Raw genomic sequence first — 72089 nt, forward strand, 5'->3', positions numbered from 1 at the left:
CGATCAGAACTCGGGCGGGTTGGGGGCCGACTGTGCCGTGAAGCGGGAGGCTGCTGTCTGCCGGCTCGGGGTCTGGCCGTGCCGGAGACAGGGGGTTCGGTCCCGTGCGAAGCTGCGGCCGGCCGACCCGCGCTCCCCGTTTCTCTATCCCGGGGCGCGGAATCTGACCCTCGCAAGCTCCTGGGCTCCGTTGTCGGGAGACGCTTGTGCTAGTCGCAGCGGTGCGGCCGGCCGTCCCGATTCTCTGGGATCCGGTCTTGGGCGACGCTTGGGAGCCCAGAAGCTCTTGGGAACCCAGCTGCTAGGGACAGCCGGCCCCGCGCCGCCCGAGGCGGGACACCTGGACACCGCGACCGCCGGCCCCGAGAAGCCGAGTTCGGCCCCGGAGCCCGCGGAGTCTAGCACAAGACCGGTGCCCAGGGTTTCGGGACGGCCGGCCACCGAACCGCACGGCACCGAAAGCCCGCTCTCTGGGAAGCCGGCGGACGCCAGCCCCCCGCTTCACTGCACGGCCGGCCCCCACGCCCCCTGAAGTCGGATCCCCGGGACACGACATAGCCGGCCCCCGCTAGCCGACGGCCCCGGAATCGCCGTCCCCGAACCGTCCGATGTCGGACCCGGCACCCGGTGCTGCTTGCAAACGCGTCGCACAAGACCGGAGCACAGGGGCTCGGAAGAGCCAGCTCCCGCCCTGCCGGAGGCCGGACTCCCGGGCTATGTCCACACGTCTCTTCAATACTTTTAAGGATCGGGTCTCTTACCACTTCCCCGGGCAGCCTGTTCTAATAGCAAACCACCCCTTCCATGAAGAAATGCTTATTCAGTATCGAGCTAGCCAGTGCTGGTAAACAGAGGTGTTTCTCCCTAGGGGTAGGGCTTGGCATTTCCCTCTCCTGAACTTCAAAAGGTTCCTGCCTGCCCCTATCTGCAGCCTGTCAAGGTTCCTCTGAATGCGCAGCCCCCCCATACAAGCGCCTTTTCCACAGAAGCCACCGACCACCCGCCGCCTCGCCCCCTCCCAATTCGGCCTGCCCCAGGGCGCCACCGACCACCAACCTCCTTGCAGCACCACGCCTCAGCATCCCGAGCTATCCCGACAGCTTCCACCCATCGGGAGGTCCCACTTGTAATAAATGACCGAGTCCCAAATAGGCTTACAATTAATGTTTATGATTTATTAAAGGAATAGAGGTAAGCAAGCAGCGCTGGGTGCGCCAGGAGTCTCTGCAAGTCTCACCAAGACGCACACAAGTTACATCAGGCGGCTGGTTTTTATGCTGCTAGGCTAATACATATTCATTACTACTTCTACAAAAGGCAGGGTTATTCTAATTAGTTCCCAGAATCCAAACCCTCCCACTGGTGCAGGCGTTATCAGTCTCCGGTGGTCCCTCTGGGGGCCGCTCGTACTGAAGGCTCGTAGTCTTCCTCCCAGGCTTTGTCCTTTGGTCGTTCTTCAGCTTCTCCCCTCCCCTTATTTAGTAGTTGCTGGGCCAGATGTCAGAAGGCTGTGTCTCGTGCAATAGTCCGCACAGGCACTGCATAGCAAACACACCAAGTAACATTGACTTCAGTTACTCGCAACAGTTACTCACCTGATAAAGAACTGCATGCAATAAAGGCACCAAGTACTACATTATTCTAACAGATCCTACTAGCTGTTACCTCAAAAAGATGTGCGTACCCCTCGCTACTTGGAAACGCATCAGTCCATAAACTCTCATCCACCTGAAGAAGCCTGCAACTGACCGAAGGAAAAACAAACACCCCAAAGAGCAGCCCAAGCAGAATGAGCTCTCTGAGGGGATGCCTGGGACTCACATACCATTTGGCCCCGACTAGCACCCAAATCCAATCACCTGGGAAGGGTAGGGGCAAAGCACAAGGAAGTAGGAAGAGAGCAGCAGCAGCAGCTGTGGTGTTTGTTTTTTTTTTTTTTTTTTTGTGTGTGTGTGTGTGATTTTTCTTTTTATTTTTTAATCAGTTTTAGCTCAAAAGCATGCATAGTGCAGACAAGAGAACTAGGGTGTTTCTAGAAGCAAAAATCCCCATGCTTTTGCTGCAGCTTTCAATATTAAAAGACATTATGACCAAGCAAGTAATTGGAACTCTTCCAACTGGAATTAGCTCAAACTTTTATTTACGTATAAAGAAAAAACTAGGAGTAGAACATCTGCTCCATCTTTTCCTCTTTCACCTTGCCATAGGCAGCTCTGGCTGTGACGTCCCAGATTGCATACTGCGTTTCAGCTTTAACAAATGAAAACCTTTACCCTAACCCTTACCCTTATCCTAACCATTAGCTTACCCTTATTCTTACCCCAAACCTAACCCTAATCCTTACCCTTACCCTAATCCTTACCCTAAACCTAACCCTTTCCCTAAACCTTATCCTCACCCTAAGCCTTACCCTAACCCTTACCCTAACACTTACCCTTGCCCTAACCCTTACCCGTACCCTAATCTGAACCCAAACCCTAACCCTAATACTCTCACCCTAACCCTTACTCTAACCCTAACCACAACCCCAACCCCTAACCCCTAACCCTCACCCTAACCCTCTAAACCTACCCCTAACCTATCCCTAACCCTAACCCTCTAAGCCTAACCCTAACCCTCTAAGCCTAACAATAACCCCCAACCCCAACCCTCACCCGAAACCCTAACTCTAGCCCCAGCCCTAGCCCCTAACCCTAGTTCCCGAGAACTACATCTCCCGGTATGCTCTGGGCATTCAACATGGCCTCCCGGAAGTCCCGAATCCGAAAACTACATTTCCCGGCATACTCTGGGTACGCAACATGGCCTCCCGGAAGTCCGGAGTCCCGAGAACTACATCTCCCGGCATGCTCTGGGCACACAACATGGCCTCCCAGTGCCGGAAAACTACACCTACCAGCATTCCCCGCACAGCCAGCATGGCCAATCACAGGCCGAGTGCTCGAGAACTGCATTTACCAGCACTCACTGGAACCCTCACCGCCCTTACAAAAAAAGCCTCAAGCCCTAACATCCAAAAAAACCTCGAAACCCCTACAGACCTAACCCAAACTATTTACCACACTAAACCCCTGAAGACCTATGCCTAAAACCCCCAACCCAAAATCTTAGGATGCTCAAAACCCAAACCCAACCCAAAACGTTAGGAATGCTCAAAGCCCTAGCCCAAAAACTTAGGGCGCTCCAAACCCTAACCCCAAAACATTAAGACGCAAAAAACCCTAACCCAAAAACTTAGGGTAATACACCATAAATGTTTGTTCATTGTCTTATCTGTAGCAAATAGCATAGGCTGAGTCGAGGATCTCAGTACAGTAGCATTATTATTCGAGATTACAATGGTGGGTGTCCCACAAGCAGGAGGGTGCCTACTAATTCCATACACAGTTTATACACTTTTTTTTTTCTGCCGAGGACCGGGACCCTCCCCTGTTTCCCCTTTAACTGTGCTATTCAAGGTTCATAATCTAGCTGGTGCTTCACAGAAAATACACAGCTGCTGGCCTGTTACAAGTCACATTTCTTTTGAGGTTTTTACTCTTTGAGGTGGTAATGTTTCTTACGCCATGATTTCCACCTAATTGCTGTAAGGATTCTGGTTGTCTGCGTTTTACAAGGTTGTCTGTTATAATAAATAAAAGTCCCAAATAGGATTACAATCAAAGTTTACAATTCACTGAATGAATAGAGGTAAGCAAACAGTGCTGGGTACGCCGGGAGTCTCTGCTCCACCAAGACGCGCACCAGTTATACACCAGTTACCTCCCTTAAGGGATATAGAGAAGCCCTCTCAGATACATCCGTCCTACTTCTCCTGCATGCGGCCGGAGGTCGGTCTAATTCTGGTGCTGTTGGTGGTGGAAGCTGGGGCAACGGTGGTACTGGTGGCGATACCACAGCCACCGGAGGGGGAGCCGCCGGGGGTGGATTGTTAGGATATGGAGGTGGTAGCTTATCCAACGGCTCACGTTTATCTTCTTTTTCTTTTTCATGTTCTTCTTGTTCTTCAAATTTCTTACCTGCTTTTAGTGTAAATATTGAGGCTGGAAAAGGACGTGAAGTCCTCCTGATCCATAATCCTGCATAATCACTTTCTTCCTGGCTAAAAGGTTCCTTTGAATTAACATGGATATTTAAGGCCTGGCAAATCCAGTCTTCGAAGGATCCAAAAACAGGCCAAAAGACATGTAGTCTTAAAGGCTCCTTTGGCCATTCTGTCACACAATACTGGACCATTTTTAATTTACTTTTTCCTTTTCTGGGGTCCCTATCATTCCAATTTCGAATCGTTATTCCTAATGGACTTTCTGGTGGTATGACTGGTAATTTGCTCCCTTTCTTCTGGTCTCTGGTCTTCGATTTTGTCTGACCCATCTAGGAATTTTACTCTGGCAATTCCCACAGCCCTTGGTTACCTTAGTAAGAGTGTCTTGCAGGGGGTCGAGGACCTATCACACACCCACAAATCCTATAGGAATCCCTTCGGTCCTTCACCGGCCACGTCCCTCGTGGGAGATTGAAAACGCGGTTAGAAGACCTTCACAATCGCTTCGGAACTAAGTTCCATCTCAGTCACACTCTTACACACACAGGCAACCGAACCCCACCCAACCGAACGGTATACGCTTTAAATGCTTACGACTCCGTCATCTTCGTTCGGATCTTCACGCACACAGTTACGGGCAAAATATAGTGCTGCAGCTGGCAAGGGAGCTGAAAAAAAGAATCAGAAACTTTGCTTACCTTTATTCAGGTTCAAGATGCCATTAGTTCCGACCTGACTCAAACAGCAGCCACCAAATGGTGGGGGTGCCTCTCCTAGATCAAACCAGAAATCAGGAACCAAAGCCCTCCCGGACGAGCGCCCTCTTGTAATAAATGACTGGGTCCCAAATAGGATTGCAATTGAAATTTACAATTTATTAAATGAATAGAGGTAAGCAAGCAGCGCTGGGTGCGCCAGGAGTCTCTGCAAGTCTCACCAAGACGCACACAAGTTACATCAGGCGGCTGGTTTTTATGCTGCTAGGCTAATACATATTCATTACTACTTCTACAAAAGGCAGGGTTATTCTAATTAGTTCCCAGAATCCAAACCCTCCCACTGGTGCAGGCGTTATCAGTCTCCGGTGGTCCCTCTGGGGGCCGCTCGTACTGAAGGCTCGTAGTCTTCCTCCCAGGCTTTTCTCTTGTCCATCTCCTTTGTCCATCTTGGCTGGATGGCAGACACTTGCATAGTGTCCCATGCAACAGTTGTAATAGTTAGCAGTTATTCTGAAACCCCTTTGTTCTCTTATCCCCTATTGACCCGAATTGCTGGACCATTCCTTTGCAAGATTCAAGAACTATATATATTAACCACTCTGGTTTTCTCAGACTTTTCATCATATCATGCGGCCCTAGCATTGTTCCATATTGACACGAATCAGATGAACTCATTTCACACTGTTAAGCTGTCTTATCACTGCAAGCATATCTCAATACCACCTTCCTTCCCTCTACAGGATGTAACTGCGCAAAAACAACATTTTTATTCCCACAACCTTGATCCCCTTACCCTGAAATCCTTATTCCCCTTAAACCTAACAACTCTAACCACAACCCTAACCCTTATTATCAACCCCCTAACGCTAATGACACTGACCTTAATCCAAACCCCAAACTGCCCCTAACCCCAGACAACCAACAACGAAACACACACACACAAAGATGGAAACTACAAAAAAGGCAAAACCCACGATACAGGCCCCAAATCACAAATACGCAACCAAAATGCTACAGAAAAGCCCCAGATGCAGGCCCCAAATGCTACTGCTAGGCCTCAAAAGCTCAAGATGCATCCCAAAGCAAAAATGCAGACCCCAAACGTTACAGAAAAGCCCCCAAACCCAGGCTGCACAAGTCTACAAGCAGGCCCCAAACTGCCAACAGAAGCAGGCACCAACCACACCCAGATGCAGACCCCAACTGCCCACAAGCAGCTCCTACCCCACCACCCCCTCCCAAGAACTGGACTCCACCCAGACACTGGCCCAAGACCCGGACCCGACCCCCGCCAACCCCCCTACCCTCCCCCCGACACAGGTGTACAAGCAGCTCACAACCCGCCCCTTCAGAGACCGGTCCCACTCCCCCCACCCCCCCCAAGACACGGGATGCGGAGGTGTACAACCAACTCCCAACTCCCTCCCCCTCAAAGGGAGGCCCCAAAGACCCCCAAATGGAGGCTCCTAGAGTGAACAAACAGCTCCCAACTTCCCCAGGCACAGGCCCACCCCCCCAAACACAGGCCACAAAGGTGTATAAACAGCCCAGACCCCCCTCCAAGACCATGGCCCCTATAGTGTACAAGCAGCTCCCAACCACCCACAGATGCAGGCCCCAACCCTTCTCAAAAGGGAGGCACCTAGAATGCATGAGCAACTCCCAACCAGCCTAAACATAGGTCCAAAAGTGCACAAGCAGCTCCCAACCCCCCTCAAATACAGACCCCAAAAGTGTACAAGTAGCTCCCCCCCAGAGACAGGACCCAAAGGTGTACAACCAGTTCCCAACACCCCTGAGACACAGGCCCCAACCGCCCCCCCCCAGACACAGCGACCCAAATTCTACAAGCAGCTCCTAACCCCTGCCAGGCAGGCCCCCTACCCTATACAAGCAGTTCCCAACCCTCCTCCCCCCCCCGCCCGATGGAGGCCCCCAAGGCCCCCACAAACACAGGCCCCTACAGTGTACAGGCAGCTCCCAGCCACCCCCAGATGCTGGCCCCAAAGTTGTACAAACAGCTCCCAGCCACCCTGCAGAAACAGATTCCTACATTGTACAAGCAGTTCCCAGCCCGCTAGACACAGGCCCTGACCCCCCACACATGCAGGCCCCAAAGGTGTACAAGCAGCTCCCACCCCTCCCCCAGACGCAGGTCCCAAGCCCCCCCCCCCAAACACAGGCCCCTACAACCAGCACCCAACCCCCTACCCCCGATGCCAGGCCCAAAGGTGTAGAAGCAGCTCCAAACCTCCTCCCTCAACCCAGGCTCCAACAGTGTACAAGCACCTCCCAACCAACCCTCCCCTTCCCCCCCCCCCCCCCCCGCCCCCCGACACAGGCTCCAAAGGAATACAAAGAGCTCCCACCCCTCCCCCAGATGCTGGTCTCAACCCCCCCCCGCCCCCAGAAGCAGGCCCCAAAGGTGTAGAGTCAGCTCCCAACCCCCTCAATGCCGGCCCCAAGGGTCTACAAGCAGCTCCCCCCTTGCCCCCAGATACCGGCCCCCAGACACAGACCCCAAAAGCCTAATCACAGGCCCTGAACTCTAGAGGCAGGCTCCAAAACCCAGGACAAAGCCCCAGTGGTTCGAGACAGGGCCCAAATCCCAGACACAGGCCCCAAACGCTAAACATATGCCAAAAAAAGTATTAGTGCTGGTGCCAAATGTTACAGACAGGCCCAAAAGCCCGAGATGCTCAAGGCTGAGACGTAACTTGGCTTTCTGAATTACTGGAAAGCAGCTTTCATTCTCAGATAATTGTGTGCAGGCTAGATAGGATGGGGCTTCAGGCACCTCTTCACCTGAGGAAACACACTGCCATCAGGCACCGCTGTGCCAGACAAGCTTGTTCTGCTAGAACACCCTACTCAGATGCACTGTGGCATTCAAGTGAACTGCTTTCATGCAAATATAACGACTGATGTTACAACCCACCTTGCCTGTGGCACCTGATGAACAGAAGAGTAAGCCACCGCAGCGCTTCAAAACCATCCCTGCACGTGCCGCTCCTTGTCGCTCTCTGGCCTTATCTCATATCCTTATCCACTTCTGTGGAGAGCCTGCCACGGCACCTGCAAAGCAAGACGGACACCTTTCATAGTCACCTTGTGCTACTTGGTCATTCTGCTCCAACCCAGCTCATGACCAGCCCCTCTTCTTACACAGCTCTTCAGAGTGCAGTTTGCTCCTTTGAGCCTGTGCGAGACACCTGTGAAAGAAAAAGAAACGCATAGGCCGATGCAGCATCCAAAGACACAGCACAACTAGGTAAGTTACTCTCATCTGCTCCCTTACCTCTGCCGCTTACCAGCCCCCGAGGCAGATGCTTCAATCTACCCTCTTCAAACAGCTACAACACCTCTAAAAGACAGAGGGGATGCTTAGAGGAACAGTGAGACCTACAACACAACAACTGCTACATCTGTTCCTCACTCACCTTGCCAGAGGCAGCTCTGCGTGTGACGTCCCAGGTTGTACACTGCGTTACCTAACCCTTACCGTAACCCTTACCCTAACCCTTCTCACCCTTACCATTACCCAAATCCTTACCTTTACTTTTTCCTTACCCTTACTCTTTCCTTTAACCATAACCTTACCCTTACCCTATACCTTACTCCAACCCTTCCCCTTACCTTCCCCTTCCCCTTACACTTAACCTAACCCTTACCCTTCTGCTTTCCCTAAAACATATCCTAACACTTTCCCTTACCCTTAAACTTACCCTAACCCTTTCTATTACCCTTACACTTACTCTTGCCCTAATCCTTGCTTGCACCCTTACACTTATCCTAACCCTTACCCTTACCCTTACTCTAACCCTTACCCTGACCCGTACCCTTACCCTTACCCGTACCCTTAACCTAACCCTAAACCTTAAACCTTACCGTAAACCTTACCCTTTCTGCTACACTTACCCTTAGCCTAAATCTAAACCTTACACTTACTCTTAGCATAACCCTCACCCTTACCATTACCCATACCCTTATCCTTACCCTAACCCTTACCTTTACACTTACGGTTACCATTAACCTTACACTTACCCTAACACTTATCCTGAACCTAACCCTTACCCTAAACCTTACCCCAACCCTTACCCTGACCCTTACATTAACCCTAACCCTTACCCTAAACCTTACACTTACTCTTAACATTAACCTTACCCTTAACCTTAAGCTAATACTTAACCTTACGTTTTTCTCACCCTAACCCTATAATTAACCATAACCATTACGCTAACACTTAACCTTACCCTTAAAATAAGCCATACAACAACACTTAAATGTACACTTACGCTTAAACTTACCCTAACAATTACTCGTACAATTAAAATATTAATTAATTAAATTAAAAAAATTTAATTTAAAATTAATTGAATTAAAAAATTAAAATACTCTTATCCTTATACCTTATCCTTAACCCTCACCCTTATCATTACCAATACCCTTACTCTCACACTTATTCTTATACATACAACTTACCCTTTTCCTAACACTTAACCCTAACCTAACTCTAACCCTAAACCTTACCTGAACCCTTTCCAGGACGCTTACATTAACCCTTACCCTTAACCTAAACCTTACACTTGCTCTTAACCTTAACCTAATACTTACCTTTTCGTTTTCCTCACACTAACCCTAAAATTAACCCTAACCATTACCCTAACAGTTACCCCTAACATAACCCTTACTCTAACACTTACAGTGACCCGTACACTTACACATACCCTTACACTTACTCTTACCCTAACCCTTACCCTTACCATAACCCCTACTCTAACACATACTTCTACCCGTACCCTTACCCTTACTGTTACCCTAACCCTTACCCTTACCTTACCCTATCCCTATCCCTTACCCTATCCCTTACCCTATCCCTTACCCTTAACCTAACCCTAAACCTTACCCTTATCCTAACACTTACCCTTACCGTAAACCTTACCCTTTCTGCTACACTTACCCTTAGCCTAAATCTAAACCTTACACTTACCCTTAGCCTAACCCTCACCCTTACCATTACCCATACCCTTATTCTTACCCTTACCCTAACCCTTACCTTTACACTTACGGTTACCATTAACCTTACTCTTACCCTAACACTTACCCTTAACCTAACCCTTACCCTAAACCTTACCCCAACCCTTACCCTGACCCTTAAATTAACCCTAACCCTTACCCTAAACCTTACACTTACTCTTATCCTTAACCTTAGCTGTAACCTAATACTTACCCTTACGTTTCCCTCACCCTAACCCTAAAATTAACCCTAAACATTACCCTAACACTTGACCTTACCCTAACCCTAAAATTACTCGTACAATTACCCTTACCCTTACCCTTAACCTAAGCCGAAACCTTACAGTAAACCTTACCCTTTCTGCTACACTTACCCTTAGCCGAAATCTAAACCTTGCATTTACCCCTACTGTAACCCTCACCCTTATCATTACCAATACTCTTACCCTTACCCTTACCCTAACCCTTCTCCTTACACTTACTGTTACCTTTAACATTACCCTTACCCTAACACTTACACTTATCCTTATCCATGCCCTTACCCTTGCCCTAATCTTTACCCTTAACCTAACCCTAACCCTAAACCTTACCCCAACCCTTACCCTGAACCTTACATTAACCCTAACCCTTACCCTAAAACTTACACTTACTCTTAACCTTACCCTTAACCATTACACTAACACTTACCCTTACGTTTCCCTCACCCTAACCCTAAAATTAACCCTAACCATTACCCCAACACTTACCCTTACCCTAACCCTAACCGTAACTCTAACCCTTACTCTAACCCTTACCCTGACCCGTACCCTTACACTTACCCTTACCCTAACCCTTACCCTTACCATAACCCATACCCTAACACGTACTTGTAGCCTTAACCTTACCGTTCCCCTTACCCTTACCTTTACTGTCTCCGTTACCCTTACACTTACACTTAACATAAACCTTAACCTTAACCTAAACCTTATCATAAGCCATACAACAACACTTACATGTACACTTACGCTTGCACATACCCTAGCAATTACTCGTACAATTACTCTTAACCTTACTATTAAGCTAACCCTAAACCTTACCCTTATCCTAACACTTACCCTTATCCTAAACCTTACCCTTTCTGCTACACTTACCCTTTGCCTAATTCTAAACCTTACCCTAACCCTCACCCTTACCTAAATCTAACCATTACCCTAACCTTCACTCTTACCCTTACCATTATACTTACTTTTACCCTTAAACTAAACCTTACCCCAACCCTTACCCTGACCCTTACATTAACCCTTACCCTAACCCTAACCCTTACTCTAACCCTAACCCTTAACCTAAACCTTACACTTAATCTTAACTTTAACCTTACCCTTAAACTAATATATACCCTTACGTTTCCCTCACCATAACCCTAAAATTAACCGTAACCATTACCCTAACACTTATCCTTACCGAACCCTAACCCTAACCCTTACTCTAACTTTTACCCTGACCCGGACCCTTAGACTTCCCCTTCCCCTTCCCCTTACTCTTCCCCTTACCCTAACCCTTACCCTTACACTTACGGTTACCATTAACCTTACCCTTACCCTAACACTTACCCTTACCCTATCCCTTACACTTATACTTATCCATACTACTTACGCTTACCCTAACACTTAACCTTAACCTAACCCTAACCCTAAACCTTACCTGAACCCTTACCCTGACCCTTACATTAACCCTTACCCTACAACTTACACTTAACCTTAACCTTACCCTTAACCTTAACCTAATACTTACCCTTACTTTTCCCTCACCCTAACCCTAAAATTAACCCTAACCATTACCCCAACACTTACCCTTACCCTAACCCTTACCTTTACCATAACCCATACTCTAACACATACTTCTACCCGTACCCGTACCCTTACGGTAACCCTTACCCTTACCCTTACCCTTACCCTTACCCGATCCCATACCCTTAACCTAACCCTAAACCTTACCCTTATCCTAACACTTACCCTTACCGTAAGCCTTACCCTTTCTGCTACACTTACCCTTAGCCTAAATCTAAACCTTACACTTACCCTTAGACTAACCCTCACCCTTACCATTACCCATACCCTTATTCTTACCCTTACCGTAACCCTTACCTTTACACTTACGGTTACCATTAACCTTACCCTTACCCTAACACTTATCCTGAACCTAACCCTTACCCTAAACCTTACCCCAACCCTTACCCTGACCCTTACATTAACCCTAACCCTTAGCCTAAACCTTACACTTACTCTTAACCTTAACCTTACCCTTAACATTAACCTAATATTTACGCATACGTTTTCCTGACTTTAACCCTAAAACTAACCCTAACCATTACCCTAACACTTAACCTTACCCTAACCCTAACCCTAACCCTTACTCTAACCCTTACCCTGACCTGTACCCTTACACTTACCCTTACCCTTATACTTACCCTAATTCTTACCCATACCATAACCCATAACCTAACACATATTTGTACCCTTAACCTTACCGTTACCCTTAACCTTACCCTTACCCTTACTCTATCCGTTACCCTTACGCTTACCCTTAACATAAACCTTACCCTTGACCTTACCCTTACCATAAGCCATACAACAACACTTACATGTACACTTACGCTTGCACTTACCCTAGCAATTACTCGTACAATTACCCTTAACCTTACTATTAAGCTAACCCTAAACCTTACCCTTATCCTAACACTTACCCTTATCCTAAACCTTACCCTTTCTGCTACACTTACCCTTTGCCTAATTCTAAACCTTACCCTAACCCTCACCCTTACCTAAATCTAACCATTACCCTAACCTTCACTCTTACCCTTACCATTATACTTACTTTTACCCTTAAACTAAACCTTACCCCAACCTTTACCCTGACCCTTACATTATCCCTAACCCTTACCCTAACCCTAACCCTAACCCTTACTCTAACCCTAACCCTTAACCTAAACCTTACACTTAATCTTAACTTTAACCTTACCCTTAAACTAATACATACCCTTACGTTTCCCTCACCATAACCCTAAAATTAACCGTAACCATTACCCTAACACTTACCCTTACCGAACCCTAACCCTAACCCTTACTCTAACTTTTACCCTGACCCGGACCCTTAGACTTCCCCTTCCCCTTACTCTTCCCCTTACCCTAACCCTTACCCTTACACTTACGGTTACCATTAACCTTACCCTTACCCTAACACTTATTCGTACCCTAACCCTTACCCTAAACCTTACCCCAACCCTTACCCTGACCCTTACATTAACCCTAACCCTTACCCTAAACCTTACACTTACTCTTAACCTTAACCTTACCCTTAACATTCACCTAATACTTACGCATACATTTTCCTGACTTTAACCCTAAAACTAACCCTAACCATTACCCTAACACTTAACCTTACCCTAACCCTAACCCTTACTCTTACCATTACCCTGACCCTTACCCTTACACTTACCCCAATTCTTACCCATACCATAACCCATACCCTAACACATATTTGTACCCTTAACCTTACCGTTACCCTTAACCTTACCCTTACCCTTACTCTATCCCTTACCCTTACGCTTACCCTTAACATAAACCTTACCCTTGACCTTACCCTTACCATAAGCCATACAACAACACTTACATGTACACTTACGCTTACACTTACCCTAGCAATTACTCGTAAAATTACCCTTAACCTTACCCTTACCAAACCATTACCCTTGTTCTTAACCTAACCATAAACATTAAGGATAAGCTAAAGGGTCACCCTTAAGGTTAACGTTATCCTAACTCTTACACTTAAGTGGGTAAGTGGAAGTGTAAGGGTACAGTTCAGGGTAAGCGTTAGAGTAAGGGTAAGTGTTAGGGTAATGGTTAGGCTAATTTTAGGTTTAGGGTGAGGGAAACATAAGGGTAAGTATTAGGTTAAGTTTAAGGATAAGGTTAAGAGTTATGGTAAGGGTTAGGTTTAATGTAAGGGTAAGGGTTTGGGAAACGTTTAGGATAAGGGTAAGAGAAGGGATAATGGTAAGGGTAAGGATGATGTTTAGTGTAAGGGTTAGATTTAGTTAAGGGTAAGGGTTAGTGTAAGTTTAAGAGTAAGGGTAAGTGTAAGGGTATGTGTAAAAGTACGGGTAATTGTAAGGGTTAGGGTAAGGGTAAGAGTAAGGGTATTGGTAATGATAAGGGTGAGGGTTACAGTAAGGGTAAGTGTAAGGTTTAGATTTAGGCTAAGGGTAAGTGTAGCAGAAAGGGTAAGGTTTACTGTAAGGTTTAAAGTTTCAGCTTAGGTTAAGGGTAAGGGTAATTGTACGAGTAAATGCTAGGGTAAGTGTAAGCGTAAGTGTACATTTAAGTGTTGTTGTATGGCTTATGGTAAGGGTAAGGTCAAGGGTAAGGTTTATGTTAAGGGAAAGCGTAAGGGTAACGGATAGAATAAAGGTTAAGTGTAACGGTTAAGTGTTAGGGTAATGGTTAGGGTTAATTTTAGGATTAGGGTGAGAAAAATGTAAGGTTAAGTACTAGCTTAAGGTTAAGGGTAAGGTTAAGGGTAAGGTTAAGGTTAAGAGTAAGTGTAAGGTTTAGGTTAAGGGTTAGTGTTAATGTAAGGTTCAGGGAAAGGTTTGGGGTAAGGTTTAGGGTTAGGTTCAGCTTAAGGGTAAGGGTTGGGGTAAGGTTAAGGGTATGGATAAGGAAAAGTGTAAGGGATAGGGTAAGGGTAAGGGTTAGCGTAAGGGTAAGATTAATGGTAAAGTGTTGTTGTATGGCTTATTGTAAGGGTAAGGTTAAGTGTTAGCGTAATGGTTATGGTTAATTATAGGGTTAGGGTGAGAAAAACGTAAGGTTAAGTATTAGCTAAAGGTTAAGGGTAAGGTTAATGTTAAGAGTAAGTGTAAGGTTTAGGGTAAGGGTTAGGGTTAATGTAAGGGTTGGCGTAAGGTTTAGGGTAAGGGTTAGGTTCAGGATAAGTGTTAGGGTAAGTGTAAGGTTAATGGTAACCGTCAGTGTAAAGGTAAGGGTTAGGGTAAGGATAAGGGTATGGGTAATGGTAAGGGTGAGGGTTAGGCTAAGGGTAAACGTAAGGTTTAGATTTAGGCTAAGGGTAAGTGTAGCAGAAAGGGTAAGCTTTACGGTAAGGTTTGAGGTTTAGGCTTAGGTTAAGGGTAAGGGTAAGAGTAAGATTTAGGTTTAGGAAAAGGGTAAGTGTAGCAGAAAGGTTAAGGGTGAGGGTAAGTGTTAGGGTAAGGGTAAGGTTAAGGGTAAGGGTAATGGTATGAATAAGGGTAAGGGTAAGGGAAATGGTACAGGTCAGGGTAAGGGTTAGAGTAAGGGTTTGAGTAAGGGTAAGGGTAAGGGTTAGGATAAGTGTAAGGGTGCAAGCAAGGATTAGGGCAAGAGTAAGTGTAAGGGTAATAGAAAGGGTTAGGGTAAGTTTAAGGGTAAGGGAAAGTGTTAGGATATGTTTTAGGGGAAGCAGAAGGGTAAGGGTTAGGTTAAGTGTAAGGGGAAGGGGAAGGTAAGGGGAAGGGTTGGAGTAAGGTATAGGGTAAGGGTAAGGTTATGGTTAAAGGAAAGAGTAAGGGTAAGGAAAAAGTAAAGGTAAGGATTTGGGTAATGGTAAGGGTGAGAAGGGTTAGGGTAAGGGTTACGGTAAGGGTTAGGTAACGCAGTGTACAACCTGGGACGTCACACGCAGAGCTGCCTCTGGCAAGGTGAGTGAGGAACAGATGTAGCAGTTGTGTTGTAGGTCTCACTGTTCCTCTAAGCATCCCCTCTTTGTCTTTTAGAGGTGTTGTAGCTGTTTGAAGAGGGTAGATTGAAGCATCTGCCTCGGGGGCTGGTAAGCGGCAGAGGTAAGGGAGCAGATGAGAGTAACTTACCTAGTTGTGCTGTGTCTTTGGATGCTGCATCGGCCTATGTGTTTCTTTTTCTTTCACAGGTGTCTCGCACAGGCTCAAAGGAGCAAACTGCACTCTGAAGAGCTGTGTAAGAAGAGGGGCTGGTCATGAGCTGGGTTGGAGCAGAACGACCAAGTAGCACAAGGTGACTATGAAAGGTGTCCGTCTTGCTTTGCAGGTGCCGTGGCAGGCTCTCCACAGAAGTGGATAAGGATATGAGATAAGGCCAGAGAGCGACAAGGAGCGGCACGTGCAGGGATGGTTTTGAAGCGCTGCGGTGGCTTACTCTTCTGTTCATCAGGTGCCACAGGCAAGGTGGGTTGTAACATCAGTCGTTATATTTGCATGAAAGCAGTTCACTTGAATGCCACAGTGCATCTGAGTAGGGTGTTCTAGCAGAACAAGCTTGTCTGGCACAGCGGTGCCTGATGGCAGTGTGTTTCCTCAGGTGAAGAGGTGCCTGAAGCCCCATCCTATCTAGCCTTGATTCAAAGATCGAAGCCGAAATTCCTTTAAGTGGTATATTCTTTATTGCAGCGCTGGATGCACGGGGGATCTCTCCACCTATCGTGCATACCCAAAGCAGAAAGCAGTCTTGAATTTATACAATCAATCTATCAATATTCTACAAGCACCTATACATATGCATTACCTATCCCCGCCTTCCCTCGCTTCTCATGCTAATTAGCCTTTTGGCACCTTGCGCCTGCGCAGAGCCTTCCAAGAATTGTGGGCAGGGGTCTTTGGGACGTGGGCAGGGGTCTTTGGGAGGAAGACCCCGAGTCTTCCTCACAGTGTACTTTTCACCTTTGGTCAGGAATCTGCTGAATTGGCATGTTTCTTAATTGCAAGAGCTGGTTGTTGCCAATTCTCCCGTTTGTTGTATCTTTATAATGAATTCCAATGTCCAGTTTCGAGAGTTATAGTCCTTACATTCGTTTCTCTGTCCGCCTGCCGCTTCCTTATCATGAGTTCCAGTGTCTTGTTTTGAGATATACAGTCCTTGTCTGGGGATTGTCCTTGCCTCCCCAATACCTCCTTAATCAATCCCCCCTTTTCTTTTCCCATGCAAATTCTTTTGCATCAGATACTTTCTTTATTTACAGTAACACAACAAAGCAGGCATCTAAACAACATGCACACAAATATTCCTAACACTACTAATACGATTAGAGCAATGAATACTTGTTTCAACCATTGGAAATTGGGCAACCAGGAGGTTAACTTAGTCCATAGTTCACTAAAACTCCATGAAAGATCATCTTTACTGATCTCATGTAGGATCCTGGTCTGCTTCCATATTTCTTCCAGGTCGGTAGAGATCCTTCCACTCTGATCTACATACATACAACAACTTGTGTTTATTACTGTACAGACTCCCCCTTGAGTGGCCAGTAACAAGTCTAGGGCCATCCGATTTTGGAATACTACCTGTGATAAACTAGATATCTCTTCTTGTTGAGCCTTTATAGCATCCAGAATTTTGTTTTCTAACTTCTCTATAATTGCAGAAATATTAACTATTGCCTTTTCCAATTCACTCACTCCTAACCATGGGATAAACCATCGCACAAAACTATGAAAAGGGGTGTGTCTCTCTACCAATGGATTGTTAATTTTTCATCTGATTCTCCGGATATGATTTCTCAAGTAACCTCGAGGCACTACATCATGTACTGTCATATTGGGGACTACCGCTCCAAGAGTGCAAGTTCCCTTCCAATTCTCAGGCAAGACCTTACGGGCTGTATCATTGCATAGCCAATACCACCCTTTTCCTTCTGGAACCGTCCAGCTGGTTGAATTTGCCCAGCCGCTAGTCGTACTAATATCAATTGTTCAATTACAAGATGTCTGATTTCCCACATAAGTAGTATCCGTATTTATACAATGCTGTTTTCCTATACCCTTAGGCAGGTTACACCTTTGTACACACACATAATAGGATTCTAACGGCAAGAAGCTACTCACTTCTAGTTCCAAAACTGCTTAATATTTTCGACCCCAAGATGTGTTTTCCCACAAATTAGTCCAAGATAAGTTTGCAGGCAAGGGAATCCCAATTAACGATACACCCTTATTCCCATGCTGTGGCAGATGGGTGCATACCCAACAATTCGTCTTATTAGTTACTTGAGAAATTGTCTGTATTAAGGTCAGGTGTAAGTTCTCATCCCAAGTTGCCCACCCCAAATCCGAGAACCGCACCCCTGCAATCATTAGGATCTGGAAAACCGTAATTTTGTTGGTCCAATTGGAGTGGTGGTCCATATCCTCGCCGGGGCCTTCTTCACCCTTGAATTGTGGATCCAAGCTGCTTGCTTCTTAATCTTAATGGCGGTGTGTGTTGTCAGTAATACTTGGTGTGGTCCCATCCACTTTCCTTCCATTTTTCCTGCACGGGTTGTCCTGACAAAGTCTTTATATATATATAATCCCCGGGCTTAAAGGGGTGGATTGGTTGATCCAACCCTCTAGCCCTGGTCCCTAAAACAAATGTATGTACTTTATTTAATTGTTTCTGAAGTTCAGTTATATAAGCATATAAATATTCTGATCCTAACTGCGTTAGGTCCTCTCCACTAAATAGAAATGGCTATGGCCTTCCATATAAGATTTTGAAGGGACTCAAATTTCCTTTTATTCTAGGTTTAACTCTAATTCCAAGTAATGCTAAAGGGAGGGATTGAGGCCATGACAAATTAGCTTCTTATCCAATTTTAGCTATTTATTGTTTAATTAAATGGTTCATTTTTTCTACCTGTCCACTTGCCTGTGGTCTATAAGGAGTATGCAGTTGCCAATCTATCTTTAGAATCTTACTTATCTGGTCTACCACTTGTGCACAAAAATGTGAAACTCTATCAGAAGACATTGCTACTAGAATCCCAAAGCATGGTATTATTTCATTTAACAAGACTTTAACCACTTCTCTTGCTTTGGTTGTTCGACAGGGAAAGGCTTCAGGCCTTCCTGAAAACGTGTCAGTCAGAACCAGTAAATAATGATACCCCCCTTTTCTAGGGAGTTCTGAAAAATCAATTTGCCACTGTTGCCCCGAATAATTTCCTTTACTGATTATTCCAAATTGTATTCTATTCTTGGTATTGGGGTTATTGTGTAAGCAAATGCTACATTGTTGAGTTACTTGTTTTATCATATCGTCCCACTAATGTCTGACTCGGGCTCTTATGCAGTGTGCCAGCTCCCCAGTGCGTTTTATTGTGTTCTGTAAGAACTATGGGCCATGTCAAACTAGAGGGTATTACTATGTGGTTATCTTTTAAATATACTCATCCATCTGGTTTCATTTTACCTTTCAAATCTTCAATTAATTTTAAGTCTTCTTTTGTATAATTTGGATATAGTTTGGATTTTACCGTCTGGTATCAAAGACAATGCCTTCACCTCAGTTATTTCAGCTGCCTGCTTAGCCTCTGCCAATCGATTTTCCAATTTCAAAATCGGTGTTCCCCTTTTGGTGTCCCTGACAATGCATGATAGCTACCTTTTCTGGTTGTTTTACAGCCTCTAACAATTTTAAAATTTCTTCAGCATACTTTGTGTTTTCACTGAGCGGTCAGCAATCCATGTTCTTTCCAAATTGCTCCATGAGCATGTACCACGCCGAATGTATATTTAGAATCTGTCCAAATATTTACCCTTTTTCCCGCTGCCAGTTCCAATGCTCTCGTGAGAGCAACTATCTCCGCCTTTTGAGCTGATGTTCCAGGGGGTAAAGGCTTAGACTCGATTACCTGCTGAGTAGTTGTTATAGCATATCCAGCTTTACGTTGTCTTTGCGTAACAAAACTGCTCCCATCCGTGAACCAAGTTTCTTCCGCGTCTTCCATGGGCTCCTCCTTAAGGTCTGGTCGGCTGGAATACACAGTCTCTAGAGTTTCTAAACAATCGTGAATCACAGCTTGTGCCGGAGCATCACTAAGAAAAGAGGCTAGATTCACAATATGAATTATCACAATTTCCACGTCGTCCTGTTCTACCAATATTGCTTGATATTTCAAAATCATCAATTCTTGTTTAAGTTGTTTAAAGACTTTTTGTGCTTCTCCAGTCCAGACTAACTTTGACTGGTTAATCTTTATCAATTCACATAGAGGCTTTACCAATAGTCCATAATTATAAATCCAAAGGCGACACCAACCTGTCATTCCTAAAAAGCTTTGTAGCTCCTTTACCATTTGAGGTTCTGGAGTCCGGCAAATGACTTCCTTATGTTCAGTTCCTAGTTCTCGTTGTCCTTCCGAAATTTCAAATCCCAGATAGGTCACACTTTGTTGAGCCAGCTGGACTTTCTGTCAAGAGACTTGATATCCATTTAAACCCAGAAAATTAAGACGACTTATAGTCCATTGAATACAACTCCCTTTAGTCTCGGTAGCTATTAAGAGATCATCTACATATTGTAACAAAGCACCTTCAGTGTCCGGAGGTATCCATGTTTCAAGTTCCCTTGCTAATTGGTTTCCAAAAATAGTGGGGCTATTCTTGAATCTTTGAGGTAGTAATGTCCACGTAAGCTGCGTCTTTCTGCCTGAATCGGGATTTTCCCATTCAAAGGCGAATAGGTTTTTGCTTTCTGTGGCTAAGCCTAGGCAGAAGAAGGCATCTTTTAAATCCAGTACGGTAAACCAGACTTGACTATTCTTTAATTTAGTCAGCAAAGTATAAGGGTTTGCCACTACTGGATGTATATCTGTGGAGGAATGGTTAAGCGAAGTAGGCCATGTGAACATTGCACAGCTAGGAGGCCGCAAGTTAACAAAGTATCGAACACAGCTCAAATGAGCCTGAGAAAGTACGTAAATAAGCCTGAGAAAATACGTGAATGCGGCCTGGGAAGGAATGTAAGTTCTGGGAGGTTTTAGGGAGGTTTCAGGGAGGTTTCAGGTACAAGAACATGATATCTGTTGGTATGCTGGGAAAGTACTAACTGTGTTACTTTGGTGGGAAACTAGCTGATAGAATAGAGAAATGCACTAACCAATCATGAGCTTAGCTTTTGCAATATGTATGAGCTAATTATATTGAATTAGATAAAAGACGACTGAGCTATCCAATAAATCGAAGTTCACTGATCACTCATATTGAGCGTCTGTGTCTTCCTTCCGTCGACAACAAATGTCCTCGCAACAAATGGCGCCCGAACAGGGACCTGCAATACAGGAACAGGGACTTCGCTGGAGTTGAACCTGCGCTGGAATTGTACCTGCGAGCCACGGTTGGACGGAATACAAGGACCGGTCCTGCAACGCAGCTCAGGAGGTGAAAAGGATTACAAATTGCTGAATCCCCGTACCCGAGGCCTGAAAGGTGAATGGAAAAGAAACCTGGAATACCCACACCCGCACCCGCAGCTCGGAAAGGGAGTCCTCGCACCCGGGATGAGCCTATAGAGGGTCCCGCCGGAAAGCGTCGCCGAGGTCTTTGCAAAGGCTGCAACGGTACCGACGTATATAAAGGTATGGAGAGACAAGCGGCGTATGATTTGCTCAAATGCTTTTTAGAAAAGCGGGGCACACAGGATATATGTTGTAAAAAGGAATTACCAAAGTTATTAGCTTATGGGGTAGTTAAGGGTTGTTTTTTAGATCCTGATACTGTGTTTGAACAAGCAGAGTGGAGGAAGTTTGGGGATAAATTATTTGATGAAGTAATTAGTGATAATAAAATAGCAAAGAAATTGATGAAGCCATGGAGGGCGGTAACTAATGCATTAGCAACACATCAAGCTGAACAAAAAATAGCTGCTGCTGCAACAGAACGATTAGGATCATCCAGTCAGAAGGGGGGGGCTTCTGCTTCTTCCTCTACTCAGCAAAGAGCTGAGGAACAAGCTTACCCCTCTCCACCATCATATAGAACAATTACAATTCCAAAAGGGACTTCGGTACCCATATCAGGGGAAGAAGAACCCTCACAGTCACAGCCACCGACAGCCCCGCCTGCACCCTCGCCCGTACAATCAGAGAACAGAGAAAGGGTGGGTGAGGAGTCAGGTACAAATTCATTTTCAACAAGTCCATTTAGAATCAATGTACAGGACAGGGAGGAGACATGGAAAAAAATAGCGCATGAAGCAATGAAGGAAGGGAATCTTGAAATAGCAGCACAAATAACAACAGCCTATCCGGTGGTGTATTCACCTCCAGATGCACAGGGAAATGTACAGGTTCAGTTGACTAATTTAGATTGGAAATTATTAACACAATTACGATCTACAGTAAATGAGTCTGGATTAAAGGGAGAACCTACTCGTCAAATGTTAGACTATATTTGGGGGACAAATATTCTGCTCCCAGGAGATATTCGTAGCATAATGAAACTAATCTTGACACAGCATCAACAACTTTTGTTTAATGCATATTGGCACGGTATCTGTCAAGAAGAGGTAGCGATAATACGCGCGCCTGGGGATCCCTTGTATGGTGTTACATTAGACGAATTACTGGGTGTGGGACCATATTTTAGAACAGAGGCGCAGGCACTCTTGGGACCAGACAAAGCTAAGGTATCAATGAATCTAGCCAGAAGAGCATTAGAACAAATTAGAGAGCCGGGGGGAATGCCGTCCTACATGGGAATTAAACAGGGCAGAGAGGAACCATTCGGGTTGTTTATCGATCGGGTAGCAAATGCGATACAAGCAGCGGGAGTTCCTGATTATCTTAAAGGCACTATATTAAAGCAATGTGCACTCCAAAATTGTAACCCTTCAACTCGTAGTATATTAGCTACGTTACCGAGTACTTGGACAATAGAGGAAGGATTGGAAAGAATGTCTCAGGTACCTGTAGGTCCACAGACTATGTTAGTAGAAGCAGTAAAACAATTAGGTGATAACATGAAAGAACAGTCAAAAGTGTTTGCAGCCCTTGCTCCTTTGCAAACCCCCGGTGGACGTCCTATTAGCCGAGTATCGACACCGCAATATCGTTGTTTTCGATGTGGTGTTGCGGGACACATTAGACGGAATTGCAAAATAGAATCTGTGTGGTGCCAAAATTGTCAAACAAATACTCACAGCACTTCAGCATGCCGCCGAAATGCGTCGGGAAACGGCCGGAGCAGCGGGAGGAGCCGCCCCGCGACGACACAAAAAGTGGCTTTTACGACAACGGCAGCGACGGCAACAGCACCAGCACCAACTGCGACGAATCCTTTTTTCTCCGACCAGCCACCAGAGGGAGCCTCGGCCTGGATTTGGCAACCGCAGTCGATGTGACTTTATTGGATTCGAGACCCACCAGGGTAAAAACAAGACTTATTGGACCAGTTGTTGTTAATAAGGAACCTGTGGGAGCTTTGTTAATAGGGAGATCGTCTGCCACCATGAATGGATTACAAATATTAACTGGACTTATTGACAAGGATTACTTTGGGGAAATACAAATTATGGTTTCTGCAATGTTTCCTCCAATTCATGTGCCGAAAGGCACAAAAATGGCACAGTTAATTCCTTTGCCTCATCTTGCTGAATCATTAGCATCGGAATCTGCAAAGGATCGAGGACTGGGAGCATTTGGCTCCACGGGAAAAGTGGCTTTATTGACACTTGGTATGCGACACAGACCACGACAAAATGTCACTGTGTGTTTAAAGGATGAGAAAATACAGATTGAGGCATTGTTGGACACTGGTGCTGATGTATCTATAATCAGCACAAAGGATTGGCCCTCACATTGGCCTACATTTGAGTCTAATGCTACAGTTTCGGGAGTAGGAGGTGTGACTCTTGCTCGTCGGTCACCAGTGCTACAATGGACAATAGGTGATAAGGTGGTACAATGCAGTGTCTCCATCTTATCACTACCTGAAGGAGTACAAGCGCTGGTGGGGCGAGATATCCTTGCCCAAATGGGAGCAGTTCTCACGACGGATCATCAAAATTTTTAGGTGTGGCCATTGCTTGGACTTTCCCGATCCCACTTAAATGGAAAACTGATGAACCTGTATGGGTTGAGCAGTGGCCACTGAAACGGGAAAGTCTTTTACATGCTCATAAATTAGTACAGGAACAGTATCAACAAGGGCATTTGAGACTGTCAACAAGCCCTTGGAATACTCCGATTTTTGTGATTCCCAAAAAATCAGGGAAATACCGTTTGCTACATGACTTACGAGCAGTTAATAACCAGATGTGTGCTATGGGAGCACTGCAACCTGGATTACCTAATCCTGCTATGATACCAGAAGGGTGGAAATTACTAATTGTGGATCTCAAAGACTGCTTTTTTACAATTGCATTACATGACAATGATAAACAGAGGTTTGCTTTTACACTTCCTGCTATAAATCGTGAAGGACCATATCAGAGATTTGAATGGACTGTGTTACCTCAGGGCATGCGTAATTCACCTACCTTATGTCAGCTCTATGTTGATGCAGCACTTCAACCAATTCGCCGCACATGGCCAAAAACGATTATTTACCATTACATGGACGATATTTTGCTAGCTCAGGAGGAGATATTTTCCTTACAACAGAAAAATGCCCTGGCAGTTGCTCTTAAACAAATGGGACTGGTAATTGCACCAGAAAAAATTCAGGAGACAAGCCCTTGGAAGTACTTAGGGTGGAAAATCACAGATTCTACTATTCCGCCTCAGAAACTTACTATCCAATCGAACATCACAACTCTCAATGATGCTCAAAAACTGCTGGGAGATTTACAGTGGATTAGGCCAGTGGTCGGAATTCCAAATGAACTGTTGAATTCCCTTCGACCTTTATTAAAAGGAACTGATCCTGCCGCAAAGGTGACATTATCAGAACAACAATCGGAAATATTACAACAAATTGCATCACTGATCACAACGCGTGTCACACATCGACGCATACCTGACAGGCCACTGGATTTTACTGTTTTGTGTGGTCCACAACACTTGATGGGTGCTATCACACAGCAAAAAATAAAAACGGGGGAAAAGGAAATGGAAACTGTGGTATTGGAGTGGATAGCTCCCCCATTGCAACCCCGAAGAACAATTCAAGAAAAAATTGACACGCTGTCAGAATTAATAAAGAAAGGAAGAAATCGGATACTACAAATAGACGGAGTTCCACCAAGTACAATCTGGGTACCAATAAAGCCAGGTGACTTGGAATGGTACATACAGAATTCTGAAAAACTACAAGCTGCATTATTACAGGATGGCGCCACAATAGTGGCAAAGACATTACAATCAACTATATTGTCATGGATGGAAAACCAAGCATGGATAACCCAGCCCAAGCGGTCGGATTCTCCGTTAGCAGATGCAGTAACTGTTTTCACGGACGCTGGAAAGCGCTCCAAGTCTGCTGCAATAACATGGAAAGACGAACAAGGCTGGCAACACCAAATTTTAAAGGGCCAGGACAACGATTCATTACAGACATTAGAGCTCTATGCGGTTGTATGGGCATTTATAAAATGGAAAGATGCCCCTTTAAATGTAGTATCTGATTCTCTGTATGTAGTAGGTATAGCTAATCGTATAGAGGACTCTGCTTTAAGAGATGTAAAAAATGAACGCCTTGCAGAATTATTAACTAGCTTACAGCTTGCTATAGCGCAGAGAAGCAAATCCTATGCGGTGATACATATACGAAGTCACCAATGGGTGGAGGGACTGGGAGAAGGCAATGCTCGGGCGGATAAATTAGTTGCCGCTCCAGCCACTGAAGCGCCATTATCTCCCTTCTGTAGAGCTAGGGAGGCTCATGCTATTTTTCACCAGAATGCTAAGGGACTTGCGCGGGCTTACAAACTGTCTAGAGCTGATGCACAAGCGATAGTAAAAGCTTGTCCAATATGTAGTAATTATAATTCAGGGGTGGGACTCGGAGTCGGGACAAACCCCAGAGGGCTTAAAGCCAATGAAGTGTGGCAAATGGATGTTACTCATGTTCCAGCATTTGGACGATTGAAATATCTGCATGTAACAATAGACACTTATAGTCACATGATCTGGGCTACACCGCAGCCTGGAGAAAAAGTTCGGGATGTACGACGTCATCTTGCCAGTTGTTTTGCAGTAATGGGAGTACCACAGACTATAAAGACTGATAATGGTCCAGCCTATGTTAGTGGGCCATTCAAGCGATTCATGGAACTATGGGACATTAAACATATTACTGGTATTCCACATTCACCAACTGGTCAGGCTATTGTGGAAAGGGCTAATGGAACAGTTAAACAATATTTAGAAAGGTTTAAAGACATTATTGATGTTAGAGAAAGGGTAGACAAGACTCTATTTGTTCTGAATCATTTGTGTGTTTTTGGGGAACATGACGAACCACCTGTAGCACGTCATTATACCAAATCTGAAAATGATAACAAATGTGCTATGAGAGTATTGTACAGAGATATGAAAACAGGGCAATGGTTAGGGCCTGCTGATGTGATTTATGTGGGACGAGGTTATGTATGTGTCTCTTCCCCTACAGGTCCGACCTGGGTGCCTAGTCGGTGTGTAAAGCCAGCCATCGAAGAAAGAAGAGGATGACAACGATCATGGCTGAAGTAACAGAACAAGGGACTTTGATTATGCTATCAGTTATAATAATGGCTGGACATGGTAATGCTATCTTAGGGAAGATTGACCCTCAGCAGAATATGTGGGTCACCTGGGCTAATGAAACCAGACAGAGTTCATTTTGTCTGTTTCTTGCTTCTGCATCTGATCCTTTTAGAACATGCTTGTTTGGGGTTCCAATAGGGGATCCAAAGGAACTGAGTGAAATGTTAGCACCATACTCTGCCAGTGTTACTTTACTTAGTAGATCCCTTTCTGCTAATGTCTCGGATGGAGTAGTTGCTGCCCTGCAAGCTCTTAATAACTCATTGCCATGGGACCCTCAAGAACTGGATCTCCTGGGGTCTGTGGTAGTAGGGAATAGCAGTAGTAACTGGACACAAACATGCTTTGTACTCCATGAAGGGAAACAAAATAAAACGCACTGGACCAACATAACATCGAGGACCCTTGGATTTGAGGCCAATGGACATTACTGTGGATGGAACAACACCGGGAATATTAGTGTACCATTTGGGGCGTATGGAATAGGTGATACCAATTCAATCTGGTTTCAAAGTCAGGCCAAAGCTTTGCCACCTGGTATGTTTTTAATCTGTGGGGACCGTGCATGGCAAGGGATACCAGCTAGTGCTTTTGGGGGTCCGTGTTACCTAGGACGACTCATACTTTTCGTTCCAGATTTGCACTCGTGGAAGAACTCGACAGGGAGCAGAAGAATTAAACGAGATCTAAATACTTTGGGTTCTGACTGTAATGATGGTGTAGAACTGTGGGGTCCAGCAGAAAGATTCTTTGCTTCTTTAGTGCCTGGTGTGGGAACTGCACATGCTTTGACTAACATTAATAAGCTTGCTTGTTGGGCTGTTAAACAATCAAATGTAACAACACAAGTTCTTTCTGAAATGTCGCAAGATATGGAGAGCATAAGACATGCTGTGTTACAAAATAGGGCCGCTATTGATTTCTTGTTATTAGCTCAAGGACATGGGTGTGAAGATGTAGAAGGAATGTGTTGCTTTAATCTCTCTGATCATGGGCAATCAATTCACAATCAATTGAAATGGTTAATGGATCATACACAAAAAATTACGATACAGAATAATTGGTTTGATGATTGGCTTAAATCTGTCTTTGGAAATGTAGGGGGATGGGTTTTTAACTTAATCAAAGAGGGACTTCGCCTTTTGCTTATAATTGTATTGATTATAATTACTGCACGGGTAGTCTTTAGCTGCTTATCTAGGAAACTAGAACAACTCACAGAGAAGGTGTTTGTAGCCCAAAATAAAAACGGGGGAATTGTGGAGGAATGGTTAAGCGAAGTAGGCCATGTGAACATTGCACAGCTAGGAGGCCGCAAGTTAACAAAGTATCGAACACAGCTCAAATGAGCCTGAGAAAGTACGTAAATAAGCCTGAGAAAATACGTGAATGCGGCCTGGGAAGGAATGTAAGTTCTGGGAGGTTTTAGGGAGGTTTCAGGGAGGTTTCAGGTACAAGAACATGATATCTGTTGGTATGCTGGGAAAGTACTAACTGTGTTACTTTGGTGGGAAACTAGCTGATAGAATAGAGAAATGCACTAACCAATCATGAGCTTAGCTTTTGCAATATGTATGAGCTAATTATATTGAATTAGATAAAAGACGACTGAGCTATCCAATAAATCGAAGTTCACTGATCACTCATATTGAGCGTCTGTGTCTTCCTTCCGTCGACAACAAATGTCCTCGCAACATATATCCTCAGTGATTTTATTTATGGCCCTCAAATCCTGAACTAGCCTATAGCTTTTTCATCTGCCTTTTTAATTGGCAATATGGGTGCATTGGATTCTGATTCGCATTCAATCAATAATCCATACTGTAAAAATTTATCAATTATCTCTTTAATTCCTTTCCTATCTTCTATCCTCAAAGGATATTACTTAACCTTAACGGGTTTCTCTCCTGGCTTTAATTTAATAATCATTAAGGTCACATTTTTAGCTCTTCCAGGGACTTCAGTAGCCCAAACTCCTGGACATACTTGATCTGTGATCTCTAAAGGTATTTCACTTTTAGGGTCAGTTTGTATTAGTGCCAAGCTTAACACATTTATTAGTTGTTCTTCTCCTGTTCTTAATTCCATTTTCCCCTTTTCAAAGACAATTTCTGCTCCTACTTGCTCTAATAAATCTCTACCTAAGAGTGCCCATGAGGAGCTAGGCATAGATAAAAATCTGTGTATGCCCCATTGTTTCCCTAACTTGTACTTCAAAGGTTCACAAAAATAAGCCTTTTCGGTTACACCTTGTCCTGGTTTCAGTTAGAACAGAGTTAATTTTCTTCCTAGTAGCTGGGAGAATGCTATGTTTTGGCTTAGGATGAGAAGAGTGCTGATAACACCCCGATGTTTCAATTGTTGCAGAGCAATGCTTATACCAAGCCAAGGACATCTCAGCTTCTTGCTCTGTCCTGCCAACAGGCAGGCTGGGGGTGCAGTAAGAGCTGGGAGGGGACAGACCCAGGACAGGTGACCCAAACTAGCCAAAGGGGTATTCCATAGCATCTGACGTCAGGCTAAACAATACATAGGGGTGGCTAGCCAGGGGGAGGGGGCCGGACTGCTCGGGGTTAGGCTGGGCATCGGTCAGCGGGTGGTGAGCAATTGCATTGTGCATCACTTGTTTGTACACATTATTAGTAGTGGTACTATTATCATCATTGTATTATTATTATTATTATTATTATTATTATTATTATTATTATTATTATTATTATTATTTTGTCTTATTAAACTGTCTTTATCTCAACTCACGGGCTTCACTTTCCATTTCTCTCCCCCGTCCCAGAGAGGGAGGGGGAGGGGGAGCGAACAGCTGCGTGGTGTTTAGCTGCCGGCCGGGTTAAACCACGACACACCTTTTACCCTAACATAATAATTCTGTGAAAGCATTAATGCTTGATTTAGAACTGAATACGTTGCCCCATAGCAATAAGAAATTTCACTTCCATTCCTCCCCTAGCTTCATTATAACCAGTGGAGGATCCGCTAGGGTAGATTCCCCAGGTCCCCGTTATTCCTGTTGAAATCAGGGGTTGATTACCCTAGGAAAAGGCTAGTCAATTTGTCCTCCAAAGCCAGGTCCAAACCGTTTTGTTTTATTTATTTATTTATTTATTTATTTATTTATTTATTTTCATTACATTTCAGAGTTGGTCCAAAAATTCCATAGGGCTTTCTTTTAGACCTTGTTGGAAGCATATTCTCAATTCCCAATTCATCCAGGTTTTAGTATTTACTTAACCGTTCATGATTTTCAGGATGATTCGGGTCTTAGTGGGGGTCGGTCAGGGGAATGCAATTGTCCACAGTTCCCTGAACGGTCCCATCAGCAATCTGAGCTCGCACATGAACTCAGGTTGTTTTAAGAGTGTACCTCTTTTCTGTTTCTGTGACAACTCTCTCGGACCGATCATGGTCCCTTTGCCCTAAAGGGCTAACACCCATGATTTTAAGATCTCTGCCTCGGGCAGAGGCAGAACTATTAACATTCCTACATCCTCTTTCCCTGCTCATTCAACTTCAAACACCTTTAACACTTTCAACAACCCTTTTAACACTTCCTTTATCTTTCTCCAGCCTGTACTTCTCTAATGCCAACATCAAAGGTTCAGTCAGGGGCCAACTTAATTCCCTACCTTTTCCCACCAAGATGCTGAAACATCAGTATACAACATTTCATCCTGTTCTGCTTCTCAAAAAACAACATTAACTGTAGCAAAATATTATAGTTTAAAGTTCCATTTAGGGGCCACTTTTCTCCACATTCCAGCTTATAAAGCGGCCACCACTGATTACGATATTTTATCGATGTTTTCCTGTTCACACTTCCACCGGCAGATCCTCCAATATCCTTCCAGTGACTTAAAACACATCCTAACACACTTTTCTTTAAAATTTCACTGCTTGTTTGCCCCCCCCAGTTTCCAGTTTACACTTTCAGAATACACATGTTACTTACAAAAGCGTATCACAAAACGTATCACTCACAAAAATACGGGCACGCAATATCTTTCAGTAGCGATGTCACAAAACTACTATTACCAGCAATATTGCCAAAATCACAGTAACAATAGTCAGAGTCAAATTCCACATGCGATAAGTCAGAAAACCGAACTGTGTAACACCGTAACGATATCTTTCTTATAACAATGCCACGAACCTACTATTACCACCAGGAAAATAGCCAAAATCGCAGTAACAATAACCAGAGTTAAATACCATACTCCATGAGTCAGAAAACCGAAATAGACAACACAATTCCAGATGGACCTTAAAGCGAGCTCCTTCCTTAAGGTCCCCAAACATGTACTTATGGTGATAACCACAAAGTATATACCAAACACTGCCTCGCAGAAGATCACCTTCTGACTTACAGACAGTTCCAGATGACCGGTCTACCAGAAAACCAAACCAGAATAGAGAATATACTCACTTACAATGATGGGGTCCTTGTCTGCCTCCGCAGTGATCCGGTGAGTCGAGGAGTCCCTCCGGGAAATCCCGGGGGTACCCTAGGGAGTCCTGTTCCCAGCGGGTCCTGCGGTCCGGCAGAGAGGTTGTCCCATCTGGGTCGCCAAATTGATTCAAAGATCGAAGCCGAAATTCCTTTACGTGGTATATTCTTTATTGCTGCGCTGGATGCACGGGGGATCTCTCCACCTATCGTGCATACCCAAAGCAGAAAGCAGTCTTGAATTTATACAATCAATCTATCAATATTCTACAAGCACCTATACATATGCATTACCTATCCCCGCCTTCCCTCACTTCTCATGCTAATTAGCCTTTTGGCACCTTGCGCCTGCGCAGAGCCTTCCAAGAATTGTGGGCAGGGGTCTTTGGGACGTGGGCAGGGGTCTTTGGGAGGAAGACCCCGAGTCTTCCTCACAGTGTACTTTTCACCTTTGGTCAGGAATCTGCTGAATTGGCATGTTTCTTAATTGCAAGAGCTGGTTGTTGCTAATTCTCCCGTTTGTTGTATCTTTATAATGAATTCCAATGTCCAGTTTCGAGAGTTATAGTCCTTACATTCGTTTCTCTGTCCGCCTGCTGCTTCCTTATCATGAGTTCCAGTGTCTTGTTTCGAGATATACAGTCCTTGTCTGGGGATTGTCCTTGCCTCCCCAATAGCTCCTTAATCAGCCTGCACACAATTATCTGAGAATGAAAGCTGCTTTCCAGTAATTCAGAAAGCCAAGTTACGTCTCAGCCTTGAGCATCTCGGGCTTTTGGGCCTGTCTGTAACATTTGGCACCAGCACTAATACTTTTTTTGGCATATGTTTAGCGTTTGGGGCCTGTGTCTGGGATTTGGGCCCTGTCTCGAACCACTGGGGCTTTGTCCTGGGTTTTGGAGCCTGCCTCTAGAGTTCAGGGCCTGTGATTAGGCTTTTGGGGTCTGTGTCTGGGGGCCGGTATCTGGGGGCAAGGGGGGAGCTGCTTGTAGACCCTTGCGGCCGGCATTGAGGGGGTTGGGAGCTGACTCTACACCTTTGGGGCCTGCTTCTGGGGGCGGGGGGGGGTTGAGACCTGCATCTGGGGGAGGGGTGGGAGCTCTTTGTATTCCTTTGGAGCCTGTGTCAGGGGGCGGGGGGGGGGGGGGGGAAGGGGAGGGTTGGTTGGGAGGTGCTTGTACACTGTTGGAGCCTGGGTTGAGGGAGGAGGTTTGGAGCTGCTTCTACACCTTTGGGCCTGGCATCGGGGGTAGGGGGTTGGGTGCTGGTTGTAGGGGCCTGTGTTTGGGGGGGGGGCTTGGGACCTGCGTCTGGGGGAGGGGTGGGAGCTGCTTGTACACCTTTGGGGCCTGCATGTGTGGGGGGTCAGGGCCTGTGTCTAGCGGGCTGGGAACTGCTTGTACAATGTAGGAATCTGTTTCTGCAGGGTGGCTGGGAGCTGTTTGTACAACTTTGGGGCCAGCATCTGGGGGTGGCTGGGAGCTGCCTGTACACTGTAGGGGCCTGTGTTTGTGGGGGCCTTGGGGGCCTCCCTCGGGGGGGGGGGGGGGGAGGAGGGTTGGGAACTGCTTGTATAGGGTAGGGGGCCTGCCTGGCAGGGGTTGGGAGCTGCTTGTAGAATTTGGGTCGCTGTGTCTGGGGGGGCGGTTGGGGCCTGTGTCTCAGGGGTGTTGGGAACTGGTTGTACACCTTTGGGTCCTGTCTCTGGGGGGGGAGCTACTTGTACCCTTACCATAAGCCGTACTCTAACACATACTTCTACCAGTACCCTTACCCTTACCGTAACCCTTACCTTTACCCTTACTCTTACCCTTACCAAAGCATTACCCTTACCCTTAACGTAAGCCTAAACCTTAACCTTATCCTTACACTTACACTTACCGTAACCCTTACCCTTTCTGCTACACTTACCCTTAGCCTAAATCTAAACCTTACACTTACCCTAACCCTAACACTTACCCTTACCATTACCCATATACTTACTCTTACCCTAACCCTAAATCTTACCCAAACACTTACCCTGACCCTTACATTAACCCTAAACCGTACCCTAAAACTTACACTTACTCTTAACCTTAACCTTACGCTTAACCTTAACCTACTACTTACCCTTTCTTATCCGTCACCATACACCTAAAATTAACCCTAACCATTACCCTAACACTTACCCTTACCCTAACCCAAACCCTAATCCTAACTCTAAACCTTACCCTGACTTGTACACTTATCCTTATCCTTACACTTACCCTAACACTTACCCTTACACTTATCCTTATACATATAACTTACCCTTACCCTAAACCTTAACCTTAACCTAACTCTAACCCTAAACCTTACCTTAACCCTTACCCTGACCCTTACATTAACCCTTACCCTTACCCTAAAACTTACACTTACTCTTAACCTTAACCTTACCCTTAACCTTAACCTAATACTTACCCTTCCGTTTCCCTCACCCCTAACCATTACCCTAACACCTACCCTTACCCTAACCCTTACTCTAACCCTTACAATGACCCGTACCCTTACACATACACTTACACTTACTCTTACCCTAAACCTTACCCTTACCATAAGCCATATTCTAACAAATTCTACCCATACCCTTACCCTTACCGTAATCCTTACCCTTTATGTTACCCTAAACCTTACCCTTACCCTAACACTTACCCTTATCGTAAACCTTACCCTTTCTGCTACATTTACCATTAGCCTAAATCTAAACCTTACACTTACCCTTACCTTAACCCAATACTTACCCTTACGTTTCCCTCACCCTAACCCTAAAATTAACCCTAACCATTATTCTAACACTTACCCTTACCCTAACCCTAACCCTTACTCTAACCCTTACCCTGACCCATACCCTTACACTCACCCTTACCCTTACATTACCCTAACTCTTACCCATACCATAACCCATACCCTAACACATATTTTTACCCTTAACCTTACCGTTACCCTTACGCTTACTCTATCCGTTACCCTTACGCTTACCCTTAACATAAACCTTACCATTAATCTTACCCTTACGCTAACCCTTACCCTTACCCTATCCCTTACACTTATCCTTATCCATACCCTTAACCTTACCCCAACCCTTACCCTTAAGCTGAACATAACCCTAAACCTTACCCCAAACCTTTCCCTGAACCTTACATTAACCCTAACCCTTAACCTAAACCTTACACTTACTCTTAACCTTAACCTTACCCTTAACCTTAAGCTAGTACTTAACCTTACATTTTTCTCACCCTAATCCTAAAATTAACCCTAACCATTACCCTAACACTTAACCGTTACACTTACCCCTATCCGTTACCCTTACGCTTTCCCTTAACATAAACCTTACCCTTTACCTTACCCTTACCATAAGCCATACATCAACACTTACATGTACACTTACGCTTACACTTATCCTAGTAATTACTCGTACAATTACCCTTAACCTAACCATAAACATTAAGGATAAGCTTAAGGGTCACCCTTAAGGTTACCGTTATCCTAACACTTACACTTAAGTTCAGGGTAAGGGTTAGAGTAAGGGTAAGTGTTAGGGTAATGGTTAGGCTAATTTTAGGTTTAGGGTGAGGGAAACGGAAGGGTAAGTATTAGGTTAAGTTTAAGGATAAGGTTAAGAGTTATGGTAAGGGTTAGGTTTAATGTAAGGGTAAGGGTTTGGGAAATGTTTAGGATAAGGGTAAGAGAAGGGATAATGGTAAGGGTAAGGATGATGTTTAGTGTAAGGGTTAGATTTAGTTAAGGGTAAGGGTTAGTGTAAGTTTAAGAGTAAGGGTAAGTGTAAGGGTATGTGTAAAAGTACGGGTAATTGTAAGGGTTAGAGTAAGGGTTAGGGTAAGGGTAAGTGTTAGGGTAATGGTTAGGGTTAATTTTAGGGTTAGGGTGAGGGAAACGTAAGAGTAAGTATTAGGTTACAGCTAAGGTTAAGGTTAAGAGTAAGTTTAAGGTTTAGTGTAAGGATTAGGGTTAATGTAAGGGTCAAGGTAAGGGTTGGGGTAAAGGTTTAGGTAAAGGGTAAAAATATGTATATTGTAAGGGTGAGGGGTTAGGGTAATGGTTAGATTTTAGTTAGATTTAGGTAAGGGTGAGGGTTCGGGTAAGGTTTAGAATTAGGCAAAGGGTAAGTGTAGCAGAAAGGGTAAGGTTTAGGATAAGGGTAAGTGTTAGGATAAGGGTAAGGTTTAGGGTTAGCTTAATAGTAAGGTTAAGGGTAATTGTACGAGTAATTGCTAGGGTAAGTGCAAGCGTAAGTGTACATGTAAGTGTTGTTGTATGGCTTATGGTAAGGGTAAGGTCAAGGGTAAGGTTTATGTTAAGGGTAAGCGTAAGGGTAACGGATAGAGTAAGGGTAAGGGTAAGGTTAAGGGTAACGGTAAGGTTAAGGGTACAAATATGTGTTAGGGTATGGGTAAGAATTAGGGTAAGTATAAGGGCAAGGGTAAGGGTAAGGGTACAGGTCAGGGTAAGGGTTAGAGTAAGGGTTAGGGTTAGGGTAAGGTTAAATGTTAGGGTAATGGTTAGGGTTAGTTTTAGGGTTAAAGTCAGGAAAACGTATGCGTAAGTATTAGGTGAATGTTAAGGGTAAGGTTAAGGTTAAGAGTAAGTGTAAGTTTTAGGGTAAGGGTTAGGGTTAATGTAAGGGTCAGGGTAAGGGTTGGGGTAAGGTTTAGGGTAAGGGTTAGGTTAAGGATAAGTGTTAGGGTAAGGGTAAGGTTAATGGTAACCGTAAGTGTAAAGGTAAGGGTTACGGTAAGGGTAAGAATAAGGGTATGGGTAATGGTAAGGGTGAGGGTTATGCTAAGGGTAAGTGTAAGGTTTAGATTTTGGCTAAGGGTAAGTGTAGCAGAAAGGGTAAGCTTTAAAGTAAGGTTTAAGGTTTAGGCTTAGGTTAAGGGTAAGGGTAAGGGTACGGGTCAGGGTAAGGGTTAGAGTAAGGGTTTGAGTATGGGTAAGGGTAAGGGTTAGGATAAGTGTAAGGGTGCAAGCAAGGATTAGGGCAAGAGTAAGTGTAAGGGTAATAGAAAGGGTTAGGGAAAGTGTAAGGGTAAGGGAATGTGTTAGGATATGTTTTAGGGGAAGCAGAAGGGTAAGGGTTAGGTTAAGTGTAAGGGGAAGGGGAAGGTAAGGGGAAGGGTTGGAGTAAGGTATAGGGTAAGGGTAAGGTTATGGTTAAAGGAAAGAGTAAGGGTAAGGAAAAAGTAAAGGTAAGGATTTGGGTAATGGTAAGGGTGAGAAGGTTTAGGGTAAGGGTTACGGTAAGGGTTAGGTAACGCAGTGTACAACCTGGGACGTCACGCGCAGAGCTGCCTCTGGCAAGGTGAGTGAGGAACAGATGTAGCAGTTGTTGTGTTGTAGGTCTCACTGTTCCTCTAGGCATCCCCTCTTTGTCTTTTAGAGGTGTTGTAACTGTTTGAAGAGGGTAGATTGAAGCATCTGCCTCGGGGGCTGGTAAGCGGCAGAGGTAAGGGAGCAGATGAGAGTAACTTACCTAGTTGTGCTGTGTCTTTGGATGCTGCATCGGCCTATGTGTTTCTTTTTCTTTCACAGGTGTCTCGCACAGGCTCAAAGGAGCAAACTGCACTCTGAAGAGCTGTGTAAGAAGAGGGGCTGGTCATGAGCTGGGTTGGAGCAGAACGACCAAGTAGCACAAGGTGACTATGAAAGGTGTCCGTCTTGCTTTGCAGGTGCCGTGGCAGGCTCTCCACAGAAGTGGATAAGGATATGAGATAAGGCCAGAGAGCGACAAGGAGCGGCACGTGCAGGGATGGTTTTGAAGCGCTGCGGTGGCTTACTCTTCTGTTCATCAGGTGCCACAGGCAAGGTGGGTTGTAACATCAGTCGTTATATTTGCATGAAAGCAGTTCACTTGAATGCCACAGTGCATCTGAGTAGGGTGTTCTAGCAGAACAAGCTTGTCTGGCACAGCGGTGCCTGATGGCAGTGTGTTTCCTCAGGTGAAGAGGTGCCTGAAGCCCCATCCTATCTAGCCTGCACACAATTATCTGAGAATGAAAGCTGCTTTCCAGTAATTCAGAAAGCCAAGTTACGTCTCAGCCTTGAGCATCTCGGGCTTTTGGGCCTGTCTGTAACATTTGGCACCAGCACTAATACTTTTTTTGGCATATGTTTAGCGTTTGGGGCCTGTGTCTGGGATTTGGGCCCTGTCTCGAACCACTGGGGCTTTGTCCTGGGTTTTGGAGCCTGCCTCTAGAGTTCAGGGCCTGTGATTAGGCTTTTGGGGTCTGTGTCTGGGGGCCGGTATCTGGGGGCAAGGGGGGAGCTGCTTGTAGACCCTAGGGGCCAGCATTGAGGGGGTTGGGAGCTGACTCTACACCTTTGGGGCCTGCTTCTGGGGGCGGGGGGGGGGGTGAGGCCTGCATCTGGGGGAGGGGTGGGAGCTCGTTGTATTCCTTTGGAGCCTGTGTCAGGGGGCGGGGGGGGGGGGGGGGGCGGGGAAGGGGAGGGTTGGTTGGGAGGTGCTTGTACACTGTTGGAGCCTGGGTTGAGGGAGGAGGTTTGGAGCTGCTTCTACACCTTTGGGCCTGGCATCGGGGGTAGGGGGTTGGGTGCTGGTTGTAGGGGCCTGTGTTTGGGGGGGGGGCTTGGGACCTGCGTCTGGGGGAGGGGTGGGAGCTGCTTGTACACCTTTGGGGCCTGCATGTGTGGGGGGTCAGGGCCTGTGTCTAGCGGGCTGGGAACTGCTTGTACAATGTAGGAATCTGTTTCTGCAGGGTGGCTGGGAGCTGTTTGTACAACTTTGGGGCCAGCATCTGGGGGTGGCTGGGAGCTGCCTGTACACTGTAGGGGCCTGTGTTTGTGGGGGGCTTGGGGGCCTCCCTTGGGGGGGGGGGGGAGGGTTGGGAGCTGCTTGTATAGGGTAGGGGGCCTGCCTGGCAGGGGTTGGGAGCTGCTTGTAGAATTTGGGTCGCTGTGTCTGGGGGGGGGGGGTTGGGGCCTGTGTCTCAGGGGTGTTGGGAACTGGTTGTACACCTTTGGGTCCTGTCTCAGGGGGGGAGCTACTTGTACACTTTTGGGGTCTGTATTTGAGGGGGGTTGGGAGCTGCTTGTGCACTTTTGGACCTATGTTTAGGCTGGTTGGGAGTTGCTCATGCATTCTAGGTGCCTCCCTTTTGAGAAGGGTTGGGGCCTGCATCTGTGGGTGGTTGGGAGCTGCTTGTACACTATAGGGGCCATGGTCTTGGAGGGGGGTCTGGGCTGTTTATACACCTTTGTGGCCTGTGTTTGGGGGGGGGGGGGTGGGCCTGTGCCTGGGGAAGTTGGGAGCTGTTTGTTCACTCTAGGAGCCTCCATTTGGGGGTCTTTGGGGCCTCCCTTTGAGGGGGAGGGAGTTGGGAGTTGGTTGTACACCTCCGCATCCCGTGTCTTGCGGGGGGTGGGGGGAGTGGGACCGGTCTCTGAAGGGGCGGGTTGTGAGCTGCTTGTACACCTGTGTCGGGGGGAGGGTAGGGGGGTTGGCAGGGGTCGGGTCCGGGTCTTGGGCCAGTGTCTGGGTGGAGTCCAGTTCTTGGGAGGGGGTGGTGGGGTAGGAGCTGCTTGTGGGCAGTTGGGGTCTGCATCTGGGTGTGGTTGGTGCCTGCTTCTGTTGGCAGTTTGGGGCCTGCTTGTAGACTTGTGCAGCCTGGGTTTGGGGGCTTTTCTGTAACGTTTGGGGCCTGCATTTTTGCTTTGGGATGCATCTTGAGCTTTTGAGGCCTAGCAGTAGCATTTGGGGCCTGCATCTGGGGCTTTTCTGTAGCATTTTGGTTGCGTATTTGTGATTTGGGGCCTGTATCGTGGGTTTTGCCTTTTTTGTAGTTTCCATCTTTGTGTGTGTGTGTTTCGTTGTTGGTTGTCTGGGGTTAGGGGCAGTTTGGGGTTTGGATTAAAGTCAGTGTCATTAGCGTTAGGGGGTTGATAATAAGGGTTAGGGTTGTGGTTAGAGTTGTTAGGTTTAAGGGGAATAAGGATTTCAGGGTAAGGGGATCAAGGTTGTGGGAATAAAAATGTTGTTTTTGCGCAGTTACATCCTGTAGAGGGAAGGAAGGTGGTATTGAGATATGCTTGCAGTGATAAGACAGCTTAACAGTGTGAAATGAGTTCATCTGATTCGTGTCAATACGGAACAATGCTAGGGCCGCATGATATGATGAAAAGTCTGAGAAAACCAGAGTGGTTAATATATATAGTTCTTGAATCTTGCAAAGGAATGGTCCAGCAATTCGGGTCAATAGGGGATAAGAGAACAAAGGGGTTTCAGAATAACTGCTAACTATTACAACTGTTGCATGGGACACTATGCAAGTGTCTGCCATCCAGCCAAGATGGACAAAGGAGATGGACAAGAGAAAAGCCTGGGAGGAAGACTACGAGCCTTCAGTACGAGCGGCCCCCAGAGGGACCACCGGAGACTGATAACGCCTGCACCAGTGGGAGGGTTTGGATTCTGGGAACTAATTAGAATAACCCTGCCTTTTGTAGAAGTAGTAATGAATATGTATTAGCCTAGCAGCATAAAAACCAGCCGCCTGATGTAACTTGTGTGTGTCTTGGTGGAGCAGAGACTCCTGGCGCACCCAGCGCTGCTTGCTTACCTCTATTCAATTAATAAATTGTAAATTTCAATTGCAATCCTATTTGGGACCCAGTCATTTATTACAAGAGGGCGCTCGTCCGGGAGGGCTTTGGTTCCTGATTTCTGGTTTGATCTAGGAGAGGCACCCCCACCATTTGGTGGCTGCTGTTTGAGTCAGGTCGGAACTAATGGCATCTTGAACCTGAATAAAGGTAAGCAAAGTTTCTGATTCTTTTTTTCAGCTCCCTTGCCAGCTGCAGCACTATATTTTGCCCATAATTGTGTGTGTGAAGATCCGAACGAAGATGACGGAGTCGTAAGCATTTAAAGCGTATACAGTTCGGTTGGGTGGGGTTCGGTTGCCTGTGTGTGTAAGAGTGTGACTGAGATGGAACTTAGTTCTGAAGCGATTGTGGAGGTCTTCTAACCGCGGTTCCAATCTCCCGTGAGGGACTTGGCCGGTGAAGGACCGAAGGGATTCCTATAGGATTTGTGGGTGTGTGATAGGTCCTCGACCCCCTGCAAGACACTCTTACTAAGGTAACCAAGGGCTGTGGGAATTGCCAGAGTAAAATTCCTAGATGGGTCAGACAAAATCGAAGACCAGAGACCAGAAGAAAGGGAGCAAATTACCAGTCATACCACCAGAAAGTCCATTAGGAATAACGATTCGAAATTGGAATGATAGGGACCCCAGAAAAGGAAAAAGTAAATTAAAAATGGTCCAGTATTGTGTGACAGAATGGCCAAAGGAGCCTTTAAGACTACATGTCTTTTGGCCTGTTTTTGGATCCTTCAAAGACTGGATTTTCCAGGCCTTAAATATCCATGTTAATTCAAAGGAACCTTTTAGCCAGGAAGAAAGTGATTATGCAGGATTATGGATCAGGAGGACTTCACGTCCTTTTCCAGCCTCAATATTTACACTAAAAGCAGGTAAGAAATTTGAAGAACAAGAAGAACATGAAAAAGAAAAAGAAGATAAACGTGAGCCGTTGGATAAGCTACCACCTCCATATCCTAACAATCCACTCCCGGCGGCTCCCCCTCCGGTGGCTGTGGTATCGCCACCAGTACCACCGTTGCCCCAGCTTCCACCACCAACAGCACCAGAATTAGACCGACCTCCGGCCGCATGCAGGAGAAGTAGGACGGATGTATCTGAGAGGGCTTCTCTATATCCCTTAAGGGAGGTAACTGGTGTATAACTGGTGCGCGTCTTGGTGGAGCAGAGACTCCCGGCGTACCCAGCACTGTTTGCTTACCTCTATTCATTCAGTGAATTGTAAACTTTGATTGTAATCCTATTTGGGACTTTTATTTATTATAACAGACAACCTTGTAAAACGCAGACAACCAGAATCCTTACAGCAATTAGGTGGAAATCACGGCGTAAGAAACATTACCACCTCAAAGAGTAAAAACCTCAAAAGAAATGTGACTTGTAACAGGCCAGCAGCTGTGTATTTTCTGTGAAGCACCAGCTAGATTATGAACCTTGAATAGCACAGTTAAAGGGGAAACAGGGGAGGGTCGGGAGGGTCCCGGTCCTCAGCAGAAAAAAAAAGTGTATAAACTGTGTATGGAATTAGTAGGCACCCTCCTGCTTGTGGGACACCCGCCATTGTAATCTCGAATAATAATGCTACTGTACTGAGATCCTCGACTCAGCCTATGCTATTTGCTACAGATTGATTCAGGGTTTTAAGGTTTCAGGGATTGGGCACTAGGGTTGGGTTGCAGGGTAAGAGGTTTCAGGGTTTATGTTTAGGATTTTAAGGTTTTTAGGGTTGGAGTTTTAACGGTTAGGGTTTTAAGGATTTGGGGGTTAGGGTTTTAAGGGTTTCAGGGTTAGCGTGTTAGGGTATTAGAGTTTTTTGGGTTGTAGTGTTGATATGTTTTTTAGGGTTAGAGTCTTAAGGTTTTATTTTTGGTCAGTTATTTACGGTTAGGGTTTTAAGATCTTTTTTTTTTTTTTTTTTTTTTTTTTTTCAGGTTAGGTTCTCCAGGGCCAGGGTTTTGAGTATCCTAATTTTGGGGGTTTGGATTTTGAGCATCTTAATTTTTGGGGTTAGGCTTTTGTGTGCCCTAATTTTTTGGGATCGGCTTTCAAGCATCCTAAGTAGTTGGGTTAGGGTTTTGAGCATCTTAATATTTTGGGTCTGGGTAATGAGCATCCTCAGTTTTCAGGATAGGGTTTTGAGCATCTTAATGTTTCCAGGATAGCGTTTGGAGCGTCCTAATGTTTTGGGTTGGGGCTTTGAGCGTCCTAATGTTTTTGGGTTAGGGTTTGGAGCGTCCTAAATTTTGAGGATAGGGTTCTGAGCATCTCAGTGTTTCCAGGATAGGGTTTTGAGCGTCCTAAGTATTTGGGATAGGTCTTTGAGCTTCCTAATGTTTTCCGGATAGGGTTTGGAGCACCTTAATGTTTTGGGTTTGGGTTTTGAGCGTCCGAATGTTTTTGGGTTAGGGCTTGGAGCATCCTAATGATTTTGGGTTAGGGCTTTGAGCGTCCTGTTTTCGGGATAGGGTTTTGAGCGTCCAAAGTTTTTGGGTTTGGGTTTTGAGCGTCCAAAGTGTTATAAGTTGCCCCCTTAATTAATTTTCAGAGAGCATTGTATTAATCATAGAAAGGAATTTATTGAGTAAGCAAACATCAAGCAAAACAGCACTGGGCAGCCGGGGAGTCTCAGCTCCGCCAACGGCACGCACCTCACCCCTGCCAGGGTCCCTTTTTATACCTTGCTAATTCTGGGATTACTCAGCACATCCTGGTATATTCTGCGACTGCGCGCACTGTTGCTATGTTCCCTCAACATAACCCTAAAATTAACCGTAACCATTACCCTAACACTTATCCTTACCTAACCCTAATCCTAACCCTTAGTCTAACTTTTAACCCTGACCCATAACCTTAGACTTCCCCTACCCTTACCCTTACTCTTCCCCTTACCCTAACCCTTACCCTTACACTTACGGTTACCATTAACCTTACCCTTACCCGAACACTTACCCTTACCCTATCCCTTACACTAATCCTTATCCATACAACTTCCGCTTACCCTAACACTTAACCTTAACCTAACCCTAACCCTAAACCTTACCTGAACCGTTACCCTGACCCTTACATTAACCCTAACCCTAAAACTTAACCTTAACCTTACCCTTAACCTTAACCTAATACTTACCCTTACTTTTCCCTCACCCTAACCCTAAAATTAACCCTAACCATTACCCCAACACTTACCCTTACCCTAACCCTCACCCTTACCATAACCCATACTCTAACACATACTTCTACCCGTACCCGTACCCTTACCGTAACCCTTACCCTTACCGTTACCGTAACCCTTACCCTTACCCTATCCCTTACCCTTAACCTAACCCTAAACCTTACCCTTATCCTAACACTTACCCTTACCGTAAACCTTACCCTTTCTGCTACATTTACCCTTAGCCTAAATCTAAACCTTACACTTACCCTTAGCCTAACCCTCGCCCTTACCATTACCCATACCCTTATTCTTACCCTTACCGTAACCCTACGGTTACCATTAACCTTACCCTTACCCTAACACTTATCCTGAACCTAACCGTTACCCTAAACCTTACCCCAACCCTTACCCTGACCCTTACATTAACCCTAACCTCTACCCTAAACCTTACACTTACTTTTAACCTTAACCTTACCCTTAACATTAACCTAATACTTACGCATACATTTTCCTGACTTTAACCCTAAAACTAACCCTTACCCTAACCCTTACACTTACCCTAACCCTAACCCTAACCCTTACTCTAACCCTTACCCTGACCTGTACCCTTACACTTACCCTTACCCTTATACTCACCCTAATTCTTACCCATACCATAACCCATACCCTAACACATATTTGTAACCTTAACCTTACCCTTACCCTTACTCTATCTGTTACCCTTACGCTTACCCTTAACATAAACCTTACCCTTGACCTTACCCTTACCATAAGCCCTACAACAACACTTACATGTACACTTACGCTTACACTTACCCTAGCAATTACTCGTACAATTACCCTTACCCTTACCCTTACCCTTAACCTAAGCCGAAACCTTAAACCTTACAGTAAACCTTACCCTTTCTGCTACACTTACCCTTAGCCTAAATCTAAACCTTACACTTACCCTTACTGTAACCCTCACCCTTACTGTTGCCAATACCCTTACTCTTACCCTTACCCTAACCCTTCTCCTTACACTTACTGTTACCTTTAACATTACCCTTACCCTAACACTTACACTTATCCTTATCCATACCCTTACCCTTACCCTAATCCTTACCCTTAACCTAACCCTAACCCTAAACCTTACCCCAGCCCTTACCCTGACCCTTACATTAACCCTAACCCTTACCCTAAAACTTACACTTACTCTTAACCTTAACCTTACCCTTAACTATTACCCTAACACTTACCCTTATGTTTCCTTCACCCTAACCCTAAAATTAACCCTAACCATTACCCTAACACTTACCCTTACCATAACCCATACCCTAACACGTACTTGTAGCCTTAACTTTACCATTCCCCTTACCCTTACCTTTACTGTCTCCGTTACCCTTACACTTACACTTAACATAAACCTTAAAGTTAACCTAACCCTTGTTATAAATGGCTCAGGATTCAAATTAGGATTAAATAAAAAAATAGGATTTATTGAAAGAATATAAAGGAATAGAGGTAAGCAAACAGCGCTGGGTGCACCGGGAGTCTCCGCTCCACCAGGACGCACACCAGTTACATCAAGCAGCTGATTTTTATGCTCCTAGACTAATACATATTCATTACTACTTCTAAAAAAAATAGATTATTAGAATTAGCTTCCGGGGTGCAGTCCCTCCTACTGGAGCATGCGCAGTCTCCTCTGGGGTCTCTTCTGGGGGTCTCTAGGGGTCTTTCATGCTGAAGGCTCGTAGTCTTCCTCTCCCCCTTTGTACTTACTTGGCACCATACCAAGTTTATAGAACATTCTCTTCAAGACTTGTCTCCCAGCCGTCCTTCAGCTTCTTTTTCCTTCCTCTTAATCTCTCGGCCCCCCTAACCAGATACCAAAGATCCGCATAGTATCCCATAACAGTCACTAGTTGTTATCAGTTGTTCTGAAACTCCCAGACATCAAACACAAACAGCTTCACGAGTAATTAAAACATTCTTCCCCAGCCATTCACAGACACATCTATAGCAGTGTTAGAAATAGAAGTCCGGAATAACAAAAGCAAACAGGTTCATAAATTTAAGGAGTGATAAATTGACTAGAATGAGGGGGAGACTGGGACACGCTGCAGCTGTGGTTCAAGAATTAAATTGCCAGTGCAGGGCCCAGAGGCAGACAGGATTCAAACAGAATTGTTCTTTATGGACACGAATTGTTAAAACATTCCTCACAATCCCTTATCTTCTTTTTAACATCCCCAATTCGTGTCTCTTCTGTTATTAATAATTGGATTTCATCAGTTTGTTCTTGGAGGGTCCAATTCTTAAGCATCATAATTGACATATTCCCTTCTTTTTTTAATGAAGTTATTACAAATGTACTATTTATCACCCGGTGTATTAATAATGTAAGACAAGGTATCATACAAGGTACAAATAATAACGTAATTACACCACATAACAATAAAAATAACACTCTTTTGACCCATGGTCCACCAGGCAGCCATGAAAATAAATCCCATTCCATATCCTTCCAGGTTTGTGTTTGCTCGCTCACCTCCCCCCTCCTTCTCTGGGATGGGAGAGAGAAATGGGAAAGTGAAGCCTGTGAGTTGAGTTAAAAACAAGAAGATAATAACAATAATGATGATAATAGTACTACTAGTAATAATGTGTACGAAACAAGTGATGCACAATGCAATTGCTCACCACCTGCTGTCCGATGCCCAACCTTACCCCGAGCAGTCCGGCCCTCCTCCCAGCCTGCCTGCTGGCAGGACAGTGAGAAGCTGAATTTGGCTTGGTCCTTGGCTTGGTGTAAGCACTGCTCTGTAACAATTAAAAACAATTAAAACATCAGCATATTATTAACATTCTTCTCATCCTAAACCAGAACATAACATTCTATCAGTTACTAGGAAGAAACACCTTTTCATCAATCTTTAAACAGTAATTACTAAAGTTAAATTTTCCACAGACTTCTCCTTCTTGTGCTAGCAAACAATCCAAAGCTAGGCAATTTTGATACAAAGCAGTTCTCATCTTTATAACTCATTTAGATCAGTTCTCATCATTTATAACTATTTCTATTACAGCTAATAACCTAATTATTCTATTAAGTATATATACTGAGGTCCTATAGCCCCAGGATCTGTCTTCTGCCCATGTAGCTGGATCATAATAGGCAAACGCCTTCAGGGTCGATTCAGACTTGTGTTACCGTTCGGCCTGTCAGGGTGATCCAGCTCCTGTAAAACGAATCACAATTTTATATAGGTTTAAAAAAGAGGTTTTTAATGTTATTTTCTCGGGACAACCTGATCTTAGTGTGGGAGAAGTCCGGTCGAGGCCCTCTCATTCGGCAGTCAATACCGATAGGGGTTGCCTCCCTCGGTAGACCATACACACCACAGTGGAGGGTCCTGCCCCAGTCTTGCCTTCTCCCTTTTCTCCCTTTAGGCTTGTCCTTTTTATTTGGCATCCTTAATTCATGCAGAGCCTCGTTGCCAGAATATTAGTTCTCCCTTAGCTTGAGTTTCAGTTTCCCAGGAGCGGACTCAACCCTCCAAGTTTCAGTAGTTACTGGTCCTTTTATTCTGGATGCGTGGGTCCCTTTCTGCAGTTCTCACAGCTGTTTCAGTAGTCAGTAAAACAAGGTACAGTCCCTCACATCGAGGGTTCAGTGATTCTTCCCTCCCGTGGCTGCTTGTTGAAACACTTTATTTTTTATCTTCTGACAAGTTAAATAGCAGTTATTTAATTTGCTTTGCCGTATGGCCCTTTCCAGGTTCCTGTAGCAGGATTCATCTGATAGCCTTTCAGGTTGATACAGATTTGACTACAGGGTTTTGGCATTCATCACTATCTCCACAGTTTCACAGCTGGACAGTCACATTCATTTATGTTGCATTCCTTCAGGGGCTCATCACCCCAGTCCTTGCAGTCTCTCTGCTGGTTACACACTTTATTGATATCTATGCATTCTCCACTTCTGCACTTGAATTTGCCAGGTCCAGAGCACTGAATAACATTGTTACAGTTTGCTTCATCAGTGCCATCCAGACAGTCTCTCACACCACTGCACTGCCTACTCCCATGGACACAGTTCACATCTGAACTGGTCTGGCCTACAGGTCCAGGAAGGGCAGTTAATTTCATCTCTTCCATCCTTACAGTAAGGATCTCTATCACATCGCCACAATTCTCTTCATCTTCTCCACTGTCACAGTCTTTTTCACCATCACATTTCCATGACACTGTTCTCATATGACACAGCTCAGCACTTTCATCAGACCCATCTTCACAATCCAGATCCCCATCACACTGCCATCTGTTTGGCACACACTGACCACCGTTGCACACAAAGTCAGATTCAGCACACATCTTCTTCACACATCTTCTTCACACAAACACTCTCATCACTGCCATCTGAGCAGTCTTCACATTTTACTCTAGCACCGTCGGCAGCAGTGCACAGTCAGGCGAAGGCGAGCAGCAGGCAGAGCGCCTCGCCTCGCACCGTCACCTGTGTCACTTATACTACTCCTATTACCCATGCTGTTAGTGTCAGTGGCATCCTCCTTTTCTTTTTGCCACTGACCATTCACCACAAATGGATGAGACACATGATTACTAGTTAGGAAAGAGAGTGTAACGTCTGCTATATGGCTGCAGGCAGTGCCAGCTGCAACCTTAGGTTTGTGAAAGAGCCTGCTGGTGGTCATTTGGCAGTGTAATCTGCGTCTCTGCACTCCTGCCCTGCAATAGAGCTTAGTCGTCATTAGTAACAGTTATAACACCAATCTGGGGACTAATAGTCTTTTTTGCATTGCAAGATAAACCTTTTATAAAAAGAATGCTAGAGTGAAGCAGCACAGCCGCTGCTGCCGCTGCCTCCATGGTTACGTCAGACAGGCTGCAGGGTCCTGATGTCCGCCCCTCTGCTCTGTGCCGACTGGCCACACGGTGAGGGTCGGCTACCGGTGTCCACTGACGCCTCTGGTCTCCCGTAGCAACTCGATCTTGGATGTCCCGCAATTACTTCAATTCCCCGCGTTTTCCGGCTTCTGTCCGGTCTATTCTGTGTCTCAGAGCCGTCCGTGGCTCTGCAGCGTCTCTCAGGGCTCTCTCCGTCCAGTGGTAGTCCCTCCGTAGTGTCTCGGGTCTCCCAGCGCCACTCCAGTCTCTCGGCACCGCTCCGGTCTCTCGGCCTGTTCAGGTCTCAGCGAGTCCAGGTCTCGGCCTGTGCAGGCCTCATATGTTGCAGAAAGCATGTCATATCATGCTCCTGCCTTTTTCTTGTCACAGTCAAAACATTTAAGAGCAAAAATAGGATACACAAGATACACAAGATACACTGGGCACCACCACTCAAAACTTGGATAAAACAGCACTTCTTTTCAGTCTGTCAAGCACTTCGTTCGTCTCTGCCCACTCCCCTTGTGGAGAGTACGGAACAACGGATCGGAACTCTGCACTCGCTTTGCAGCAACGCTGCGTCTCACTCACACAGCACAATCGCACACGGAGGCCTCCAGCACATCTCATTCATACCACAGGAATATAATTTAGAATGATAACCAACCAAACAAGTATTGTCTCTGACTGTGTTCTTCGTGAAGTGACTTGTAACACTTTGTTTCAAACCCTTACATTTACACAAATACTTTCAACACAAAATACATACAATATGCAAATATTACAATATACAAAATGTCAACACAAAATACATACATAAAAACACATACAATTATTAACACTCCAGTTAGTATCCCTCCAGCAGCTGAAAACATACCGTTTGTCTGCAGTTTCAGGAGATCTTTGCTCCTGCGGTGAGCAGCTGAGAGTGGAGTCCCCTCCGAGCAAAAACGCTCAGGGTGCACCTAGGGGCGTCCGCGCTGCAGCCGATCCCGCAGCCGAGCAGAGTGTCTCCTGCCTGGCTCACCAAAATGACTCACAGAAAGCTGACTCCACAATCAGTAAGATTGTAAAGTAGGTATGTTTACTCAGTTCCATGCAGCACGGGGCGGGTAGTCCCACCAAAGTCGTGCACGCCTAACGTGGCAAATTGCTCTAGTAAAGAGTTACATATACATGAACATTCCTATACATATACATATTCCTAAGCTGTCCCTTTGTGAGCAGTCCTCCTTATCTCAGACCCCTTGATTAATGTCCGAACCATGAGGTTGTTTTTGATCTGGTTCTCGGGGTCCGAGAGGCTCCTGTTATCTGGTGGTATAAGTGCAGCACAGGCACAAATGTAGCACATATTCATTCTTAATCAATTGCTCTCAAATTTCTAATTCCAATGTTTCAGCTTGCTCTTTTCTGGATCCATGGGTATTCTACTATTAATGTTCAAAGCCTGACAGACCCCGTCCTCCGTGGATCAAAATACATGGGGTCTTAAGAGTTCTTTTGGTCATTCTATCATATAATACAGGATCATTTTTAATTTACTCTTTAATTTTCTGGGGCCCCTATTGTTCCAATTTCTAATCATTATTCGTAATGGACTTTTTGGTCATATATCTGGTAATTTGCTCCCTTTCTGGTCCTTGGTCTTCGATTTTATCTGACCCATCCGGGAATTTTACTAGTGGCAATTCCCACAGTCCTTGGTTGCCCCTAGTGAGAGTGTCTTGCAGGGGGTTTAGGACCTATCACCCACCCACGTATCCCTCTCTTCACCAGCCCAGCACCCCCGACAGGAGATTAGAACTGGTGAGAAAACAAAAAGACCTCCACACGGACTTTAGAAGTCTCAGTTACACTCTCACACACAAACACTAGCAACCGCACCTTTACCCAACCGGACGGTATCTTACGAATCAGTCGTATTCATCCAGAATCCAACTGGACGGTATCCACAAGCATCTCTGCTGTCTTCTATGAAAGAATATAAAGGAATAGAGGTAAGCAAACAGCGCTGGGTGCACCGGGAGTCTCCGCTCCACCAGGACGCACACCAGTTACATCAAGCAGCTGATTTTTATGCTCCTAGACTAATACATATTCATTACTACTTCTAAAAAAAATAGATTATTAAAATTAGCTTCCGGGGTGCAGTCTCTCCTACTGGAGCATGCGCAGTCTCCTCTGGGGTCTCTTCTGGGGGTCTCTAGGGGTCTTTCATGCTGAAGGCTCTGATTCAAAGATCGAAGCCGAAATTCCTTTAAGTGGTATATTCTTTATTGCAGCGCTGGATGCACGGGGGATCTCTCCACCTATCGTGCATACTCAAAGCAGAAAGCAGTCTTGAATTTATACAATCAATCTATCATTATTCTACAAGCACCTATACATATGCATTACCTATCCCCGCCTTCCCTCGCTTCTCATGCTAATTAGTCTTTTGGCACCTTGCGCCTGCGCAGAGCCTTCCAAGAATTGTGGGCAGGGGTCTTTGGGACGTGGGCAGGGGTCTTTGGGAGGAAGACCCCGAGTCTTCCTCACAGTGTACTTTTCACCTTTGGTCAGGAATCTGCTGAATTGGCATGTTTCTTAATTGCGAGAGCTGGTTGTTGCCAATTCTTCCGTTTGTTGTATCTTTATAATGAATTCCAATGTCCAGTTTTGAGATTTATAGTCCTTACGTTTGTTTCTCTGTCCGTCTGCCGCTTCCTTATCATGAGTTCCAGTGTCTTGTTTCGAGATATACAGTCCATGTCTGGGGATTGCCCTTGCCTCCCCAATACCTCCCCAGTACCTCCTTAATCAGCTCGTAGTCTTCCTCTCCCCCTTTGTACTTACTTGGCACCATACCAATGTATGAGATTAGAACTGGTGAGAAAACAAAAAGACCTCCACACGGACTTTAGAAGTCTCAGTTACACTCTCACACACAAACACTAGCAACCGCACCTTTACCCAACCGGACGGTATCTTACGAATCAGTCGTATTCATCCAGAATCCAACTGGACGGTATCCACAAGCATCTCTGCTGTCTTCGTCTGGGATCGAACCAGACGGTATCCACAAACGACTGTCGTCTTCATCCGGTTCGATTCCGGACACCGGAATCCAACCGAACGGTATCCAAACGACCTTGTCGTCTTCGTCCGGATCTTCGCGCGCAGAATTACAGGCAAAAAACAGCCAGCAAGGGAGCTCAAAAAAAAACGAAAACAAATTCTTTGCTTACCTTTATTCAGGTTCAGGATGGCATTAGTCCCGATCTGACTCAAACAGGAGCCACCAAATGGTGGGGCGCCTCTCCTAGATTAAATCAGAATTCAGGAACTATAGCCATCCTGGACGAGCCCCAAAATTGTTATAAATGGCTCAGGATTCAAATTAGGATTAAATAAAAAAATAGGATTTATTGAAAGAATATAAAGGAATAGAGGTAAGCAAACAGCGCTGGGTGCACCGGGAGTCTCCGCTCCACCAGGACGCACACCAGTTACATCAAGCAGCTGATTTTTATGCTCCTAGACTAATACATATTCATTACTACTTCTAAAAAAAATAGATTATTAAAATTAGCTTCCGGGGTGCAGTCTCTCCTACTGGAGCATGCGCAGTCTCCTCTGGGGTCTCTTCTGGGGGTCTCTAGGGGTCTTTCATGCTGAAGGCTCGTAGTCTTCCTCTCCCCCTTTGTACTTACTTGGCACCATACCAAGTTTATAGAACATTCTCTTCAAGACTTGTCTCCCAGCCGTCCTTCAGCTTCTTTTTCCTTCCTCTTAATCTCTCGGCTCCCCTAACCAGATACCAAAGATCCGCATAGTATCCCATAACAGTCACTAGTTGTTATCAGTTGTTCTGAAACTCCCAGACATCAAACACAAAGAGCTTCACGAGTAATTAAAACATTCTTCCCCAGCCATTCACAGACACATCTATAGCAGTGTTAGAAATAGAAGTCCGGAATAACAAAAGCAAACAGGTTCATAAATTTAAGGAGTGATAAATTGACTAGAATGAGGGGGAGACTGGGACACACTGCAGCTGAGGTTCAAGAATTAAATTGCCAGTGCAGGGCCCAGAGGCAGACAGGATTCAAACAGAATTGTTCTTTATGGACACGAATTGTTAAAACATTCCTCACACCCTTATCATAAGCCATACAACAACAGTTACATGTACACTTACGCTTGCACTTACCCTAGCAATTACTCGTACAATTACTCTTAACCTTACTATTAAGCTAACCCTAAACCTTACCCTTATCCTAACACTTACCCTTATCCTAAACCTTACCCTTTTTGCTACACTTACCCTTTGCCTAATTCTAAACCTTAGCCTAACCCTCACCCTTACCCTTACCATTATACTTACTTTTACCCTTGACCTAAACCTTACCCCAATCCTTACCCTGACCCTTACATTAACCCTAACCCTTACCCTAACCCTTACTCTAATCCTAACCCTTAACCTAAACCTTACACTTAATCTTACCTTTAACCTTACCCTTAAACTAATACATACTCTTACCTTTCCCTCACCATAACCCTAAAATTAACCGTAACCATTACCTGAACACTTATCCTTACCTAACCCTAACCCTTACTCTAACTTTTACCCGGACCCGGACCCTTAGACTTCCCCTTCCCCTTCCCCTTACTCTTCCCCTTACCCTAACCCTTACCCTTACACTTACGGTTACCATTTACCTTACCCTTACCCTAACACTTAACCTTAACCTAACCCTAACCCTAAACCTTACCTGAACCCTTACCCTGACCCTTACATTAACCCTAACCCTAAAACTTAACCTTAACCTTACCCTTAACCTTAACCTAATACTTACCCTTACTTTTCCCTCACCCTAACCCTAAAATTAACCCTAACCATTACCCTTACCCTAACCCTTACTCTAACCCTTACCCTTACCATAACCCATACTCTAACACATACTTCTACCCGTAACCGTACCCTTACCGTAACCCTTACCCTTACCGTTACCGTTACCCTTACCCTTACCGTTACCGTTACCCTTACCCTTACCGTTACCCTTACCATTACCCTTAACCTAACCCTAAACCTTACCCTTATCCTAACACTTACCCTTACCGTAAACCTTACCCTTTCTGCTACACTTACCCTTAGCCTAAATCTAAACCTTACACTTACCCTTAGCCTAACCCTCGCCCTTACCGTTACCCATACCCTTATTCTTACCCTTACCGTAACCCTTACCTTTACACTTACGGTTACCATTAACCTTACCCTTACCCTAACACTTATCCTTAACCTAACCCTTACCCTAAACCTTACCCCAACCCTTACCCTGACCCTTACATTAACCCTAACCCTTACCCTAAACCTTACCCTTACTCTTAACCTTAACCTTACCCTTAACATTCACCTAATACTTACGCATACGTTTTCCTGACTTTAACCCTAAAACTAACCCTAACCATTACCCTAACACTTAACCTTACCCTAACCCTAACCCTTACTCTAACCCTTACCCTGACCTGTACCCTTACCCTTACCCTTACCCTTATACTCACCCTAATTCTTACCCATACCATAACCCATACCCTAACACATATTTGTACCCTTAACCTTACCGTTACCCTTAACCTTACCCTTACCCTTGCTCTATCCGTTACCCTTACGCTTACCCTTAACATAAACCTTACCCTTGACCTTACCCTTACCATAAGCCATACAACAACACTTACATGTACACTTACGCTTGCACTTACCCTAGCAATTACTCATACAATTACCCTTAACCTTACTATTAAGCTAACCCTAAACCTTACCCTTATCCTAACACTTACCCTTATCCTAAACCTTACCCTTTCTGCTACACTTACCCTTTCCCTAATTCTAAACCTTACCCTAACCCCTCACCCTTAGAATATACATATATTTACCCTTTACCTAAACCTTTACCCCAACCCTTACCTTGACCCTTACATTAACCCTAATCCTTACACTAAACCTTACACTTACTCTTAACCTTAACCTTAGCTGTAACCTAATACTTACTCTTACGTTTCCCTCACCCTAAACCTAAAATTAGCCTAACCATTACCCTAACACTTACCCTTACTCTAACCCTTACCATGAACTTAAGTGTAAGTGTTAGGATAACGGTAACCTTAAGGGTGACCCTTAAGCTTATCCTTAATGTTTATGGTTAGGTTAAGGGTAATTGTACGAGTAATTACTAGGATAAGTGTAAGCGTAAGTGTACATGTAAGTGTTGATGTATGGCTTATGGTAAGGGTAAGGTAAAGGGTAAGGTTTATGTTAAGGGAAAGTGTAAGAGTAATGGATAGAATAAGGGTAAGTGTAACGGTTAAGTGTTAGGGTAATGGTTAGGGTTAATTTTAGGATTAGGGTGAGAAAAATGTAAGGTTAAGTACTAGCTTAAGGTTAAGGGTAAGGTTAAGGTTAAGAGTAAGTGTAAGGTTTAGGTTAAGGGTTAGGGTTAATGTAAGGTTCAGGGAAAGGTTTGGGGTAAGGTTTAGGGTTATGTTCAGCTTAAGGGTAAGGGTTGGGGTAAGGTTAAGGGTATGGATAAGGATAAGTGTTAGGGATAGGGTAAGGGTAAGGGTTAGCGTAAGGGTAAGATTAATGGTAAGGTTTATGTTAAGGGTAAGCGTAAGGGTAACAGATAGAGTAAGGGTAAGGGTAACGGTAAGGTTAAGGGTAAAAATATGTGTTAGGGTATGGGTTATGGTATGGGTAAGAGTTAGGGTAATGTAAGGGTAAGGGTGAGTGTAAGGGTATGGGTCAGGGTAAGGGTTAGAGTAAGGGTTAGGGTTAGGGTAAGGGTAAGTGTTAGAATAATGGTTAGGGTTAATTTTAGGGTTAGGGTGAGGGAAACGTAAGGGTAAGTATTGGGTTAAGGTAAGGGTAAGTGTAAGGTTTAGATTTAGGCTAATGGTAAATGTAGCAGAAAGGGTAAGGTTTACGATAAGGGTAAGTGTTAGGGTAAGGGTAAGGTTTAGGGTAACATAAAGGGTAAGGATTACGGTAAGGGTAAGGGTACGGGTAGAATTTGTTAGAATATGGCTTATGGTAAGGGTAAGGTTTAGGGTAAGAGTAAGTGTAAGTGTATGTGTAAGGGTACGGGTCATTGTAAGGGTTAGAGTAAGGGTTAGGGTAAGGGTAGGTGTTAGGGTAATGGTTAGGGTTAATTTTAGGGTTAGGTTGAGGGAAACGGAAGGGTAAGTATTAGGTTAAGGTTAAGGGTAAGGTTAAGGTTAAGAGTAAGTGTAAGTTTTAGGGTAAGGGTAAGGGTTAATGTAAGGGTCAGGGTAAGGGTTAAGGTAAGGTTTAGGGTTAGAGTTAGGTTAAGGTTAAGGTTTAGGGTAAGGGTAAGTTATATGTATAAGGATAAGTGTAAGGGTAAGTGTTAGGGTAAGTGTAAGGATAAGGATAAGTGTACAAGTCAGGGTAAGGTTTAGAGTTAGGATTAGGGTTTGGGTTAGGGTAAGGGTAAGTGTTAGGGTAATGGTTAGGGTTAATTTTAGGTGTATGGTGACGGATAAGAAAGGGTAAGTAGTAGGTTAAGGTTAAGCGTAAGGTTAAGGTTAAGAGTAAGTGTAAGTTTTAGGGTACGGTTTAGGGTTAATGTAAGGGTCAAGGTAAGTGTTTGGGTAAGATTTAGGGTTAGGGTAAGAGTAAGTATATGGGTAATGGTAAGGGTAAGTGTTAGGGTTAGGGTAAGTGTAAGGTTTAGATTTAGGCTAAGGGTAAGTGTAGCAGAAAGGGTAAGGGTTACGGTAAGTGTAAGTGTAAGGATAAGGTTAAGGTTTAGGCTTACGTTAAGGGTAAGGGTAATGCTTTGGTAAGGGTAAGAGTAAGGGTAAAGGTAAGGGTTACGGTAAGGGTAAGGGTACTGGTAGAAGTATGTGTTAGAGTACGGCTTATGGTAAGGGTACAAGTAGCTCCCCCCCCAGAGACAGGACCCAAAGGTGTACAACCAGTTCCCAACACCCCTGAGACACAGGCCCCAACCGCCCCCCCAGACACAGCGACCCAAATTCTACAAGCAGCTCCCAACCCCTGCCAGGCAGGCCCCCTACCCTATACAAGCAGCTCCCAACCCTCCCCCCCCCCCCCCCCGAGGGAGGCCCCAAAGGTGTAGAGTCAGCTCCCAACCCCCTCAATGCTGGCCCCTAGGGTCTACAAGCAGCTCCCCCCTTGCCCCCAGATACCGGCCCCCAGACACAGACCCCAAAAGCCTAATCACAGGCCCTGAACTCTAGAGGCAGGCTCCAAAACCCAGGACAAAGCCCCAGTGGTTCGAGACAGGGCCCAAATCCCAGACACAGGCCCCAAACGCTAAACATATGCCAAAAAAAGTATTAGTGCTGGTGCCAAATGTTACAGACAGGCCCAAAAGCCCGAGATGCTCAAGGCTGAGACGTAACTTGGCTTTCTGAATTACTGGAAAGCAGCTTTCATTCTCAGATAATTGTGTGCAGGCTGATTAAGGAGGTATTGGGGAGGCAAGGACAATCCCCAGACAAGGACTGTATATCTCGAAACAAGACACTGGAACTCATGATAAGGAAGCGGCAGGCGGACAGAGAAACGAATGTAAGGACTATAACTCTTGAAACTGGACATTGGAATTCATTATAAAGATACAACAAACGGGAGAATTGGCAACAACCAGCTCTTGCAATTAAGAAACATGCCAATTCAGCAGATTCCTGACCAAAGGTGAAAAGTACACTGTGAGGAAGACTCGGGGTCTTCCTCCCAAAGACCCCTGCCCACGTCCCAAAGACCCCTGCCCACAATTCTTGGAAGGCTCTGCGCAGGCACAAGGTGCCAAAAGGCTAATTAGCATGAGAAGCGAGGGAAGGCGGGGATAGGTAATGCATATGTATAGGTGCTTGTAGAATATTGATAGATTGATTGTATAAATTCAAGACTGCTTTCTGCTTTGGGTATGCACGATAGGTGGAGAGATCCCCCGTGCATCCAGCGCTGCAATAAAGAATATACCACTTAAAGGAATTTCGGCTTCGATCTTTGAATCAATTTGGCGACCCAGATGGGACAACCTCTCTGCCGGACTGCAGGACCCGCTGGGAACAGGACTCCCTAGGGTACCCCCGGGATTTCCCGGAGGGACTCCTCGACTCACCGGATCACTGCGGAGGCAGACAAGGACCCCATCATTGTAAGTGAGTATATTCTTTATTCTGGTTTGGTTTTCTGGTAGACCGGTCATCTGGAACTGTCTGTAAGTCAGAAGGTGATCTTCTGCGAGGCAGTGTTTGGTATATACTTTGTGGTTATCACCATAAGTACATGTTTGGGGACCTTAAGGAAGGAGCTCGCTTTAAGGTCCATCTGGAATTGTGTTGTCTATTTCGGTTTTCTGACTCAGGGAGTATGGTATTTAACTCTGGTTATTGTTACTGCGATTTTGGCTATTTTCCTGGTGGTAATAGTAGGTTCGTGGCATTGTTATAAGAAAGATATTGTTACGGTGTTACACAGTTCGGTTTTCTGACTTATCGCATGTGGAATTTGACTCTGACTATTGTTACTGTGATTTTGGCAATATTGCTGGTAATAGTAGTTTTGTGACATCGCTACTGAAAGATATTGCGTGCCCGTATTTTTGTGAGTGATACGTTTTGTGATACGCTTTTGTAAGTAACATGTGTATTCTGAAAGTGTAAACTGGAAACTGGGGGGGCAAACAAGCAGTGAAATTTTAAAGAAAAGTGTGTTAGGATGTGTTTTAAGTCACTGGAAGGATATTGGAGGATCTGCCGGTGGAAGTGTGAACAGGAAAACATTGATAAAATATCGTAATCAGTGGTGGCCGCTTTATAAGCTGGAATGTGGAGAAAAGTGGCCCCTAAATGGAACTTTAAACTATAATATTTTGCTACAGTTAATGTTGTTTTTTGAGAAGCAGAACAGGATGAAATGTTGTATACTGATGTTTCAGCATCTTGGTGGGAAAAGGTAGGGAATTAAGTTGGCCCCTAACTGAACCTTTGATGTTGGCATTAGAGAAGTACAGGCTGGAGAAAGATAAAGGAAGTGTTAAAAGGGTTGTTGAAAGTGTTAAAGGTGTTTGAAGTTGAATGAGCAGGGAAAGAGGATGTAGGAATGTTAATAGTTCTGCCTCTGCCCGAGGCAGAGATCTTAAAATCATGGGTGTTAGCCCTTTAGGGCAAAGGGACCATGATCGGTCCGAGAGAGTTGTCACAGAAACAGAAAAGAGGTACACTCTTAAAACAACCTGAGTTCATGTGCGAGCTCAGATTGCTGATGGGACCGTTCAGGGAACTGTGGACAATTGCATTCCCCTGACCGACCCCCACTAAGACCCGAATCATCCTGAAAATCATGAACGGTTAAGTAAATACTAAAACCTGGATGAATTGGGAATTGAGAATATGCTTCCAACAAGGTCTAAAAGAAAGCCCTATGGAATTTTTGGACCAACTCTGAAATGTAATGAAAATAAATAAATAAATAAATAAATAAATAAAACAAAACAGTTTGGACCTGGCTTTGGAGGACAAATTGACTAGCCTTTTCCTAGGGTAATCAACCCCTGATTTCAACAGGAATAACGGGGACCTGGGGAATCTACCCTAGCGGATCCTCCACTGGTTATAATGAAGCTAGGGGAGGAATGGAAGTGAAATTTCTTATTGCTATGGGGCAACGTATTCAGTTCTAAATCAAGCATTAATGCCTTCACAGAATTATTATGTTAGGGTAAAAGGTGTGTCATGGTTTAACCCGGCCGGCAGCTAAACACCACGCAGCTGTTCGCTCCCCCTCCCCCTCCCTCTCTGGGACGGGGGAGAGAAATGGAAAGTGAAGCCTGTGAGTTGAGATAAAGACAGTTTAATAAGACAAAATAATAATAATAATAATAATAATAATAATAATAATAATAATAGTAATAACAACAATAATAACAATAATAATAACAATAATAATAATACAATGATGATAATAGTACCACTACTAATAATGTGTACAAACAAGTGATGCACAATGCAATTGCTCACCACCCGCTGACCGATGCCCAGCCTAACCCCGAGCAGTCCGGCCCCCTCCCCCTGGCTAGCCACCCCTATGTATTGTTTAGCCTGACGTCAGATGCTATGGAATACCCCTTTGGCTAGTTTGGGTCACCTGTCCTGGGTCTGTCCCCTCCCAGCTCTTACTGCACCCCCAGCCTGCCTGTTGGCAGGACAGAGCAAGAAGCTGAGATGTCCTTGGCTTGGTATAAGCATTGCTCTGCAACAATTGAAACATCGGGGTGTTATCAGCACTCTTCTCATCCTAAGCCAAAACATAGCATTCTCCCAGCTACTAGGAAGAAAATTAACTCTGTTCTAACTGAAACCAGGACAAGGTGTAACCGAAAAGGCTTATTTTTGTGAACCTTTGAAGTACAAATTAGGGAAACAATGGGGCATACACAGATTTTTATCTATGCCTAGCTCCTCATGGGCACTCTTAGGTAGAGATTTATTAGAGCAAGTAGGAGCAGAAATTGTCTTTGAAAAAGGGAAAATGGAATTAAGAACAGGAGAAGAACAACTAATAAATGTGTTAAGCTTGGCACTAATACAAACTGACCCTAAAAGTGAAATACCTTTAGAGATCACAGATCAAGTATGTCCAGGAGTTTGGGCTACCGAAGTCCCTGGAAGAGCTAAAAATGTGACCTTAATAATTATTAAATTAAAGCCAGGAGAGAAACCCGTTAAGGTTAAGTAATATCCTTTGAGGACAGAAGATAGGAAAGGAATTAAAGAGATAATTGATCAATTTTTACAGTATGGATTATTGATTGAATGCGAATCAGAATCCAATGCACCCATATTGCCAATTAAAAAGGCAGATGAAAAAGCTATAGGCTAGTTCAGGATTTGAGGGCCATAAATAAAATCACTGAGGATATACATCCAGTAGTGGCAAACCCTTATACTTTGCTGACTAAATTAAAGAATAGTCAAGTCTGGTTTACCGTACTGGATTTAAAAGATGCCTTCTTCTGCCTAGGCTTAGCCACAGAAAGCCAAAACCTATTCGCCTTTGAATGGGAAAATCCCGATTCAGGCAGAAAGACGCAGCTTACGTGGACATTACTACCTCAAGGATTCAAGAATAGCCCCACTATTTTTGGAAACCAATTAGCAAGGGAACTCGAAACATGGATACCTCCGGACACTGAAGGTGCTTTGTTACAATATGTAGATGATCTCTTAATAGCTACCGAGACTAAAGGGAGTTGGATTCAATGGACTATAAGTCGTCTTAATTTTCTGGGTTTAAATGGATATCAAGTCTCTTGACAGAAAGTCCAGCTGGCTCAACAAAGTGTGACCTATCTGGGATTTGACATTTCGGAAGGACAACGAGAACTAGGAACTGAACATAAGGAAGTCATTTGCCGGACTCCAGAACCTCAAATGGTAAAGGAGCTACAAAGCTTTTTAGGAATGACAGGTTGGTGTCGCCTTTGGATTTATAATTATGGACTATTGGTAAAGCCTCTATGTGAATTGATAAAGATTAACCAGTCAAAGTTAGTCTGGACTGGAGAAGCACAAAAAGTCTTTAAACAACTTAAACAAGAATTGATGATTTTGAAATATCAAGCAATATTGGTAGAACAGGACGACGTGGAAATTGTGATAATTCATATTGTGAATCTAGCCTCTTTTCTTAGTGATGCTCCGGCACAAGCTGTGATTCACGATTGTTTAGAAACTCTAGAGACTGTGTATTCCAGCCGACCAGACCTTAAGGAGGAGCCCATGGAAGACGCGGAAGAAACTTGGTTCACGGATGGGAGCAGTTTTGTTACGCAAAGACAACGTAAAGCTGGATATGCTATAACAACTACTCAGCAGGTAATCGAGTCTAAGCCTTTACCCCCTGGAACATCAGCTCAAAAGGCGGAGATAGTTGCTCTCACGAGAGCATTGGAACTGGCAGCGGGAAAAAGGGTAAATATTTGGACAGATTCTAAATATACATTCGGCGTGGTACATGCTCATGGAGCAATTTGGAAAGAACATGGATTGCTGACCGCTCAGTGAAAACACAAAGTATGCTGAAGAAATTTTAAAATTGTTAGAGGCTGTAAAACAACCAGAAAAGGTAGCTATCATGCATTGTCAGGGACACCAAAAGGGGAACACCGATTTTGAAATTGGAAAATCGATTGGCAGAGGCTAAGCAGGCAGCTGAAATAACTGAGGTGAAGGCATTGTCTTTGATACCAGACGGTAAAATCCAAACTATATCCAAATTATACAAAAGAAGACTTAAAATTAATTGAAGATTTGAAAGGTTAAATGAAACCAGATGGATGAGTATATTTAAAAGATAACCCCATAGTAATACCCTCTAGTTTGACATGGCCCATAGTTCTTACAGAACACAATAAAACGCATTGGGGAGCTGGCACACTGCATAAGAGCCTGAGTCAGACATTAGTGGGACGATATGATAAAACAAGTAACTCAACAATGTAGCATTTGCTTACACAATAACCCCAATACCAAGGATAGAATAAAATTTGGAATAATCGGTAAAGGAAATTATTCGGGGCAACAGTGGCAAATTGATTTTTCAGAACTCCCTAGAAAAGGGGGGTATCATTATTTACTGGTTCTGACTGACACGTTTTCAGGAAGGCCTGAAGCCTTTCCCTGTCGAACAACCAAAGCAAGAGAAGTGGTTAAAGTCTTGTTAAATGAAATAATACCATGCTTTGGGATTCTAGTAGCAATGTCTTCTGATAGAGTTTCACATTTTTGTGCACAAGTGGTAGACCAGATAAGTAAGATTCTAAAGATAGATTGGCAACTGCATACTCCTTATAGACCACAGGCAAGTGGACAGGTAGAAAAAATGAACCATTTAATTAAACAATAAATAGCTAAAATTGGATAAGAAGCTAATTTGTCATGGCCTCAATCCCTCCCTTTAGCATTACTTGGAATTAGAGTTAAACCTAGAATAAAAGGAAATTTGAGTCCCTTCAAAATCTTATATGGAAGGCCATAGCAATTTCTATTTAGTGGAGAGGACCTAACGCAGTTAGGATCAGAATATTTATATGCTTATATAACTGAACTTCAGAAACAATTAAATAAAGTACATACATTTGTTTTAGGGACCAGGGCTAGAGGGTTGGATCAACCAATCCACCCCTTTAAGCTCGGGGATTATATATATATAAAGACTTTTTCAGGACAACCCGTGCAGGAAAAATGGAAGGAAAGTGGATGGGACCACACCAAGTATTACTGACAACACACACCGCCATTAAGATTAAGAAGCAAGCAGCTTGGATCCACAATTCAAGGGTGAAGAAGGCCCCGGCGAGGATATGGACCACCACTCCAATTGGACCAACAAAATCACGGTTTTCCAGATCCTAATGATTGCAGGGGTGCGGTTCTCGGATTTGGGGTGGGCAACTTGGGATGAGAACTTACACCTGACCTTAATACAAACAATTTCTCAAGTAACTAATAAGACGAACTGTTGGGTATGCACCCATCTGCCACAGCATGGGAATAAGGGTGTATCGTTAATTGGGATTCCCTTGCCTGCAAACTTATCTTGGACTAATTTGTGGGAAAACACATCTTGGGGTCGAAAATATTAAGCAGTTCTGGAACTAGAAGTGAGTAGCTTCTTGCCGTTAGAATCCTATTATGTGTGTGTACAAAGGTGTAACCCGCCTAAGGGTATAGGAAAACAGCATTGTATGAATACGGATACTACTTATGTGGGAAATCAGACATCTTGTAATTGAACAATTGATATTAGTACGACTAGCGGCTGGGCAAATTCAACCAGCTGGACGGTTCCAGAAGGAAAAGGGTGGTATTGGCTATGCAATGATACAGCCCGTAAGGTCTTGCCTGAGAATTGGAAGGGAACTTGCACTCTTGGAGCGGTAGTCCCCAATATGACAGTACATGATGTAGTGCCTCGAGGTTACTTGAGAAATCATATCCGGAGAATCAGATGAAAAATTAACAATCCATTGGTAGAGAGACACACCCCTTTTCATAGTTTTGTGCGATGGTTTATCCCATGGTTAGGAGTGAGTGAATTGGAAAAGGCAATAGTTAATATTTCTGCAATTATAGAGAAGTTAGAAAACAAAATTCTGGATGCTATAAAGGCTCAACAAGAAGAGATATCTAGTTTATCACAGGTAGTATTCCAAAATCGGATGGCCCTAGACTTGTTACTGGCCACTCAAGGGGGAGTCTGTACAGTAATAAACACAAGTTGTTGTATGTATGTAGATCAGAGTGGAAGGATCTCTACCGACCTGGAAGAAATATGGAAGCAGACCAGGATCCTACATGAGATCAGTAAAGATGATCTTTCATGGAGTTTTAGTGAACTATGGACTAAGTTAACCTCCTGGTTGCCCAATTTCCAATGGTTGAAACAAGTATTCATTGCTCTAATCGTATTAGTAGTGTTAGGAATATTTGTGTGCATGTTGTTTAGATGCCTGCTTTGTTGTGTTACTGTAAATAAAGAAAGTATCTGATGCAAAAGAATTTGCATGGGAAAAGAAAAGGGGGGATTGATTAAGGAGGTATTGGGGAGGCAAGGACAATCCCCAGACAAGGACTGTATATCTCAAAACAAGACACTGGAACTCATGATAAGGAAGCGGCAGGCGGACAGAGAAACGAATGTAAGGACTATAACTCTCGAAACTGGACATTGGAATTCATTATAAAGATACAACAAACGGGAGAATTGGCAACAACCAGCTCTTGCAATTAAGAAACATGCCAATTCAGCAGATTCCTGACCAAAGGTGAAAAGTACACTGTGAGGAAGACTCGGGGTCTTCCTCCCAAAGACCCCTGCCCACGTCCCAAAGACCCCTGCCCACAATTCTTGGAAGGCTCTGCGCAGGCGCAAGGTGCCAAAAGGCTAATTAGCATGAGAAGCGAGGGAAGGCGGGGATAGGTAATGCATATGTATAGGTGCTTGTAGAATATTGATAGATTGATTGTATAAATTCAAGACTGCTTTCTGCTTTGGGTATGCACGATAGGTGGAGAGATCCCCCGTGCATCCAGCGCTGCAATAAAGAATATACCACTTAAAGGAATTTTGGCTTCGATCTTTGAATCAATTTGGCGACCCAGATGGGACAACCTCTCTGCCGGACTGCAGGACCTGCTGGGAACAGGACTCCCTAGGGTACCCCCGGGATTTCCCGGAGGGACGCCTCGACTCACCGGATCACTGCGGAGGCAGACAAGGACCCCATCATTGTAAGTGAGTATATTCTTTATTCTGGTTTGGTTTTCTGGTAGACCGGTCATCTGGAACTGTCTGTAAGTCAGAAGGTGATCTTCTGCGAGGCAGTGTTTGGTATATACTTTGTGGTTATCACCATAAGTACATGTTTGGGGACCTTAAGGAAGGAGCTCGCTTTAAGGTCCATCTGGAATTGTGTTGTCTATTTCGGTTTTCTGACTCATGGAGTATGGTATTTAACTCTGGTTATTGTTACTGCGATTTTGGCAATATTGCTGGTAATAGTAGTTTTGTGACATCGCTACTGAAAGATATTGCGTGCCCGTATTTTTGTGAGTGATACGTTTTGTGATACGCTTTTGTAAGTAACATGTGTATTCTGAAAGTGTAAACTGGAAACTGGGGGGGCAAACAAGCAGTGAAATTTTAAAGAAAAGTGTGTTAGGATGTGTTTTAAGTCACTGGAAGGATATTGGAGGATCTGCCGGTGGAAGTGTGAACAGGAAAACATTGATAAAATATCGTAATCAGTGGTGGCCGCTTTATAAGCTGGAATGTGGAGAAAAGTGGCCCCTAAATGGAACTTTAAACTATAATATTTTGCTACAGTTAATGTTGTTTTTTGAGAAGCAGAACAGGATGAAATGTTGTATACTGATGTTTCAGCATCTTGGTGGGAAAAGGTAGGGAATTAAGTTGGCCCCTAACTGAACCTTTGATGTTGGCATTAGAGAAGTACAGGCTGGAGAAAGATAAAGGAAGTGTTAAAAGGGTTGTTGAAAGTGTTAAAGGTGTTTGAAGTTGAATGAGCAGGGAAAGAGGATGTAGGAATGTTAATAGTTCTGCCTCTGCCCGAGGCAGAGATCTTAAAATCATGGGTGTTAGCCCTTTAGGGCAAAGGGACCATGATCGGTCCGAGAGAGTTGTCACAGAAACAGAAAAGAGGTACACTCTTAAAACAACCTGAGTTCATGTGCGAGCTCAGATTGCTGATGGGACCGTTCAGGGAACTGTGGACAATTGCATTCCCCTGACCGACCCCCACTAAGACCCGAATCATCCTGAAAATCATGAACGGTTAAGTAAATACTAAAACCTGGATGAATTGGGAATTGAGAATATGCTTCCAACAAGGTCTAAAAGAAAGCCCTATGGAATTTTTGGACCAACTCTGAAATGTAATGAAAATAAATAAATAAATAAATAAATAAATAAAACAAAACAGTTTGGACCTGGCTTTGGAGGACAAATTGACTAGCCTTTTCCTAGGGTAATCAACCCCTGATTTCAACAGGAATAACGGGGACCTGGGGAATCTACCCTAGCGGATCCTCCACTGGTTATAATGAAGCTAGGGGAGGAATGGAAGTGAAATTTCTTATTGCTATGGGGCAACGTATTCAGTTCTAAATCAAGCATTAATGCCTTCACAGAATTATTATGTTAGGGTAAAAGGTGTGTCATGGTTTAACCCGGCCGGCAGCTAAACACCACGCAGGTGTTCGCTCCCCCTCCCCCTCCCTCTCTGGGACGGGGGAGAGAAATGGAAAGTGAAGCCTGTGAGTTGAGATAAAGACAGTTTAATAAGACAAAATAATAATAATAATAATAATAATAATAATAATAATAATAGTAATAACAACAATAATAACAATAATAATAACAATAATAATAATACAATGATGATAATAGTACCACTACTAATAATGTGTACAAACAAGTGATGCACAATGCAATTGCTCACCACCCGCTGACCGATGCCCAGCCTAACCCCGAGCAGTCCGGCCCCCTCCCCCTGGCTAGCCACCCCTATGTATTGTTTAGCCTGACGTCAGATGCTATGGAATACCCCTTTGGCTAGTTTGGGTCACCTGTCCTGGGTCTGTCCCCTCCCAGCTCTTACTGCACCCCCAGCCTGCCTGTTGGCAGGACAGAGCAAGAAGCTGAGATGTCCTTGGCTTGGTATAAGCATTGCTCTGCAACAATTGAAACATCGGGGTGTTATCAGCACTCTTCTCATCCTAAGCCAAAACATAGCATTCTCCCAGCTACTAGGAAGAAAATTAACTCTGTTCTAACTGAAACCAGGACAAGGTGTAACCGAAAAGGCTTATTTTTGTGAACCTTTGAAGTACAAATTAGGGAAACAATGGGGCATACACAGATTTTTATCTATGCCTAGCTCCTCATGGGCACTCTTAGGTAGAGATTTATTAGAGCAAGTAGGAGCAGAAATTGTCTTTGAAAAAGGGAAAATGGAATTAAGAACAGGAGAAGAACAACTAATAAATGTGTTAAGCTTGGCACTAATACAAACTGACCCTAAAAGTGAAATACCTTTAGAGATCACAGATCAAGTATGTCCAGGAGTTTGGGCTACCGAAGTCCCTGGAAGAGCTAAAAATGTGACCTTAATAATTATTAAATTAAAGCCAGGAGAGAAACCCGTTAAGGTTAAGTAATATCCTTTGAGGACAGAAGATAGGAAAGGAATTAAAGAGATAATTGATCAATTTTTACAGTATGGATTATTGATTGAATGCGAATCAGAATCCAATGCACCCATATTGCCAATTAAAAAGGCAGATGAAAAAGCTATAGGCTAGTTCAGGATTTGAGGGCCATAAATAAAATCACTGAGGATATACATCCAGTAGTGGCAAACCCTTATACTTTGCTGACTAAATTAAAGAATAGTCAAGTCTGGTTTACCGTACTGGATTTAAAAGATGCCTTCTTCTGCCTAGGCTTAGCCACAGAAAGCCAAAACCTATTCGCCTTTGAATGGGAAAATCCCGATTCAGGCAGAAAGACGCAGCTTACGTGGACATTACTACCTCAAGGATTCAAGAATAGCCCCACTATTTTTGGAAACCAATTAGCAAGGGAACTCGAAACATGGATACCTCCGGACACTGAAGGTGCTTTGTTACAATATGTAGATGATCTCTTAATAGCTACCGAGACTAAAGGGAGTTGGATTCAATGGACTATAAGTCGTCTTAATTTTCTGGGTTTAAATGGATATCAAGTCTCTTGACAGAAAGTCCAGCTGGCTCAACAAAGTGTGACCTATCTGGGATTTGACATTTCGGAAGGACAACGAGAACTAGGAACTGAACATAAGGAAGTCATTTGCCGGACTCCAGAACCTCAAATGGTAAAGGAGCTACAAAGCTTTTTAGGAATGACAGGTTGGTGTCGCCTTTGGATTTATAATTATGGACTATTGGTAAAGCCTCTATGTGAATTGATAAAGATTAACCAGTCAAAGTTAGTCTGGACTGGAGAAGCACAAAAAGTCTTTAAACAACTTAAACAAGAATTGATGATTTTGAAATATCAAGCAATATTGGTAGAACAGGACGACGTGGAAATTGTGATAATTCATATTGTGAATCTAGCCTCTTTTCTTAGTGATGCTCCGGCACAAGCTGTGATTCACGATTGTTTAGAAACTCTAGAGACTGTGTATTCCAGCCGACCAGACCTTAAGGAGGAGCCCATGGAAGACGCGGAAGAAACTTGGTTCACGGATGGGAGCAGTTTTGTTACGCAAAGACAACGTAAAGCTGGATATGCTATAACAACTACTCAGCAGGTAATCGAGTCTAAGCCTTTACCCCCTGGAACATCAGCTCAAAAGGCGGAGATAGTTGCTCTCACGAGAGCATTGGAACTGGCAGCGGGAAAAAGGGTAAATATTTGGACAGATTCTAAATATACATTCGGCGTGGTACATGCTCATGGAGCAATTTGGAAAGAACATGGATTGCTGACCGCTCAGTGAAAACACAAAGTATGCTGAAGAAATTTTAAAATTGTTAGAGGCTGTAAAACAACCAGAAAAGGTAGCTATCATGCATTGTCAGGGACACCAAAAGGGGAACACCGATTTTGAAATTGGAAAATCGATTGGCAGAGGCTAAGCAGGCAGCTGAAATAACTGAGGTGAAGGCATTGTCTTTGATACCAGACGGTAAAATCCAAACTATATCCAAATTATACAAAAGAAGACTTAAAATTAATTGAAGATTTGAAAGGTTAAATGAAACCAGATGGATGAGTATATTTAAAAGATAACCCCATAGTAATACCCTCTAGTTTGACATGGCCCATAGTTCTTACAGAACACAATAAAACGCATTGGGGAGCTGGCACACTGCATAAGAGCCTGAGTCAGACATTAGTGGGACGATATGATAAAACAAGTAACTCAACAATGTAGCATTTGCTTACACAATAACCCCAATACCAAGGATAGAATAAAATTTGGAATAATCGGTAAAGGAAATTATTCGGGGCAACAGTGGCAAATTGATTTTTCAGAACTCCCTAGAAAAGGGGGGTATCATTATTTACTGGTTCTGACTGACACGTTTTCAGGAAGGCCTGAAGCCTTTCCCTGTCGAACAACCAAAGCAAGAGAAGTGGTTAAAGTCTTGTTAAATGAAATAATACCATGCTTTGGGATTCTAGTAGCAATGTCTTCTGATAGAGTTTCACATTTTTGTGCACAAGTGGTAGACCAGATAAGTAAGATTCTAAAGATAGATTGGCAACTGCATACTCCTTATAGACCACAGGCAAGTGGACAGGTAGAAAAAATGAACCATTTAATTAAACAATAAATAGCTAAAATTGGATAAGAAGCTAATTTGTCATGGCCTCAATCCCTCCCTTTAGCATTACTTGGAATTAGAGTTAAACCTAGAATAAAAGGAAATTTGAGTCCCTTCAAAATCTTATATGGAAGGCCATAGCAATTTCTATTTAGTGGAGAGGACCTAACGCAGTTAGGATCAGAATATTTATATGCTTATATAACTGAACTTCAGAAACAATTAAATAAAGTACATACATTTGTTTTAGGGACCAGGGCTAGAGGGTTGGATCAACCAATCCACCCCTTTAAGCTCGGGGATTATATATATATAAAGACTTTTTCAGGACAACCCGTGCAGGAAAAATGGAAGGAAAGTGGATGGGACCACACCAAGTATTACTGACAACACACACCGCCATTAAGATTAAGAAGCAAGCAGCTTGGATCCACAATTCAAGGGTGAAGAAGGCCCCGGCGAGGATATGGACCACCACTCCAATTGGACCAACAAAATCACGGTTTTCCAGATCCTAATGATTGCAGGGGTGCGGTTCTCGGATTTGGGGTGGGCAACTTGGGATGAGAACTTACACCTGACCTTAATACAAACAATTTCTCAAGTAACTAATAAGACGAACTGTTGGGTATGCACCCATCTGCCACAGCATGGGAATAAGGGTGTATCGTTAATTGGGATTCCCTTGCCTGCAAACTTATCTTGGACTAATTTGTGGGAAAACACATCTTGGGGTCGAAAATATTAAGCAGTTCTGGAACTAGAAGTGAGTAGCTTCTTGCCGTTAGAATCCTATTATGTGTGTGTACAAAGGTGTAACCCGCCTAAGGGTATAGGAAAACAGCATTGTATGAATACGGATACTACTTATGTGGGAAATCAGACATCTTGTAATTGAACAATTGATATTAGTACGACTAGCGGCTGGGCAAATTCAACCAGCTGGACGGTTCCAGAAGGAAAAGGGTGGTATTGGCTATGCAATGATACAGCCCGTAAGGTCTTGCCTGAGAATTGGAAGGGAACTTGCACTCTTGGAGCGGTAGTCCCCAATATGACAGTACATGATGTAGTGCCTCGAGGTTACTTGAGAAATCATATCCGGAGAATCAGATGAAAAATTAACAATCCATTGGTAGAGAGACACACCCCTTTTCATAGTTTTGTGCGATGGTTTATCCCATGGTTAGGAGTGAGTGAATTGGAAAAGGCAATAGTTAATATTTCTGCAATTATAGAGAAGTTAGAAAACAAAATTCTGGATGCTATAAAGGCTCAACAAGAAGAGATATCTAGTTTATCACAGGTAGTATTCCAAAATCGGATGGCCCTAGACTTGTTACTGGCCACTCAAGGGGGAGTCTGTACAGTAATAAACACAAGTTGTTGTATGTATGTAGATCAGAGTGGAAGGATCTCTACCGACCTGGAAGAAATATGGAAGCAGACCAGGATCCTACATGAGATCAGTAAAGATGATCTTTCATGGAGTTTTAGTGAACTATGGACTAAGTTAACCTCCTGGTTGCCCAATTTCCAATGGTTGAAACAAGTATTCATTGCTCTAATCGTATTAGTAGTGTTAGGAATATTTGTGTGCATGTTGTTTAGATGCCTGCTTTGTTGTGTTACTGTAAATAAAGAAAGTATCTGATGCAAAAGAATTTGCATGGGAAAAGAAAAGGGGGGATTGATTAAGGAGGTATTGGGGAGGCAAGGACAATCCCCAGACAAGGACTGTATATCTCAAAACAAGACACTGGAACTCATGATAAGGAAGCGGCAGGCGGACAGAGAAACGAATGTAAGGACTATAACTCTCGAAACTGGACATTGGAATTCATTATAAAGATACAACAAACGGGAGAATTGGCAACAACCAGCTCTTGCAATTAAGAAACATGCCAATTCAGCAGATTCCTGACCAAAGGTGAAAAGTACACTGTGAGGAAGACTCGGGGTCTTCCTCCCAAAGACCCCTGCCCACGTCCCAAAGACCCCTGCCCACAATTCTTGGAAGGCTCTGCGCAGGCGCAAGGTGCCAAAAGGCTAATTAGCATGAGAAGCGAGGGAAGGCGGGGATAGGTAATGCATATGTATAGGTGCTTGTAGAATATTGATAGATTGATTGTATAAATTCAAGACTGCTTTCTGCTTTGGGTATGCACGATAGGTGGAGAGATCCCCCGTGCATCCAGCGCTGCAATAAAGAATATACCACTTAAAGGAATTTTGGCTTCGATCTTTGAATCAATTTGGCGACCCAGATGGGACAACCTCTCTGCCGGACTGCAGGACCTGCTGGGAACAGGACTCCCTAGGGTACCCCCGGGATTTCCCGGAGGGACGCCTCGACTCACCGGATCACTGCGGAGGCAGACAAGGACCCCATCATTGTAAGTGAGTATATTCTTTATTCTGGTTTGGTTTTCTGGTAGACCGGTCATCTGGAACTGTCTGTAAGTCAGAAGGTGATCTTCTGCGAGGCAGTGTTTGGTATATACTTTGTGGTTATCACCATAAGTACATGTTTGGGGACCTTAAGGAAGGAGCTCGCTTTAAGGTCCATCTGGAATTGTGTTGTCTATTTCGGTTTTCTGACTCATGGAGTATGGTATTTAACTCTGGTTATTGTTACTGCGATTTTGGCAATATTGCTGGTAATAGTAGTTTTGTGACATCGCTACTGAAAGATATTGCGTGCCCGTATTTTTGTGAGTGATACGTTTTGTGATACGCTTTTGTAAGTAACATGTGTATTCTGAAAGTGTAAACTGGAAACTGGGGGGGCAAACAAGCAGTGAAATTTTAAAGAAAAGTGTGTTAGGATGTGTTTTAAGTCACTGGAAGGATATTGGAGGATCTGCCGGTGGAAGTGTGAACAGGAAAACATTGATAAAATATCGTAATCAGTGGTGGCCGCTTTATAAGCTGGAATGTGGAGAAAAGTGGCCCCTAAATGGAACTTTAAACTATAATATTTTGCTACAGTTAATGTTGTTTTTTGAGAAGCAGAACAGGATGAAATGTTGTATACTGATGTTTCAGCATCTTGGTGGGAAAAGGTAGGGAATTAAGTTGGCCCCTAACTGAACCTTTGATGTTGGCATTAGAGAAGTACAGGCTGGAGAAAGATAAAGGAAGTGTTAAAAGGGTTGTTGAAAGTGTTAAAGGTGTTTGAAGTTGAATGAGCAGGGAAAGAGGATGTAGGAATGTTAATAGTTCTGCCTCTGCCCGAGGCAGAGATCTTAAAATCATGGGTGTTAGCCCTTTAGGGCAAAGGGACCATGATCGGTCCGAGAGAGTTGTCACAGAAACAGAAAAGAGGTACACTCTTAAAACAACCTGAGTTCATGTGCGAGCTCAGATTGCTGATGGGACCGTTCAGGGAACTGTGGACAATTGCATTCCCCTGACCGACCCCCACTAAGACCCGAATCATCCTGAAAATCATGAACGGTTAAGTAAATACTAAAACCTGGATGAATTGGGAATTGAGAATATGCTTCCAACAAGGTCTAAAAGAAAGCCCTATGGAATTTTTGGACCAACTCTGAAATGTAATGAAAATAAATAAATAAATAAATAAATAAATAAAACAAAACAGTTTGGACCTGGCTTTGGAGGACAAATTGACTAGCCTTTTCCTAGGGTAATCAACCCCTGATTTCAACAGGAATAACGGGGACCTGGGGAATCTACCCTAGCGGATCCTCCA

The 72089-nt window shown here is 44.3% G+C and overlaps 1 protein-coding gene and 1 long non-coding RNA gene across 2 annotated transcripts; one reads left to right on the top strand and one right to left on the bottom strand.

The window, feature by feature from the left end:
* The first annotated feature begins 21031 nt into the window (after nt 1–21031).
* On the top strand, nt 21032–27913 carry LOC311440636 (uncharacterized protein). Its single transcript, XM_084527773.1, has 2 exons — nt 21032–21168; nt 26141–27913. The coding sequence occupies exon 2, from the start codon at nt 26196–26198 to the stop codon at nt 27621–27623; it is 1428 nt and encodes a 475-aa protein (XP_084383899.1). The 5' UTR covers nt 21032–21168; nt 26141–26195; the 3' UTR covers nt 27624–27913.
* A 16073-nt stretch (nt 27914–43986) lies between these two features.
* Nucleotides 43987–51714, bottom strand: LOC311440660. The gene is made up of 2 exons (XR_014695524.1): nt 51130–51714; nt 43987–50630 (listed from the first exon to the last, which is right to left on the bottom strand). It is a non-coding gene; the product is annotated as an uncharacterized lncRNA (long non-coding RNA).
* Between the last annotated feature and the right edge of the window lie 20375 nt (nt 51715–72089).

This window comes from Aythya ferina (genome assembly GCF_964211825.1).
Source record: "Aythya ferina genome assembly, chromosome: 8".
In the NCBI taxonomy this organism is placed as follows: Eukaryota; Metazoa; Chordata; class Aves; order Anseriformes; family Anatidae; genus Aythya; species Aythya ferina.

Excerpts from the sequence above, each read along its gene's own strand:
- LOC311440636 (XM_084527773.1), top strand. The coding sequence starts at position 26,196 with ATGACAACGATCATGGCTGAAGTAACAGAACAAGGGACTTTGATTATG.